This window comes from Trichomycterus rosablanca, chromosome 16 (genome assembly GCF_030014385.1).
Source record: "Trichomycterus rosablanca isolate fTriRos1 chromosome 16, fTriRos1.hap1, whole genome shotgun sequence".
Classification (NCBI taxonomy): Eukaryota; Metazoa; Chordata; class Actinopteri; order Siluriformes; family Trichomycteridae; genus Trichomycterus; species Trichomycterus rosablanca.
In genome coordinates, this window is record NC_086003.1 from 11280428 (window position 1) to 11340205 (window position 59778).

The 59778-nt window shown below is 38.3% G+C and overlaps 2 protein-coding genes across 2 annotated transcripts; both read left to right on the forward strand.

The window, feature by feature from the left end:
- The first annotated feature begins 1661 nt into the window (after window positions 1–1661).
- Window positions 1662–43998, forward strand: map4k6 (mitogen-activated protein kinase kinase kinase kinase 6). Its single transcript, XM_063011258.1, has 32 exons — window positions 1662–1887; window positions 12232–12289; window positions 14001–14091; window positions 14204–14268; window positions 16718–16773; window positions 19048–19095; window positions 19322–19364; window positions 19457–19529; window positions 21165–21296; window positions 21429–21491; window positions 21582–21663; window positions 22823–22933; window positions 23253–23331; window positions 28186–28247; window positions 28372–28418; window positions 28522–28560; window positions 31658–31691; window positions 31776–32082; window positions 33397–33500; window positions 34255–34296; window positions 34420–34504; window positions 34802–34881; window positions 34981–35041; window positions 35154–35277; window positions 36213–36271; window positions 36473–36576; window positions 39913–40090; window positions 40926–40994; window positions 41269–41355; window positions 41894–41964; window positions 43133–43188; window positions 43277–43998. Exons 1-32 carry the CDS (start codon window positions 1762–1764, stop codon window positions 43362–43364), a joined length of 2724 nt encoding a protein of 907 aa, XP_062867328.1. The 5' UTR covers window positions 1662–1761; the 3' UTR covers window positions 43365–43998.
- A 6602-nt stretch (window positions 43999–50600) lies between these two features.
- Window positions 50601–55027, forward strand: zgc:110222 (uncharacterized protein LOC550336 homolog). The gene is made up of 2 exons (XM_063011691.1): window positions 50601–51065; window positions 53947–55027. The coding sequence occupies exons 1-2, from the start codon at window positions 50807–50809 to the stop codon at window positions 54177–54179; spliced, it is 492 nt and encodes a 163-aa protein (XP_062867761.1). The 5' UTR covers window positions 50601–50806; the 3' UTR covers window positions 54180–55027.
- Window positions 55028–59778: the final 4751 nt, after the last annotated feature.

Here is a 59778-nt window from a genome sequence, read left to right on the forward strand (position 1 = left end):
ACCACGTGAAACAAAAAAACTACCAATGGTTGCTACTTTATGACCTTTTGTTTGCTACAATACATGCATTGCTTAAGATGCTGTGCATTTCAGCGAATGTCTAATATCTAAATATCTAATTGGGGCGGCACGGTGGCTCGGTGGGTAGCACTGTCGCCTCACAGCAAGATGGTCCTGGGTTCGATCCACAGGCGTTCCAGGTCCTTTCTGTGCGTAATTTGCATGTTCTCCTCGTGCCTGCGTGGGTTTCCTCCAGGAGCTCCGGTTTCCTCTCACAGTCCAAAAACATGCAGTCAGGTTAATTGGAGACACTGAATTGCCCTATAGGTGAATGTGTGTGTGTGTGTCTGCCCTGGAATGGACTGGCGCCCCGTCCAGGGTGTTACTGTGTGCCTTGCGCCCATTGGAACGCTGGGATAGGCTCCAGCACCCCCCGCGACCCTAACTGGAGAAGCGGTTAAGAAAGTGAGTAAATATCTAATTGCCCATGTACTGTAGTCACATGTAGTTATTAAAGTGCCTTGTACTTACTCTTAAACGTCTGTAGGTGGGGCTGGTTGTCTGTCATGCGCATATTAAACTCAGTCTTTTGTAAGAATGATGCACATTAAAAACAGTCCACAATACTCATCGGCAGACTAAAATCTAATCCGTACGTATGCAAAGTTTGCTTCATATATATTTAATGCATGTCCAAAAGAAAAGCACCTGGGGTTAAGCCTCACTGTTCAGATAACTGACTTTCAGGTATTCCCAAACTTTGAAACTTTGTTGTGTTTCTATTTGAAGCCCTAATGGTATTTTTCATCACCATAAAAAAAGCAAACAAAGAAAAAGTGCAACGTTAAAATAATACTTTCCTTTTGGGCCACAGGTTCGTCATTTTAGCAGTAAAGAGTACTTCTGACCTGTAACAAGTGAGAGAAATTTCTAAATAATTGATTTAGTATGGTAAGCCACGTTAAGTTTTGTTCATGTTAACCCTCATGTTATGTTTGGGGTCTCTAAAACCCCAGAGCCTCTTTAACAGCTCTCACAAAATATGCTTAGCCTTTTTTAATCCGTTCGATTCCTTACGAGTTTTCCTAATATTATGCAAAGTGCAAATAAACAATATTTTATATTGATAATATTTATATTGATATTGTGTTCCAAGCATCTCCATTTCTGTTTGAGGTCTCAAAGACCCCAGCTAAAATAATTGATTAAAGACAATACATTTACATGTTTTTGTCTCTCTGTCTCTCTGTCTCACACTCTGTCACACTCACACACACACACACACACACACACACACACACACACACTTTACAGAACCTCTCATCTCTCCGGTTAATTGGTTTGCTTAATTTTGACCCACACAACACTGGGGTGTCTGGGAACAAGAGTCAGTGTCAACCGAACACAATGGTTGAAACGCTTTATTATTCACAATGGCACACAATAACTGTATAAGACAGGGACTGGATCTGAGAACACTGCAATATTATGTCAATTAATTATATTTACTTGGGTCAGTCCAGCAGAATCAAACCAGTAATACCGTAGCTCACCTACTGGTACTATTTATACATAGTAACAATATTTCGAACACAGCCCTTGAGGATTTGATTCACAAAGCCCCACAACATCCTCACGCTAAATCAGCGGAATGTTACGAAGCCATTTTCTTCATAGCTGTGGTAAATTCAGATGCCAATGAGGAAGTGGAGACAGTGCCTGAGCAGCATACCATCAACAGCTTTATAACACAAAACCTCAATGTATGGTGGAGTGCGAGTGCCAATGGCTGCTATGGATGCCATCGGGGTGTTACGCACCAATCCTCTGGACGACTACGAGCTGATCCGTCGCATTGGGAGCGGAACGTACGGCGATGTTTTTAAGGTACACAATGCGAACCAGCATGTCAAACTTTGCGACGATTAACTGCTACTTGTATACTGCATACTACCATACTAAATAGTATGTACAAACTGAGGTGGCGTGTTGTTTTGACATATCATTTAGTACAGAGCTCGAAGTATGCACATGTTGAACTGGTTGTGTGTTTAAATTGATTAAAAATGCTATTTCAGTTTTTAGTTGAGCCCGTGAATACTATTTTAAACGGTAGTCTTTACCGCTATGTTCCTTCATAGGCTTTATAAAGGAACATTGGTTGAATCACATATTTTGCTCCCTTATATTTATTTATTTATTACCTTAATTTTAAATACTTAAAATACATTTAATGCGAATGACCATGCAGAGTTGTACATTTTAGACACCTACCCATTGTGAAATGATCGAAAAGATAATGTTAAAATAGGTTGATACTATATTCATTTAAATATGCCCATTGTTTCCCATTGTCAAAACTCGTCATATAATAAATGATACATTAAAATATGTTGACGTGATTATAAAGACAAAAAATTGTTCATTATTTATTTGTTCACAATTCACCCAAATGTTTCCTGGCTTTTATCATGGATGGCTTAAAAGACAGTCTTGGTTATTTTTGAAGAATCTGTATTGCCCATCACAAATTTATATTCTTTCTATTTATTGATTGCCTTGCATTTCCCATTGTTGTGTGATTAATACAAAAACACTCTTTTCTCATGAACAGAAAGCAGGAATGTGGCATGGATGGTTTATCGCAGCAAATCCTTTTTGTTGCATCTTAATTACAACCCCAAATCCGAAAAAGTTGGGAAAATGCAAATAATAAAACTTTTACTTTGACTTTTATTTGATTGCAGACAGGATGAACCTGAGATATTTCATGTTTTGTCTGCTCAACTTAATTTCATTTATTAATAAACATCCATTCCTGCATTTCAGGCCTGCAAAACATTCCAAAAAAATAAAGTTGGGACAGTAAAGCATTCACCACTTTGTAATGTTGCCATTCCTTTTCACCACACTTAAAAGACGTTTTGGCACCGAGGATACCAAGTGATTTAGTGTTTCAGCTTTTATTTTGTCCCATTTTTCCTGCAAACACGTCTTAAGATGTTCAACAGTACGGGGTCGTCGTCACATTTTTCAAAATTTAAAATTCTCCACACATTCTCTATTGGGGTCAGGTCAGGACTGCAGGCAGCCCAGTCCAGTACCCGTACCCTCTTCTTCTGCAGCCATGCCTTTGTAATGTGTGCAGCATGTGGTTTTGCATTGTCTTGTTGAAAAATGCATGGACGTCCCTGAAACAGATGACGTCTAGAAGGCAGCACATGTTGCTCTAAGATCTCAATGTACTTTTCTGCATTAATGCTGCCACCACAGAAGTGTAAATTACCTTTGCCAAGGGCATTGACACAGCCCCATACCATGACAGACCCTGGCTTTTGGACTGGAGTCTGGAGTCTTTGGTCCGGAGCGCACGTTTTCCAGAAAAGACCTGGAATGCTGATTCATCTGACCACAATACACGTTTCCACTGTGTGATGGTCCATCCTAGATGCCTCTGAGCCCATAAGGCTTCTTTTTTGCACAGTAAAGTTTTAAGTGACATTTGTGCATGTAACTCCGTATTGTAGTGCTTGACAAAGGTTTGCCAAAGTGGTTATATTAGCCCATGTGGTTCTTGATGCAGTGCCGTCTGAGGGATCAAAGATCGCGGGCATTCAGCTTAAGCTTGCGCTCTTGGCCTTTATGCACTGAAATTCCTTTTTTACCTCTTAAAATTTTTTTACCTCATTACTAGCCCTGAATTGACCCCGTCCCAACTTTATTGGAATGTGTTGCAGGCTTGAAATGCAAGAATGGAGGTATATTAATTGAAATGAAGTTGAGCAGACAAAACAGGAAATATCTTGGGTTCAAACTGTCTGCAATCAAATAAAAGTCAAAGTAAATGTAAATTTTTATTTTATTTGCATTTTCCATACTGTCCCAACTTTTTCTGATTTGGGGTTTTAAATGTAATGCAATGTTTTGACCCCAAAAGAAACAGTGCTGCAAATTGAGCCCCAAGTAGCCACATGAGCTTTTGGGGTATTGAGCATGCTCACAGTCTGCACTCCAATCAATCCAAAGCTTGTTGGAAGGGGTTGAGTTTTTTTTTACACAATCGAAAGCAATCAGTTTGCTAGAATGTCTAGTTGTTGTGGCTTTTTAATAACACTGAAATAAATAAACAAATTAGTCTTTGTTTATTACATTATTAATTTGGTGTTATGGTAGCCAATTGTAATGTTATTTTTTAGAGCTCTGCTAAAACTCCAGCAAACATTTTGCACTGCCCTAGAGTCCAATGTTTTCATATTACTCCTGCTAACATATTGTACGTAGTGATTCTAGGCTGATGTGTGCTGTGACTTTTTTGTCAACCATTCCATGACACTTCATAAATCATTAGAGAGGGGTGATCTAACAATGCTTCCAGAGGCAGTCTATAATACAGTCAAGCCGGAAAGTCTGCACACCCCTTACACCTTCTTCATGTTTAATTATATTACAGACTCATTCTATAATAGACTGAGTTCATGTTTTGTCACAAAATTTTACACAAAAAGCCGCTCAGGTGGCGCAGCGGTGAAACGCACGCTGTTTACCAGAGCTGAGATCTCGAATACATCATATCGAATCTCGGCTCTGCCTTGCCGGCTAAGGCTGAGCGGCTACATGAACAACGATTGGCCTGTTGTTCAGATAAGGGGCTGGACTAAGCCGGATGGGGACTCTCTCTCAGACTAGTGCGATTACGACCTTTGCTGGCTGGTTGGTGGCGCCTGCATGGAGATGAGGAAGGAGTGCGGTAGAGGGTGTGGCCCTCCGTGCACAGCGCTGTACTGCACTGCACTTGTCAAGTGTAGGTGATAAGATGTTTGATTGCTGTGCACGTGTCGGAGGGGGCATGGAGCTGCCTCGTCCTCCCCAATTAGGAGCAGGGACCAGCATTAGTGAGAGGATGTAGAAGAAAAAGGGGAAAAAAAATTCTACACAAAACAGTCCACAATGACAAAGCGAAAGCAGGTTTTTAGACATAATGTGCTAATTTATTAAAAATCAAAATGTAAAATATCATATGTACACAAGTGTGCACACCCTTTGATATGACACCCAAAAGTGAGCTGAGGTGCATTTAGTTTTTACTGATACTGCTTGAGATGTTTCTACAATTTAATTGGAGTTCACCTGTGGTAAATTCAATTGATTGGAAATGATTGTGGAATTGACAACACCTGCCTATATAAGGTCCCACAGTTGACAGTGCATATCAGAGCAAACTCCAAGCCATGGGATCAAAGGAATTATCTGCAGACCTCAGAAACAGGAATGTGTCAAGGCATAGATCTGGAGAAGGGTTCAGAAAAATTGCTGCAGCTTTACACGTCCCAAAGAGCACAGTGGCCACCATCATTTGTAAATAAAAGAAGTTTGGAACCACCAAAAATCTTCCTAGACCTGGTCGCCCAGCCAAACTGAGCGATCGGAGAAGATGGGCCTTGGCCAGGGAGGTGAGGAGGAACTTGAGGGTCACTCTGACAGAGCTCCAGCGTATCCTTGTGGAGATGGGAGAACCTATCAGAAGATCAACCATCCAGGCAGCACTCCACAAATCACGCCTTTATGGTAGAGTAGCCAGACGGAAGCCACTCCTTAGTAAAAGGCACATGACATCTTGCTTGGAGTTTTACAAAAGGCACCTAGAGGACTCTCAAACCATGAGAAACAAGAGTCTCTGGTCTGATGAAGCCAAAATTAAACTTTTTGGCCTGAATACCAAGTGTCATGTCTGGAGGAAACCAGGCACCGCTTATCACCTGGCTAATGCCATCCGTACAGTAAAGTATGGCGGTGGCAGCATCATGAGCCAGAGCCCAGACCTGAATCCAATCATACATCTGTGAAAGGAGCTGAAAATTGCTGTGTATCGACGCTCCCCATCCAACCTGACGGAGCTTGCAAGGATTTGCCAAGAGGAATGGGCAAAAATGTCCAGAAACAAGTGTGCCAAGCTCATAGCTTCTTTCCCAAAACGCCTTGAAGCTGTAATGGCTAAGTGTGTGTACAGATATGTAACCACTAAATAAACGTTTTTTGTAAGTAAAATAAAATTGCATATTTTCTAGAGAAAGCTCTGTAGTAAATTTTGCCACTAAGAGCAATTTAAGCTACACATATGCTTTAGCCCTTACTAGACCCATTCTGTGGGAAGCATTTTTTAATCTTAGATGTTTCCATACTATTGCAACACTATCTATAGCATTCTATGACAATGCCACAATGAAAGTTTCTGAGCTTTTATTATGACCTATTTTAGTGGGAGTGTTAGTCAATAGAGATTGCATAAAACATGTAACTTGCTTACAGTTACAATTATAAATGAACAAATTTATTAGTTACATGGGGTGACTAGTAATCATAAGATTGCCAATTTAAGCCTCACCATTGTCAGGTTGGGCCCCTGAGCAAGGCCCCTAACCCTCAATTGCTCAAATTGGATCCAGTAATAATTCTAAGTTGCTTTGGATAAAAGCATCTGCTGAATGCCACAAATGTAACTGTAAATGTAACTGCTCCATTACTTTTATTTCACTTTATTGTATGACTGTTAGACCACAGGAAATCCTGATTTCAGCATATGGTGACATGAGGTTTACCTGGTGTAACAGATGATGCTTGGCTTTCAAATGTGGAACAGCCAACAGTTCTATTATAAATTTACAAATATGTGCCTATATGAGTTTATGACTAAGAAAAAAAACTAAGTGATTCATTTTCTTGCCACTGTGAAACATTAAGTCATCCACAACAGGAAAACCTAACACACCTAATACTAAAAGAGGTGCAAACAAGAGTCAGTAGTGTGGGAAATATGTCACCCCAGAACAATTAACTCATTTATATATTTTTACTATACCTAGAGCTTCATGGCTTATAAATGCATGCACTTTTTGATGGACAGTAACTGACCAACATGATTACACCTGCTGGACAGTAGTAATCCATGTGTTGTAATTTAAACAAACAGAGAGAAAGATGTCACAGGATGTGATCGGGTGAAACAGGAAAGAAAACAGGAAATGAGCAGTGCTTCTATTTTTTTTCTTTTGATATAACCTTCCCTGTGGCAGCTGATGTGTCACTGGCTGATGGTATTACCATGGTTACAAGTACGCCAGTAGTTCTCAAACCTTTTGAAGCCAAGGGCCCCTTTGTGACAGAAGTCTTGTATTAGCTAAATAAAGTAATCTACAGTATATAGGGTGGCACGGCGGCTCGGTGGGTAGCACTGTCGCCTCACATCAACAAGGTCCTGGGTTCGATCCCCAGGCGGGGCGGTCCGGGTCCTTTCTGTGTGGAGTTTGTATGTTCTTCCTGTGTCTGTGTGGGTTTCCTCCGGGAGCTCCGGTTTCCTCCCACAGTCCAAAAACATGCAGTCAGGTTCATTGGAGACACTGAATTGCCCTCTAGGTGAATGTGTGTGTGTGTGTGTGTGTGTGTGTGCCCTGCGATGGACTGGCGCCCTGTCCAGGGTGTTACTGTGTGCCTTGCAACCATTGAAAAGCTGGGATAGGCTCCAGCTTCAGAGTGAGTGAGTGAGTAATATATATGGGCTATAAAGCTATTAAGGCCTATTAAAATATAACCATGATCTCACACAAGCAGTAGATAATTTAGCATTTTAGCTAGTGCTGATTAGATACCTTTATAAATTTGAGAGGTCATAGTTTGTTTTCAAAAGTGGCATACCAACAGCTAGCATGAACACCTTATGGACACTTGGGTCTTAAATTCAGTACACATGTGGTTCTACCAAAGAGGGACATCAAGCTGTTTAGTTTATTATACCCAACTGAACCTAAACTTGAAATGATTATGCTTTGATATGCTCACTGACTGTTATATAGACACATTATTATTTTCACACAATGATTTGCTTGCAGTATGATGCATTGTAACATAACATCAATATCAAAGAGTATTTACCATGTAAGTGTAACTGTACATATACAGTATATGGACTGTGGTTTAAATGCGCATCCTTCAGTTATAAAAATGGGCTCTGGGTTCTGTTGACTTGTCCACCCTGCCAGGAGTGGTAGTATACCTGCAGTGAACTGTCTGATTCTTACAAATACAATACTACTGTTACTACTGAGATACGAACGTTAACACCAATATAGAAAATGGTGCTTTTTGTATTCACTTCCCCTTTAGTACCATTGGATTTCTCAGTTCTGCTGTTATCAGCCACAGACATTGTCACAATGAGCCTCAGTGTTGTTTGGCATGTAATGTATGGTTAAACTTTCTGAAAAAGTTGGGACATTTTGTAAAATGCAATAAAAACAAAAATGTGTGATTTGTTAATTCTTTTGAACCTTAATATACCCAATTAAAAAGCAGAGAAAATATTTTAAATAATGTGCTTAAACATTTGAATTGTAGTTTGTAAATATAAAAAATGTAGAAGTTGATGCTTTCACACTGACACAAAAGTGTCATGTCACCCTTTTTTCTAAGTGTGCATTTTAATTATTTGGTAACCGGGGATACTAATTGTTGCAGCTTTGGAAGTGAAATTTTTGCCCATTCTTGCATCATTTGAAAAGATGTCACCTGATGACAGCATATGTCTTTTTAAGATCCCAGTATATTTTACTGCTTCAATGGTACCTACACATATGCAAGTCACTCATGCTGCAATAACCGATGCACATCAATTATCTGACCACCAGTGTTAATTTCGTTGACGAATGATTTTCGTCATAGTTTTCGTCAACGAACCTTTTTTTCATGACGAAAACGAGACGATAACTAAATAAAAACTACAAAAAAGGATAAAAACTATGACGAAATGAATTGACACTTTCGTCAACGAATAAAAACGAGACGAAAATGTTTGTCAGGGACGACATCCAATAACTGATTTAGTTTTGTGGAAGGTAGGGACAAGTTAGAAAGAGATCCAATCAGAACTACTTTAGCGTATTTGGAGGGGCGGGACAAGCCGATTAGCCATCCAATCAATACTAATCTTTTGCGGTAAGACCACACTCGCACACATTTGATCTAAACCCGGGAAGACCAGACTAGCCTGTGAACTGTCTTTACTCATGGAACTAGGTTAACTCCACAATGTCAACAGGGAGAAAGAGGAGAGCCGATATATGGACACATTTCTCATTTGATGTCGTGAAAAACAAGATGATGTGTAAACCATGTGGGGCGATCTCGGGTAAAAACACAACAAATCTGAAACATCTGGCACTGCTGGCAGTATAATGGCAACATAATGTCACTGCTGCTTTTACGGTACCCAGTTTTATAAAGAATGTAATATGCAATTTGTTATGAACAATGCATATATTTTTCAGGCAGAGCAGGCCTACTGGTCATTAATCTTTTGTTATTGTTATGCTCAATAAGCAAGCTCAGGTAAATAAAGATGTTGTTTGAAATAAGTTAAATCTGGTTTTGTGTGTATTGCACATTCAAACATTAATAATATTCCATAACTGGTTAAAAATGTTTCATTTTGTGTAAGTGTATATAATGACTTAAATAATTTAAGGGAAGTGATAAAAAAGCATTTACATTTGACACCCTTTATATTTATTTTAGGGCGGCACTGTGGCTAAGTCGGTTGCGGTGTCGCCTCACAGCAAGAAGGTCCTGGGTTCGAACCCCAGGTGGGGCGGTCTGGGTCCTTTCTGTGTGGAGTTTGCATGTTCTCCTCATGTCTGCGTGAGTTTCCTCCGGGTGCTCCGGTTTCCTCCCACAGTCCAAAGACGTGCGAGTGAGGTGAATTGAAGATACTAAATTTGTCCATTACTGTGTTCGATATAACCTTGTGTAATGAATAACTACCGTTCCTGTCATGAATGTAACCAATGTGTAAAAACATGACGTTTAAATCCTAATAAACAAACAAATATGTATTTTAGTTGACTGAATCGACTGTAGATTTAGTCGACTAAAGTCTTATGATAATTAGTCGACCAAACCTAGACTAAGACTAAAACTAAATGACATTTTAGTAAAAAGCCTATGACTAAAACTAAATCAAAATTTGCTGTCAAAATTAACACTGCTGACCACAAAATACAGTCAAGCTGGAAAGTCTGCACACCCCTTTCACCGTCTCCACATTTTATTACATTACAGACTCATTCTATAATATATTTTTTTTTTTTGCCTCAAACATCTACACACAATCACCAATAATTATAAAGTAAAAACAGGGTTTAAAAATATCTGTACACACCCTTAGCCTAATACTTGGTTGATGCACCTTTGGCAGCAATTACAGCTTCAAGGCATCTTGGGAAAGAAGCTATGAGCTTGGCACACTTGTTTCTGGACATTTTTGCCCATTCCTCTTGGCATATCCTTGCAAGCTCCATCAGGTTGGATGGCGAGCGTTGGTACACAGCCATTTTCAGCTCCTTCCACAAATGTTCGATTGGATTCAGGTCTGGGCTCTGGCTGGGCCACTCAAGGACATTCACAGACTTTCTCTGAAGCCACTCCTTTGTTCTCAAGGATCTTGGTGTACTTAGCTGCATTCATCCTTCCCCTCTATCAGGACTAGTCACCCCGGTCCCGCTGCTGAAAAACTTTACCACATCATGATGCTGCCACTGCCATGCTTCACTGTAGGGATGGCATTAGCCAGGTAATGAATGGTGCCTGGTTTCTTCCAGATGTGATGCTTGGTATTTAAGCAAAAAGTTCAATTTTGGTTTCATCAGACCAGAGAATCTTGTTTCTCATGGTCTGAGAGTCCCCTAGGTGCCTTTTGGCAAACTCCAAGCAGGCAGTCATGTGCCTTTTACTAAGAGGTGGCTTCTGTCTGGCTACTCTTCCGTAAAGGCGTGATTTGTGAAGTGCTGAGAAGATGAAAGGAGTGTGCAGACTTTCCGCCTTGACTGTACATTTCCACTGTCTTTTGGTCTATCTAAGATGAGCTTGGACCCAGAAAACTTGGCTGCTTTTCTGCACAAAAATGTCTGGCTATCTTTTTGTGTAATAGAGTTTCATACAGGAGTGGACTGTGTTAAATGACAATGGTTTTCCAAAGTACTTTAAGGCCCATTTGGCAAAATTTATCACAGTAGCATGATATCTTCATATTAGGGATGTAATGATTCACCACAATACAGTTATTAACTGATTCAAAAATGCCACGATTCAAATCGATTTGACATGTAAAATGAATCGATATTCACTTTAAACAGCAGAGGGCACTGGCGCTGTTCACCTCGCCTGGTTGACGTCACTGGCGCTATATGCCTGGTTGCCAAATTCGGGCTTTTTCAGCCAAATTGGGCTTAATTCAAAATTGTTTTGCATAGTTTGTACCTACCTTAGAAATAAAAGGGCATTCATTATTTAGATAATTAAAAGATAATCACAAATACAATATTTTATTTTATTTTTTAAGAGAAATAATTAAAGCAAACTTTGTCATAATTTGTCTTCAATTTCAGTTTTAAAAAATCGGGAAAAAATCGTAACGTGAACCCAGTATCTTGAATTGCATCGCATCGTGGGTAGAGTGTATCGTTACATCTGAATTTTTTTTTACAATATTATGTCATGTAGATGGTATGAAAGATTTAAATGATCTGCAATCTTGCATCAAGAAATGTTCTTTTTAAACTAGCCCATCTTTGCTTGCAAGTACTGAGACTTTGGTGGATCTTTTTTCATTCAAGGTAAAGATACCCTCACCAGTTACCAGTTCATTAGTGTGGGATGTTTTAATATTGTGTAACGGTGTATATTTTATACATGTTTCACTTTTAATTTGCTCTGTCGCAACTTTTGAGTGTGGCTTCATGACCCAAACTTAAACCCTTAAATCATGGTTTGCAAAAAGGTTGTATAGGTGTATCCAAGAGGACTTGCAGCTGTAATTGCTAGGACTTCACCAAGTATTGAATGAATGGCCTGAATACTATTATTCAAATAATGCGAATAATAAATTTCAGTTTTTGATTTTTAATTAATTTTCGAAGAACTCTACAAGCATCTTTTTATTTTGTCAATATGGGTGATAAAGTGTAGATAAAAATAAAAAGGCAAATGGTAAAAATGGCAGTTATATTTATATAAAATCAAATAAAACAACACAAAGTTTTCAAAAAGTCAAGGGGTCAGAATACTTTCTGAATCCACTATACATGAGAACACCAGTAACTTAAAATCTTACATTAAGTTATGGTAACCATAGATCCTTATAAAAAGTTTACCTGACCAGCCTTTTCTTTTCCCCCCAATGGATAGGCACGGAACATTCGGACATCTGTCATTGCAGCCATCAAAGTGGTCAAACTGGATGCTGGTAAGTTCTTGGATGCTGGTAACCTTAAAAAATTGCGTCTTTGTATTCATGAGCTTTATGATATTTCACATTCTAATTTACCAAGATTCCAGATACACTATATTGCCAAAAGTATTCACTCACCCATCCAAATAATTGAATTCAGGTGTTCCAATCACTTCCATGGCCACAGGTGTATAAAACCAAGCACCTAGGCATGCAGACTGTTTCTACAAACATTTGTTAAAGAATGGTTCGCTCTCAGGAGCTCAGTAAATTCCAGCGGTGTACCGTGATAGGATGCCACCTGTGCAACAAGTCCAGTCGTGAAATTTCCTCGCTACTAAATATTCCACAGTCAACTGTTAGTGGTATTAAAACAAAGTGGAAGCGATTGGGAACGACAGCAACTCAGCCACGAAGTGGTAGGTCACGTAAAATGACAGAGCGGAGTCAGCGGATGCTGAGGCGCATAGTGCGCAGAGGTCGCCAACTTTCTGCAGAGTCAATCGCTACAGACCTCCAAACTTCATGTGGCCCTCAGATTAGCTGAAGAACAGTGCGTAGAAAGCTTCATGGAATGGTTTTCCATGGCCGAGCAGCTGCATGGATCATATGCGTGTGAAGGCAGACAAGCGAATACTTTTGGCAATATAGTGTAAAGAGTACTGGCAGGTTTAGACAGGTAGAAAGCAGGGCAAAATCTACTGTCTAGAACATCTTCAAATAAGAATTTTTTCTTACTGTTTTATTCTCTTTTAGGTGGTTTGATTATGTTAGTAATAGTACCGTGGTACAGTGGTAGCCTAGTGTGTAGAGCTTTGGGAAGATTGAGGTTCAAATCAAAGCTCTGCTTTGCAGCCACTTTTGGGCCCTTGAGCAAGGTCCTTAACCCTTCTAAACATTTGTTTAAATATATTTTCAGTAGTGTTTTACCAACAAGTGGAGCATAAATAATGGTTTAAACAAAGGTGTCGTACTCTTTTTGTCGCCTTTTTTCTTTAGTGTTTTAAGCAATAAGTAATTATCCTTTACCAACTAAAATAACTGTAGAACAGTGAACATCATATTCTTAGCTGTTGCATGTGCAATACAATGCAGAGAAATCAGAGAAGTTTTATTCTTTAACAAATATGTTTGGGTCAAATTTTCTTGTGCCATGCATATTTGCCCAACATTTGCCTAGCAGCATAACTATTTTGTATGCTGTTGATTTGCTTATTGGCTTAAGATTCAGGTAAGCCCTCCTCTTCTGGGCAGCATACAAGATGCCCTGGACTTACTCGCACAGCTTCATCCTGTGTTAGTAAATATTTATGTAATTATGAATTTGAACCTTAGTTTAGTTGGTAAGGCTGACTTTAGTGCTACTAATGGAATGGACTCACTAGTACTCTGACTGTATAATGTGGAAAGCCCGTCTAAAAAATGAAAACAATACATTTAAATCAGTTCATACACCATGTACACAGGAATAGAAGTTAAATGTCACACATTTGTTTCAGTATATATTAAAATGTCCACTATGTTGGTTTTGTAGTTTATTATTGTTTATGACACTACTAGCGAATTTTAAGCTGATCCATTCATGCTGGCATTTGGCCTTTATCCTAAACTGATAATCCTGGTTAGTTGTTCACATGGCTGTGATTTAGACAGGGCATTAATAGCAGGCATCAAGTAGATCCCTAGGGACAGATTACAAACTAGATTAGGATTATCTGTGTTTCAGGAGATGACATATCAAGCATACAGCAGGAGATCACCATGATGAAGGGCTGCATGCACAAAAACATTGTGGCCTATTTTGGCAGCTACTTCAGGTTTGGTCATTTTCCTTTAATACTGAGTTAACATTTAAACCTTATTTAATTGTTTTATTGAACTGGTCATAGATTGTGCTGATATTATAAACCAAATGTCCAAATTGAACAGAAACAACAAACTGTGGATCTGCATGGAGTTCTGTGGAGGAGGGTCACTGCAAGACATCTACCATGGTAATATTCATCTTGACAGTGAAATGCATGTCTTCGAGATAGAGATGGCTATGATGTTCTGTTAGCTGTTATGGTTGTGACCTAGAGGAAGGACAGGATGGGAGGCTCCATCACACTAAATACCACCCATCCTTCTGTGATGACCTTGTTAAAAGAAGCTCTGTTTATCTGGTACAAAGTGCTGCATAAGTACAACATGTATCATATATTATGGCTGAGCCACAAGCATCCTGTCTCAGTTAAAAGATTACTAATAAAATGTGGTCTGATTAAGTCATAGTGTGAATTATGCAGTGACAATTGAGTGGTCAGCTTTATATAAGGATGCAGTTGCACAAGCCTGAGAAAGCACTGCATGTTAATGTAAAACTATCTAGATAGATAGAGCGGATAGAGCGGTCCGGGTCTTTTCTGTGTGAAGTTTACATGCGTGGGTTTCCTCTGGGAGCTCCATTTTTTTTCCACAGTCCAAAGACAAGTGAGGTGAATTGGAGATACAAAATTGTCCATGACTGTGTTTGACATTAAACTTAAATCTAAAATTTTGTGTAACCAATAACCAAAGTGTGTAAAACATGTTAGGTTCAAAGTATTAATTAGTAGGGTCTGACCCCCTAATTTCGAACCATGATCTAAGTCACAATTATAGAGAAACGCATACAGTATATTCATTCATTGTCTGTTTTACCACCGCTTTATCTGATTTAGGGTCGTGATGGGTATAGCTCACTGGGCGAAATGCAGGAACCATCCTGGACAGGTTGCCAGTCCATCACAGGGCAAACAGACACACACCTGTGAGGCGACAGTGCTACTCATCGAGCCATTGTGCCGCCCCTAGATAAACACATTCTAACTTATCTAATTAGAGTTGTACTTTTTATGTGTTTTATTGAGCACATTAAGAAAACATCCACAGTGCAGCAACAAAAAGGTACACAAAGCACAGATACAGGCAAAAAGATTGGTCAGTTTGACCCATGTCATAAGAAAAACAACTTTTAAAAGACCCATGCAAATTGCGTCACAGACCGTGGAATAAGCCTTTTCCCATGTAATATGCAATTTGTTGTGAAATTCAAAATTTAAGGTCTGTGTTTAGTTATTTAACGTTTTTTATTCGCGTAGCATTTAAGTACTGGTTAATTTGTACTATGAGGTGGCCCTAAAGTCTAATGCAGCTAAAACAGTACTTGGGTAACTGAGTTTGGAAAACTCCCAACCGATTCTGTGGATGCAGAGGAGAGTGTGTCAAAACACGCACAAGAATTTTCGTCTTTGAGACAAAAGATTCCCGTCACTGGATGTTTTAGGTTTACATTCAACTGTTAACGTAGGCTATGCTGTGTATTGTATTCCATTTATTCTATCATTCAATTTATGAGTGTATTTTAATTACTGCCGTGAAATGTAAAAATCTGTGAAATCTGGGATTTTTTAAAAACAAGGTCCTTGAAATAAGCACATTTAGTAGGGCCCTACTCATAAGACATGTTTTAGAGTCAAATGGAGCTAGAAAAGGCTACAAAAGCATTGCTAAAGACCAATTCACGATTAGACAAACTGTCTATAGATTAAGAAAATTCAGGGCTGTTGCTACTCTTCCTAGGAGTGAGTGTTCTGTTAAGATCATTCCAAAAGCACAACAGGCAATTCTGAAAGAACTCAAGGTAACAGCAAAAGATCTTCTAAAGACACTACAAAAATCTCTGTTCATGTGTCCTGTATTAAAAACACTAAAGAACAATTCACTGAAAGATACCACAAAGAAAGCCACTGCTGTCTAAAAAAATAATTGTGGCTGCCCCGAGACCACCTACATGTTTCACTATGCTTCTACAGAAATGGTCTAAGGACAGATGAGAAAAACTGTAAATGCTTTTTGGCCTGGACACCTTAAGATCAAGGAGAAAACAATGAATTCAAATGTCTATCAAAACTAGACTAGTGATCAAAACAGAGCTAACAATCAGCTGGTTGTTTGTTTAAGTCCCACCATTGCCAAGTTACCATGGTTGTGCTTTGGAAAAAGAAATCTGATACATGCTATAGATGTTAAATGCTTCTGTACAATGGATGTGTACTCAATGTGCTCAACACACGAGCAGTACAATTGTTTGTGTTATTATTGTATTTAATGTGTTTGTCTAAAATTTGGATCAATTAATGCAGAAATTAAGGTCATTCCTAGGGGTTCACTTACGTTCTCTTGCAATTGCTTATGAGTATATAGTATCTGTAGTTTGCATTGGCGTAGCCTACAAACCGTACAAATGTGAGTTTAGAAGCATTGAATGTTTTTCCTACACTATTTCATGTACTGTAGCTTTTTAATAATTTACGTCATAAAGTATATTGGTTTTTTTGGCAGAACATTTTCTAATTTCATTCTTTAGTAATTTGGGGGTGCAACACTGTTATTCTAATTTGTTGCGTTTGATTTTCACAGTGACCGGCCCTCTAAAAGAGAGACAAATAGCATTTGTATCCAGAGAAACGCTTCAGGTAAGAACAAATTAATTGTTACGCTCTTAAATTGTAAGCTTTAATATCAGGTCTCCTTAAACTAACAAATGTTTTTGCCTAGCTAATATGTGGTGAAAATTTCTGCCAAAACTTGAATGTGCTCTAGTTAATATTTTTTTATTCACTTCAAATACCTTTTTGTGGCCGTGTGCTCAGGTGGCGCAACGGTAAAACATGCTGGCACACTAAAGCTGATCCGCATATGAACTTGCCTCGTGCAGGTAAAAAGATGCAGTCGGCTAATGCACACGTCGGAGGGGGTGTGTGTTAGTCACGGCTCTCCTCAACCAGGGTGGAGATCAACATCAGTAGAGAGGAAGCATAATGCAACTGGGTATTTGGATACGCTAAAGTTGGGAGAAAAAAAATGCATAAACAAAATAATAATAATAAAAAACCTTTTTGTGCTCACGAGCCCACATAGTCACTCTTACCATGCCTAAGAGAAGTGTTTTTTCTGCAGTGCCTTTTGTTTGTAGATAACAATATCTTGCACGTCTTTTGCTTCAAGACTCATATGCAATACATTATGCAGTACAAACATTGGGACCAAAATGTGCATGGCAATGTCTATGTCTAACAGCTTTGTTTGTCATGGACAGGGCTATTTAAATTAATGGGCTAATGGTAGTTGCTTGTAGTACACATGTTGACAGATATGATCAGCATAAACACCTGAGTGACTTTAATAAGGGCTTCATGGTTATGGCCAGACTACTGGGTTGAAGTATCTTTGAAAACAATGGGTGCTCACAATCAGCTGTCCATACAAAACTGCAACTTCTCGTTGAACTAAATAAAATAAAGTGGAATCAAATCACATTTACAGTGGAATTATCACATGCGTTAGTAAATCACATGCGTTATGTAACTTACATTTTTACTGCATAACATGACTCATTTCTAGCAGTGCTCTAACATGCAACTGCCTTAGAGTGCTACTAAATCATACAAGCAAATACATGAGTTTATAAAGACATATACATGAATATTACAGTCATTATTTATAAAATGAAAGACAAAGGATAGAGCATATGACATACATACCAACATAGCAAAACCTCCTGTCCTTACTATCTTTTGGTTTTATTCCTGCATTATCTAAGTTCTTTTCTCAACATGGCCTTGAACACCCAAGATTTATTATATTGTTGCAGCTTTAACTACTGAATTAATGTCACATTCTCATGGCCTTTGCCACCAGACATATACTAGGCTAAAAGGGAGTGAAGAGTAAAACTTTTGCAAACTTTGTTTTTCCCAGCTGGGTATCGTAAATCATCTAAGTATCACATAAGTTCAAACAGAGTTAATTAGAAACTAAGTATACAGTATGTTAAGTAATATACTAAATGTATTAATTACATGATAGAATATATTACAATTTGATAAATTGATACAATTTGATAGAAGTGGTAAGAATAAAACCAACAACCTAATTTTGACTATGTAGCTAGCTTATCACAGCTGAGAAGTTGTCAAAGCCTTGGTATAAATTGATATCCTGTTCAGGGTATTCCTGCCATGCGCTCAGTGTTTCCTGGTTGAATCAGGCCTGCCAAACCATGACCAGGATAAAGCGGTTACTTAAAATGAATAATTTTTAGTCATCTTTAGGGCAAAACACAATTTTACAATTTAAAAATGAGACTTACTGAGAACTTAGGTCTTAGATCAACTTTAAACTACAATCAGGTCTTTGGAATTTCTTATTGGATAACTGCCTTTTGGGGTGTGTGCTGAGGTGTGGGGCAAAAGTCTCTTGGTGGCAATAGACCATCCAGTCTGGCTAGGGGGAGCCTATTCAATTTAATTTATCTTACCTAAAACCTGGCACTTAAAAAAGCAAAGGCTACCTGTTTGGTAGGCCGGAACGACCAGCTCAGAGTTTAAGTTAAAAAGGATGGGGTCCATCCCAAAGAGGGGGATTTCTGACAGAACTGAAAACTGCCTCACAAACCTTTATTTAAAGGTAACTCTTGTATGGGGAGCCAAATAAAAAAAAACTTTACTATATAGAAGGTTTTATTAGATTCTAGAGCAGCGGAAATCTTCATTGACACATAGTCTGGGATTTACATTTATATTTGAATGAAGGTTAGAAAAAATGCACTCTTAATATAAAATTACTTATAGCTGGATGATTATGCAAGATTAAGCTTTATATCAGGGTGAGGATTTAGCATCAGGCTATTTAGTTCATGTATGTTTTTTGTTATATTAAATGGTAATGTGTCTCTTTCTTGTTTTCAGGGACTACATTATTTACATGTGATGGGAAAAATGCACAGAGACATAAAAGTAAGACCAATATGTTTAACTATTTTATCTAAACAATGGTTTTAGTCGCTGCTAGTGTCATCAGTGCCACCAAAGTTGTTATAATAAACCAAATTTACTATAGGGCCATTTTACAAGATGTTGAATGAGCATAAATGTGTGTTTGTAAATTAAAGAGTTAGATTAAGAGAATGCATAAGAAATAAAAGCATGTCTGTACTCATTGTGTAATTTTTTTGTTCCACAGGGAGCCAACATTCTTCTGACTGAGCGGGGAGATGTTAAACTAGGTCAGTCAGGATTTATTTTTGTCCAACCCAAACAAACCAACAGATAATATATTTAAATCTTAATCCTCCCATCTTTGTTTTGTTTTTCTCAGCGGATTTTGGGGTTGCAGCCGAGATAAATGCATCAGTCATGAAGAGAAAGTCTTTTATTGGCACTCCCTACTGGTGAGTTATAATCACTTCTTTGTCTTGATTTGCATCATTGTGTCATTTATGGGCCTCCACTTGTTCTGACTGAAGAGAGGCGAAGTCTTATTGACACATTCAATCATCCTGTCTAAAGTAAAGTGACAAAATCAAACTAAGTTTGCATTTTCCAAAGGAACTATGTACATGCTTGTGTGATGAAGCATAAATTCTCCACAATTGCCTCAAAATGACTTTGGTACAGAGATGTTCACAAGTTACAAAATACAGTCTGAGCCAAGTCACAAGTCTTTAATCTAGAGTCCAAGTCATGTCACGAGTCTTTAGCCTACAGTCCAAGTCATGTCATGAGTCTTTAGGCTAAAGTCCAAGTCAAGTCATGAGTCTTTAGGCTAGAGCCCAAGTAATGTCACAAGTCTTTAGGCTAGAGTCCAAGTCAAGTCATGAGTCTTTAGGCTAGAGTCCAAGTAATGTCACAAGTCTTTAGGCTAGAGTCCAAGTCAAGTCATGAGTCTTTAGGCTAGAGTCCAAGTAATGTCACAAGTCTTTAGGCTAAAGTCCAAGTCAAGTCATGAGTCTTTAGGCTGGAGTCCAAGTAATGTCACAAGTCTTTAGGCTAAAGTCCAAGTCAAGTCACAAATCTTTAGCCTAGAGTCCAAGTCAAGTCATGAGTCTTTAGCCTAGAGTCCAAGTCATGTCACAAGTCTTTAGCCTAGACCAAGTCATGTCATGAGTCTTTAGGCTAAAGTCCAAGTCAAGTCATGAGTCTTTAGGCTAAAGTCCAAGTCAAGTCACAAATCTTTAGCCTAGAGTCCAAGTCAAGTCATGAGTCTTTAGCCTAGAGTCCAAGTCATGTCACAAGTCTTTAGGCTAGAGTCCAAGTCATGTCATGAGTCTTTAGGCTAGAGTCCAAGTCAGATCATGAGTCTTTAGACTAAAATCTAAGTCAAGTCACGAGTCTTCAGCCTAGATTCCAAGTCATGTCACAAGTCTTTAGACTAGAGTCCAAGTCAAATCATGAGTCTTTAGGCTAGAGTCCAAGTCAATTCATAAGTCTTTAGGCTAGAGTCTAAGTCAAGTCACGAATCTTTAGGCTAGAGTCCAAGTCAAGTCACGAGTCTTTAGCCTAGAGTCCAAGTCATGTCATGAGTCTTTAGCCTAGAGTCCAAGTCATGTCATGAGTCTTTAGCCTAGAGTCCAAGTCAAGTCACGAGTCTTTAGCCTAGATTCCAAGTCGAGTCACAAGTCTTTAGACTAGAGTCCAAGTCAATTCATAAGTCTTTAGGCTATAGTCTAAGTCAAGTCACGAGTCTTTAGCCTAGAGTCCAATTCAAGCCACAAATCTTTAGCCTAGCGTGCAAGTCAAGTCAGAAGTTAATATTACATACACAAAGCATATATGGTAAATGTATTGTGAAAATAAACAACATATATACATTTAGATTAAAAACAAAACAGATTAACTTAAATCCTACACATTTTCAAACAGTTGTCTTACAAAATATTACAACCTGTGTTTGCAATATAAATTTTTTTGTAATCAGGTTCTAAATTGAATCACTCAAGTTACAACAACAACAACAAAATAGTAGCAATTATTATTATTAGTATTATATTTATTTATATATTTTGTCTTTATTCTGTGTGCATAAGGATGGCGCCTGAGGTAGCAGCTGTAGAGAGGAAGGGTGGCTATAACCAGCTGTGTGACATCTGGGCAGTGGGCATTACAGCCATTGAACTAGCAGAACTCCAGCCACCTATGTTTGATTTACACCCGATGAGGTATTTCAATATTTACTGGCTTTAAGAAAACATTTATCCTGGTACACAGCTAAGCAGTTACTTGTTTCTCATTGTACATGTATAGCTATGTTTGATACTACAGAGTGAAAAAATTGCGGTGTTTTCTTCCAGAGCTTTAATGCTGATGTCCAAAAGCAGCTTTCAGCCACCCAAACTGAAGGACAAGGCCAAATGGTAAACATTAGTAGACATAACCATTTGGGTCATGTTCAAATGTTTTGTTTGATGTTTACATAATTTAGTCGCTTCATTTTTATTACATAGGTCGACAGAATTTCACAATTTTGTTAAGATGTCACTCACCAAGAGTCCCCGGAAGAGACCGACTGCTGAGAAACTCCTGCAGGTATTGTATTATGTTCTAGCACATGCACTGCTATTATACATTAACAAACTGCTCTTAAAACCTGCATGCATACAAAAGGATTTTTATTCAAATGCATATGAAATCTGGTTACAGCTGTTGGATACCAATCACAGATACTGTGTACAGATACAATGTACATATAATTTACTGACAAAATTTACAAAGGGTGTATTAACTATCTGAGGAATACAGGAGTAGCTAGGGTCTAGCAGATGTAGTTTAATTTGTCCATTTTTATGTATTTGTCTATTTGTAAGTAGGATCTGCTGTTCTTTCTGTTACTTTATTATTTCTGTGAGTTTAAACAATATTGAAATATAAAACATTTTAACATTAGAGACACTTGTCATACTAGGCAGGTTGTATTTACTTTACAAACTGTTACAAAACTTAGTCATTAGCAGTAATCTTTACTGTGAATAGAACACAGTTAAAATATGTTGTTTTGATAACGGTGTACATTGCTTGCAAACTGTTGGTCCTTTTGTTAGTGCTTTGTGGTCAAGTTCATGGTCAGTTTTACTTTATTTTAAGCCACTAATGAGTAAAAGACATATGTGACCTCCTTTGAAATTGCTACAGCATGTAATAAAAACTGTGTCAACATGAGGAAGACATTTCTCTGGTTAGATGAGATGAAAAAAACACTTTTGGCAGAACAGCTTACAACATATCTGGTGTAAAACTGCAGATCATCACCTGGTTAATACTGCTGTAATAGTGAAACACATGGGGGCAGAATTATGCTATGGGGGTGCTTCTCAGTGGTTGGGGCAAGGAGACTGTGAGAGTTGACAAATTAATGCAGCCAAATACAAGAACCCACTAGAAGAAAATATCCTTCAGCACACACACAGACTTGAGTGATAGTTTATCTTTTAACATGACAATGACGCAACAATGGAATGGATGTCTTAATGTCTTTGCGTGGCCTAAACTTAAACCCCATCAAACATCTGTGGAAGGACCTAAAGGCGTCAGTTTTATAGAAAGTATTTTTGGAAGGAAAATCTTTAAAATGTTTCACATTGTCATGATGCGTGATTAAATGTAGACTAATTGGTAAAAATACCATTTATATCTATTCAAAACTGTATATGTTTTCTATACATGCCTCTGTTTTCCTCTGTCTCTCCAGCATGCTTTTGTTACCCAGTTGCTGACACGTAATCTGGTCATAGAATTGCTTGACACTGCCAACAATCCTGATCTTCAGCGTCCTCAGACTATGGATGACACTGATCTTGAGGTGAATGTATCCTGCACATTGTGCTTTGCCTTGGTTCCAGCAAACTGGCTTGATTTATCATGAAACTTATTGCAGAACAGTGTTCAGAACTCATTTACTGATTATCAGAGATCAAGTCATGTAAATCAAACCAATAGTGCAAGTACATTAAGGTTTTTAAACAATACTGTATTTATCTGTGCTGTATTTTAAACTATACTGTATTTATCTGTGCTGTATTTTAAACTATACTGTATTAGCTATTGCAGATTTTTGTCATGTATGTAATGTGTGAGTACTATTTGTTCATTAAGTAAGTAAATTGTGCATTTGTGTTTAGACTTGCAGTGCTTTTCCGGATAAGATTACATCTTTAGGAAAACACATAACTGCTGGAAAAACCCTTTCCGAAGAGAAATGTAAGTGTAAAATTCTTTTTTTAATATGTTTCATATTACTAATTGTCCAGATTACTAAGTGTAAAAAATCTGCCTTTCGGCCTACAATACCAGATTTAATCATTTGCATGAGGCTGCCATTTTTCTGGTTGAAAACTTACAAAAATAAAGGCTTTGTACTGTTTTAAATGAAAAACAATCATCCTACTATGGTGGGTTTTAGCCCGAACAATGCTTTAGTCACCAGTGACTGGGGGTAAGAGTGCATAATTGGCACAGCTTCCAGGGTAGTGGGAGGGTTGGCATTCCTGTCATATTCCTTAACCAGAACAATGATGGTCAATCTTGGACACCTGTAGGCTCATGCAAATAGGCCAGTTACTACCCATCTTTAATTATTTGAATTTGACTTGCACAATAAAGATGTATAAGCAGCAGTTGAAAAAGAGGTATTAGTATGCGGTGGTACAGGCCACATACACATAGATAAGTTGGGATTTCACTAAATATTAGCAAATTTTGGGAGCAAAAGTCACGGTCAAAAAGCTGAAACTGAAAACAGCTAGTGTGCATGCCACAATTACTATATGAAGGTTACCATAGTTAGTCACGATGTACACTGTTTTACACTGTAGTTCTACAAAACATTTTATGTAAAATATAAGAATAAAATGTAATTACATTAGGTGAAGAAATCACTACAGTGTTATAAATTCAACTCATATCAGTGTTTTTATTGTAAATTTATTCATACATACTAAGAGTCATTTATGTCAAACTGAATTATCTGAACATCTGAACTAGCTAACTCATTTCCATTGTGTAAAATGCAGTAAAAAGAAGAATCTGTGTTTTAGTCAGATGAGTCCACAGTTCAGCTTGTTTTCAGGAAATACCTGAAAAAACCTCTAGTTCTCTATGCCAAAGATGACAACATTTTGCAAATAAATGCTGTTATCAGCAAAAGGTGCAAAAGCCAACATCTGCCATCATAGGGGGGTGCATCCCTGCCCACATCGTAGGTGACTTTAATGTGTGTAAAAGTAGCATTGACGCATATATTGGGATTTTAGAGATACACATGCTGCCCTCAAGGCAATGTCTTTTCCCAGGAAGTCCATGATTATTTCAGCAAGACGATGCCAGGCCTCATTTTGTACATGCTACAACAGATAAAGAATGTGTGTGCTTGAATGGAGAATCAGACGATAGCAACCATGGACTGTTAAGCAGCTGAAGTCTGAATGGACAAAATAACACTTGCAAAACTGCAACAGTTAGTGTCATCAGTTCCCAAACCTTTAAAAAGTCTCATTAATAAGAAAGGTGATGGAACCCATGGGTAAACATGCTCTGTCCCAACTTTTTTGGAGTATGATGCAGACATCAAATTCTAAATATGTTTATATTTACTAGTTGATCGATGAAAACATTGAAAATCTTTTTTTTATTACTTTTATCAGTTAAATAAAGTCAAGAGAATTAACCAATCACAGACTCATCTTTATTGTGTTTTACATAACACCCAAACTTTTCTAGAAATGGGGTTTGTACACGAATACTAATTGTAATGTGTAAAGTGCAAGTGCCGCTTTTTGTTTGGCAGCTGACAAAAACAGACTGTGGCAGTAGCCACTGATAGGCTCTTTAAGGATTGCATCATACCATAGCCTCCTGCCAAGGCTAGTGGGACACTAACAACTATTGTATTCCCTCAGTGGTTACTCAGGCACAATGAACGAGGTGTTGTTTTGTGTGTGTGAGATGTGGAATGTAAACGCGCACGTCAGTGTTAAAGTTGTTAATGCAGGGGTTTTTTTTTTACATAAAAAGAAAGTGGTGAGTAAGAATGACTGGAACAATAGTATATGTTCACATCCAACTTAAAAATAAATGTGTTCACTTGCACTGTTTTATACATAGGTTATAGTTTGATGACCTTTCACGTAGGTATTTGAGCAGCATCCATTAATAACATAGTAAATAGGTTCCCAACTTAATGGCAGCAGTTTGGGGAAGGCTATTTCTTCTGCCCTCACAAATGCCATTTAACTAAATGGGCAGAAATTTCCACAGATGTTCATCAAAATGTTATAGAAAGCCTTTCCAGAAGATGGTTGTTATTGCTGCAAAAGAAGGGGGGACTTCATATTAATGCCCATGCTTTTGGAATAAAATGTCTAACAAAATAATATTCAGGTGTCCACATAATTTTTGCCATTTAGTGTATATTGACAGCATCTCATCTCATAATTCATGTCATTTCAATCTGATTATCAGTTTTGAGAAAACAAGCATTTGTAAATAAAATTGGGACATCTGAATTAAATCCCAAATACCTCAAATTTAGCCCCATATATTAGGCACAACAGTTCACTAGATGGTGTAATTTTTTCGTTATGGCATTTGGATTTACAAGATCTTAACACAGTTTGGGAATCAAGCTGGACACCAGCATTGTCAAAATACTCCTTGAGAAAATATATACAGTGTATCACAAAAGTGAGTACACCCCTCACATTTCTGCAAATATTTTATTATATATTTTCATGGGACAACACTATAGAAATAAAACTTGGATATAACTTAAAGTAGTCAGTGTACAACTTGTATAGCAGTGTAGATTTACTGTCTTCTGAAAATAACTCAACACACAGCCGTTAATGTCTAAATAGCTGGCAACATAAGTGAGTACACCCCACAGTGAACATGTCCAAATTGTGCCCAAAGTGTCAATATTTTGTGTGACCACCATTATTATCCAGCACTGCCTTAACCCTCCTGGGCATGGAATTCACCAGAGCTGCACAGGTTGCTACTGGAATCCTCTTCCACTCCTCCATGATGACATCACGGAGCTGGTGGATGTTAGACACCTTGAACTCCTCCACCTTCCACTTGAGGATGCGCCACAGGTGCTCAATTGGGTTTAGTCCATCACCTTTACCTTCAGCTTCCTCAGCAAGGCAGTTGTCATCTTGGAGGTTGTGTTTGGGGTCGTTATCCTGTTGGAAAACTGCCATGAGGCCCAGTTTTCGAAGGGAGGGGATCATGCTCTGTTTCAGAATGTCACAGTACATGTTGGAATTCATGCTTCCCTCAATGAACTGCAGCTCCCCAGTGCCAGCAACACTCATGCAGCCCAAGACCATGATGCTACCACCACCATGCTTGACTGTAGGCAAGATACAGTTGTCTTGGTACTTCTCACCAGGGCGCCGCCACACATGCTGGACACCATCTAAGCCAAACAAGTTTATCTTGGTCTCGTCAGACCACAGGGCATTCCAGTAATCCATGTTCTTGGACTGCTTGTCTTCAGCAAACTGTTTGCGGGCTTTCTTGTGCGTCAGCTTCCTTCTGGGATGACGACCATGCAGACCGAGTTGATGCAGTGTGCGGCGTATGGTCTGAGCACTGACAGGCTGACCTCCCACGTCTTCAACCTCTGCAGCAATGCTGGCAGCAATCATGTGTCTATTTTTTAAAGCCAACCTCTGGATTTGACGCCGAACACGTGGACTCAACTTCTTTGGTCGACCCTGGCGAAGCCTGTTCCGAGTGGAACCTGTCCTGGAAAACCGCTGTATGACCTTGGCCACCATGCTGTAGCTCAGTTTCAGGGTGTTAGCAATCTTCTTATAGCCTAGGCCATCTTTGTGGAGAGCAACAATTCTATTTCTCACATCCTCAGAGAGTTCTTTGCCATGAGGTGCCATGTTGAATATCCAGTGGCCAGTATGAGAGAATTGTACCCAAAACACCAAATTTAACAGCCCTGCTCCCCATTTACACCTGGGACCTTGACACATGACACCAGGGAGGGACAACAACACATTTGGGCACAATTTGGACATGTTCACTGTGGGGTGTACTCACTTATGTTGCCAGCTATTTAGACATTAATGGCTGTGTGTTGGGTTATTTTCAGAAGACAGTAAATCTACACTGCTCTGCAAGCTGTACACTGACTACTCTAAGTTATATCCAAGTTTCATGTCTATAGTGTTGTCCCATGAAAAGATATAATAAAATATTTGCAGAAATGTGAGGGGTGTACTCACTTTTGTGATACACTGTATTTTTTTTAAATAGTTTTTATCCTTTTAGCATAAATCAATTTTGATAGCTTGTTTGGGCTTTAACTAAAATGCTGGTTGTTTCTTTAATGTTCCATTCTGCTCTACAATTACAGTTGGCTTTGGTTGAAACCAGTGGGCTATACACTAAATATATTCTCAAACTAATTCGTTTATACTTTTACTTATCATATATAGGGGATTACATTAACACTAGTTAAACAGTGAACTGATTTTATTAATTGCGGTTTCGCTATTTACAATTTTAAAGTGAATTCATGACAATGTTTTTATAAGACATTTCACCAAGATGCTCTAACAAGCATTATTGGAGGTCTTTTTTGCCAGCTGCTGTCCGGTTCCACAATGGCTCCTGTGGACAGGAACTTTTCTCTGAAGCCTAACACTTTAAAATAGACAGTAAAAACAGCCAGTAGTACCTCCTCACACACACATAGCTAATGTGTGAATGTTTAGTGCTAATGTTTATTGTTTAATGTTGCACTTGTGTTGCTTCTTTGCATCATGTACTTTGTACTGTGTAAATGTGCAAATGCGGAGTATGTATGAGTGGCTGTAATTAATTCTGGCTGTCTGGCCGTCTGTCTGTCCATCCATCCATCTATTCATCCATTTCGGATTCACTGTGACCCCTTTCAGAATTAGCCAGTGGTAAAACATGAAAATGAAAAATGAAATAAAAAATTTAATTAAGTGTACCAAAAAAGGTATCTTGACAAGTAAGACTCACATTTTTATGGTTCTATTGTTTTTTTGTTTTTTTTTCTACTCTCAGTTGATCATGTGAAGTTTGGCCCACCCATGCGGAAAGAGACAGACCCCTGCCCTGATTCACTGGTAAAGACTGCTCTCATTATCTTCTCTTCAAATCTTCTTTTTTATGTTAGTCAGTGCTCTGTTTCTTTACGTTTTCATTTTAGTGATAAAAATCAGAATAACAACCAGTTTTCTTTCTTTTTAGGCATTATATGATGAGTGGAGCTCCATTGGAGATAAAAACGAATCTCCGTAAGTTCAGCTTCCAAGTGATGACTGAATGTTTTAGAATTAAATATATTTGTATTCTAGAGGAATTTAAAAAATGTTTTGTTGTATTTGTGGTTTATTGCAGGAGCCTGCTAGAGTGTGTTGAGGAAGCTTTGATGGAAAGGTAAGTGACTGTTTTTATTCATTCATTTATTGATCTTGGGTTCTCCTGGGGGCCAAATACTTGACACAAAGGCAGGAATACACTGAAATATGGCAATGTCATTAGTGGCACTACATACTGATTTATAAAGTCACTTGCATACACACAAATGCAATTAACAGCATCTAGTTGGATAGTATGCAGAGGAAACCCACATACACACTGGGAGAACTCATGTGAATCCATGTTCCTAGTCTGCAGCACCTACATTACCTGCTGCTTCACTGTGCCAGGAAAATGACTGTTACACTAAAAGTTACATTAAAAGCTAATATGCATATCCAAAAGTGCATGATGTAAGATTTTGACTCTAGTGGTTAGAAGCTGAACTACAATGGCATACCTCAACCCCATTATCCTAAAATGGTAGCATTATCCTAAAATGGTTAGCCCTATTTTTATTTGTAAGCTGTTTAGATTGTGGTGAAGGTCCCTTAAGGGCGTGTTTATATTGTGACTAGCCAATGGAATGTAAACTAGACAGCTTGGCCTCGTGATTCTCAGATGGTGTTTTTCTTTCTTATGATTTGGTTGCTTTGGCCAAGAGGTTTCAACATTACTGTTTTATTGTGTTCCTCAGATATAACATAGACTATATGGCCAAAAGTGTTTAGACCCCTGACCATGAGTTTGTTGGACATCCCTTTTCAAAAACAAATTGTATTAAAATAGAGTGACCTTTATGTGATTTTTTCAGCTATAACAACAGCCACTCCTCTTAAAAGGCTTTTCACAAAACTTTAGAGTATGTCTGTGGGAATCTGTGCTCATTTAGTAAAAATCATTTGTATGGCTGGGCACTGATGATGGAAAGAAAGCCTCAATTGATGTTCCTGTTTATTCCAAAGCTGTTTAGTGGGGCTGAGGTCCGGGCTCTGTGCAAGCCACTGGAGTTACTTCAAACCAAGATTTTCTTATGGTCTTTATAGACTTTGCTTTTTACATAGGGATATGCTGGACTAGACCTTCCTTAAATGGTTGCTGCAAAGTTAGAAGCATATAATTACCTTTTTGCCATTGATTTATTACACCTGTTAGCAATTTGTTATGGCTAAAACATGTGAATTTATGAAAAACGTTAAGGAATGTCCCAATACTTTTGTTCATGTTGTGTAATTTGTAATATCATGCACAATTAAATATTGACAGTTGCACCTTGAAGCGGTGCCGATTATAGAACTATGGCTAGATGGATAGGGCTAAATAGAGTAGTCAACATTAGCCTCTGTTCATTTTAATTGCTTTCGCTACTGGTTTTGTTATCTAGACATAGGTCCTAGGCACTGCTTTCTAATTTTTTCATCATCTTTTTCAGCTTTGCACCCTAGAAACAAAATCTGAGCTATGACAAAGCTGTTTGAATAATGACACAATGAGTAAAAATGCTTTTTGAGGCTTTGCATGCTGCCCTAAAATAATTACTAAAAATAAACACATTCTAGGTCATTGATGCAAAGCACATGTGTAACACAAACTTTTAAAGTGCCAATAGCTTGTCGTTGTAGAGAACTTTTAGCCTGCTCGACATAAGTGAGTAAGTAAGCATTTTGTGGTTAGCATTGGCTTCTGTTTATTTTACTGGAGATTGCTTAGTGGTGCAGTGAAGCACAGGAAGTACGTCTAATGAGCATTGCATTTCTGGGTCAAAGCACATTTTTCCCACCCTAGTAACTTTTTGACTCCCTGCACTTACTGGCTAATAGCAACATATCACTAAAAATAAAGGATTCTTATTTTCCCCAATAATAAAATCAATCGATGAATAACCATATAAACCAAATATACAGAAAAATGCTGATTTGTAATAAAGATCTATAGGAAAACATGGCTTTGGTGGCACGCTGGATTTCACTTTGATTGGTTACTAGGGCTAGATAGATTCACGTGACCAACCAAAGTCTGTTCCCCAGATTACAAGCCAGGATTTATGTACAAATGCGGAAATAAAACAAAATAGCTGATTAGAATGTTACTTTTGTAAAATCTGTTTGTTTCAGTGTAATAAAATGTTGAATTATGGGTACAACCAACCAGCCAAACCTGGCCAATTATTAGCACCTCAAACACCCCTTACACATCATCTGTGTTTCTATGTGTATCTATAATATGGAATAATGTGATTAAGTTATGTGTTTTAACCCTTTACTGCACACACTACTATTCCGTCATGGGAAAAATGTCAGTGTTTTTATCACTTAAAATTAACCTAGATTTCCATATTTAATTTTTGTTTTAAAAACAAATAATTTTTAAGGGGGTTATTTTGATGCATTGGTATATGGTATTATTATGCAACAAAAGAAATGGTATATTCATATTTTTTGAAGTGTAACATGAAATTTCATAGATCACACAACTTACCTTTTTGGATTTAATTATCTTTGTTCACTAAAAAAGTTTAAGCCATCAGAAACAACACACCACTGATTGTCCCTAATGAAAATATACCACAAAGGTATAAGTGTGCATGCATGCATGCATACAGTATGTCACTCAGTGTGAAAGCTCTTGAAGTATTTTTCCTTGGTAAGGCAGAGGTATGCTTTGCATTTACAGCAAGTCACCCTGACAATGCCTTTGCAGCCAGGATTTTGGCACCTCCGTCTTGCTGCGACCATCTCTGGCCAGTGGTCAGTACAGTCCAGGTGCATGCTGCTTTGAGAAACTGGCACAGCTGGTCCTCTGTGACACTTCTCCTCAACTCTAAACTTTCCTCCTTTACAATTTTTACAAAAGGTTTTTATTTTTTAGTCTTTTCCAGTATTGGAAATGTCTCTGTTTCCTCTTCATCTAAAAATAGAAACATAAATAAAAAGCCAAAGTAAAAACCCTAAATTCCTAATCTACTTTCACACTGTTGGACCATCCCTTCAATCAAAAATGCATGGAACACATATAACCTGAAAGGAATAAAGTACATATCCTTTACTTTTTTCCTCTGTGTCAAAGGCAAATCAGTGTTTAATTTTAAATATTAGGAGGTATATTTAAGTACACAGTGCAGTAGATGGTTAAGTATAATTGCAATAAATAAATCAGTTATCTCTAATTATTTCAGGAGCTTAACTATAAAGAAAGCACCGTCGAGCGAGGTAGGTGACACCTTAAGCCAAAATTGTCTTTTATTTACTGTCCACAGCCACTTTTGTGTTGATTGTTGTGTTTATGATGTCCAGTACTCATCAACCGAAGAGGACAAATATGGCACAGTGAAGAGGGTGGTCTCAAAACCACAGCCAGCTAATCTTCATTTCTCCACAAATCAAGATAAAAATGCTTCCACCCCCTCTCCAAATTCCTCCCCCCTCATCGGGTCAACCCCCCGTACTGGCGCTAACCCTACCCTTCTTGGTGAAACAGCTTTGCTGATCGGCTCAACTGCTTCTGATCTCTCGCTCCTCACAAACTCCACCTTCTTTGCTGACTCTTCATTTTTAGATGACTCTTTCAGTCTTGGATCACTTTGCACAACTCCAACTGATGGTAAGATGCACCACACAAAATAAACATGTACAATTATGATCAAAATCAGCCGCTCAGGTGGCGCAGCGGTAAAAAAGTACGCTAGCACACCAGAGTTGGGGTTTCGAATACATCATATCGAATCTCAGCTCTGCCTTTCCGACTGGGCTGGGCAGCTGCATGAACAACGATTGGCTGTTGTTCATAGGGGTAAAAAAGTCAGACCATAGGTCAGAGTCAGAGAGGTTTTATTGTCATTTCAGCTACATACAAGTACATATTGAAATGAAGCAGCGTTCCTCTAGGATCACGGTGTAACACGGTACAAAAAGTGCAAGACCAAACAGTGTAAATACAAAACAGTGTAAGTAATAAATAAACAATAAATACAAAAAAATCCTATAATAAATAACTACAAAAGATATTCCTAATTATCCCTAATCTAAACAAGTAATTAGAAGACAGGACTAAAGACAAGTGTGAGTACATGATGGTGAATAGATGGTACAATGGTTCATGAGGTAGTGACATGTTGTACATTAGCAGCGTAAGAATTGGCAATGGAGCCTAAAAAGTAAATAAGGTGCAAAAAACAAAAAGACTTTTCAATATTTGAATAAACAGTAAAATTGGCAATAGAGATAAGTCCTCATAACTGGTGCAACTGCGGCCCCTGCTGGCGGGGGTGTGGCCCTCCGTACACAGTGCCCGTCAGTGTATGAACTCGTGCAGGTGAAAATGCAGTCTGTACTGGAGTCAGTTGAGAGGCGTCCTCAGTCAGAGGTGAAGGGCCGAATCAGTATAGAGGTCATAATCAGGGTAATTGGACACGACTAGATTAGATGAGAAAATTGGGGGGGGGGGGGAGTGGGAAAAATAGAAAAAAAAAAATAATAATAATTATGATCAAAATCATTATTTAGTATGACTCAGACAAGTCCTAAACTCAATGACTATAATTCACGCATCCCTGGCATAGCCAATCAAGTCTATATGTAGACAAAAAAGTGTCATTAATATGAAATATATGTAACACAGTAGTGAACATGTCTCTGTTTTAACTTTTTTAAGTGTGTTTGTAGGCATCAAATTATAAGAAAGGTTTATGTTTACAAAACACAATTCAATTGATCAGTAAGAAATCCTTTTTTTACATTTAATAGTTCAATACAGATCCAAGAGAATGATTAAATCACAGATTTTTATTTTATTAAAATGTCCCAAATCTTTTTTGGAAATGAGGTTTTTAGTTTCTATAAACAAAATATACATACCACAAGACTGAAATTGTTAGTGCTAATACAGCATATATGGTTGTGATATATTTAATACCAGGACGTACCATTGTGTTAGAGCCGGGAGGAACCAGTGGTCACTCTCCTCCTAGGCAGCCGCTCTCACCTGAATGGAGCACGCTCAGGAGAAAGACGGAAGAGTTGGTGAGCATGTTTTGATGAACACAATGATTTACAATTAAAATCAAAATCTCAATTGTGCGTTATTATTCATAACCCTAATGCAAATGCTTGGTTGGCTGCAAAAATAGCTATTGTTTTGAATACATGCCTGGTCAAGTGTTCAGCAGACAAAGTGGAGAATAATTTCTTTGCCACCACAACAACGACTCCTAGTCGGAGGAATACATAAAGCATAGTGTGATTTTCTGTATGTGCTTTTAAACTCATATAGGTTGTAACATTCCTGTAAGATGCTACCATCACCATGCTTTACTACTAGTACATTGTTCTTAAAGTGATGCACAGTGTTGACTTTAAGACTAAAAGACTCCAAGCCACTTTTGCTAAAACCATTTCATGCAGATTTTTTAGCAATGATCAAAAGGAATGTTTAATGTTTTTATAACCCACTGTGACTGATATTTTACCAAAACTTTCTTTGTAATTTACATTTTTTTCCTTTGTTTTACATTTGGCACTGTTTGGTGTATAAAGAGTCATAAAATTCCAATTTATATTTATAAAACTATAAATGTCTGGGAAGTCAAATACTGAGTTAATACTTAATGCAAGCCGCTGTAGCGAACAGGAAATGAGTAAAGTGGTTTAAAGAGGCTACTACAAACCATGAGTACATTGAGGAAGGACCTAGTGTAGAGCTCTGTAGAATCCCTTACCTAAAAAAGTCGATATAAACAGCTGTTTATAAAAGTATGTTTTCCATTTTGTATTTCAGAAAGGTGATGTTCATGGACTGCCACCAACACCCCAAGTGCATGTAAGCTGTACCAGCCATACATACATACATATATACATATACTTATATATAACGTTCATATGTTTCATACATTCATAAATAATGCATGATTTTGAGTGTTTTAGAATGTATTCTCTTTTCTAGATGGGAGCCTGTTTCTCCAAGGTCTTTAACGGCTGTCCATTGAAGATTCATTGTGCTGCTACATGGGTTTTGCCCAAGACAAAAGGTACAGTGTAGCTGGCAATACTTTACACTTGGAGTAAGAGGGGGGTGTTTAAACACAGACAAGTATTTTTGTATCTGAGACGAAGCCTAGCAAATGTTCTAGGTTTACATTCAACTATAGGCGATGCTGTGTATTGTGGATTTCATTTATTCTATCATTTATTATTTTATATTCATATTTTATTTAATAACTGCTGTGAAATGTGGCACTTTTCTTTAAAAATCTGTGATTTTTAAAAAACACATTTTCCTGTAAATTTAGTAGAACCCTAGTAATATCTGACCTTGTACCCCACAGATCAGCACCTGATCCTGGGTGCAGAAGAGGGAATTTACACACTCAATCTCAACGAGCTTCACGAGGACACAATGGAGAAGGTATCTTTGTGTGTTTACCTATACAAACGTTCATATTTCAATCATATTTTATGATTCTCAGTTTCAAATCAAATAACATTTCTTTTTTTTTTTTGTCAGTTGCTCCCACAGAGATGCAGCTGGCTTTATGTCATGAACAATGTTCTAATGTCTATTTCAGGTAAGGTTAAACTATGCTAAAATTGCAGTATTTCTATTCCAGTGTAAATATGCATCTGGAGTATAAGTGTATTGTGTGCATGTGTTTTGGCTACTCTGTCACCGGTGTACAGGAAAATCTTCACAGCTAACGTCACATAGTCTGCCAGCACTGTTTGAGTATCGTCAAAACATGCAGCGGCGCCAAGGTCACCTGGCTATTAACGCCCACCGTCTGAGCACAAGAATCAACTCAAGGTGTGCAGTTTTAGTAACATAACATGTTCATAAGCACCAATGTTTCATTTGTTAAAATGAATAAAGATTTATTTACAGTGTATTGTTCTGTATAGAGATGTGTACCCTAAGATGTTTACATAAGCTTTGCATATACTGGTAAATATCTTGGCAAACTTGAGTTGGTGATTCTTTCTTACATAGCATCTGAGCCCATAGTAATGTAAAGCTTGCTTGACTGTGGGCATTGTCACCATTTTCCAACAGTTTCTAGTTTATAGCAGACCTGTTTGTTGGTGGTCTGAATTTTCTTAGAACATGTTGAGAAAAAAACCCAAACTGTCAAATAATGCCATGTTCTTTTGTTCAGTAAATGCAGCTACTGTTGATAATAACTACTAACTAAAAAAAGCTTAGTCAGATTACATTTTTAAATATTTTATATCCATGAACCATGACGAAGACTCACCTGGTCATGCACTTAAACACAATTATGTGTGTAGAGAACAAAAGAAGCATAGGGATTCACGTCCTTGTCAGTGCAACAGTAATGCTTGTACTGTTTGGTCATTGTGCCGGCTCAAGGTGGAGGTATTCAGTAAATATAGTGTTGTCCTCTGTACTTCTTAAAACTTTTTGTAAAAATCAGCTTGTGGTATGTTTCGGGACAGTGGTAGCCTAGTGGGTAGAGCTTTGGACTATCAATTGAAATGTTGTTCTGCCATGCAGTCACTGTTGGGCCCTTGAGCAAGGCCCTTAACCCTCTCTGCTCAGAGGCACCATACAATGGCTGACCCTGCGCTCTGACCTCAGCTTCCACAGCTAACTTTTGTTGTTTTACTTAATTATGTTTCAGTTACAGAGAAGAAAAGACATGTATAAGAAAAGTACAGTATGTGCCTCACAAGTGTATGTATACTTTTGACTATAAGTGTACTTTTCTCCTGTGTCTGCAGAAAGTATGCTATGTCTGTGAAGATCCCAGATACCAAGGGCTGTAGAAGGTGCAGTGTAGGTAAAGAACAACACTAAATAACTGTATGTTAAAACATTATCCTTAACCTGAGACTGATGTCCTGCCTGGGGTGCATTCCCACACTGGGACTATTTTATTGGTCCCATCACACCATAAAATTGCTTAATGGAGATATGAATAAATGAAATAAATTGTGATATCAGAATCTTATACATTATATATTTTTTCCCTCTACCTCAGTGCGTAACCCATACACAGACAGCGTGTTCCTGTGTGCAGCAGTGCCGAGTGGCCTGGTTCTTCTCATGTGGTATGAACCAATGCAGAAGTTCATGCAACTTAAAGTAAGAACACATGAAATGGCAATTATGGATAGATACATAGATAGGAGGATTGGTAGACTGATAAAAGTTAGGATAGAGACATTGAGGAATATAAGGATCAGTGGATGGATGGATGGATGGATGGACTAAAGGATGAATGGATGATGGATGATGAATGGATGGACTAAAGGATGATGGATGAATGGACTAAAGGATGTATGAATGGACTAAAGGATGTATGAATGGACTAAAGGATGATGGATGGACTAAAGGATGATGCATAGATGGATGGATGAATGGATGATGGATGGATGATGGATGGATGTATGGGGGAATAGATAATCAAACAAAAAAAGGATGAATAGATGATGGATTGATGGACTAAAGGATAATGGATGGATGATGGATGGATGGATGTATGGGGGAATAGATAATCAAACAAAAAAAAGGATGAATAGATGATGGATGGATGGACTGATGGATGATGGATGAATGGACTAAAGGATGATGGATGGACTAAAGGATGATGGATGGATGGATGAATAGATAATGGATGGATGGATGGCCGGACTAAAGGATAATGGATGGATGGTCTAAAGGATGGATGGTCTAAAGGATGGATGGATGGGACTAAAGGATGATGGATGGATGGATGGATGGGACTAAAGGATGATGGATGGATGGATGGATATGGATGAATGGATGATGGAAGGATGGACTAAAGTGATGGATGGATGGATGATTGGAGGATGGATGGATGGACACTGGATGATGGATGGATGGATGGATGATGGATGGTTAGACTAAAGGAGGCTGAATGGATGAATGGATGGACTTAAGGATGATGGATGGATAGATGGATGGACTAAAGGATGATGGATGGATGGATGGATGGATGAACTAAAGGATGATGGATCGATGGACTAAAGCAGCCTTTCTCAGCCGCGGCACCCTGGGGTGCCGTCTGGCTTCGTCAGGGGTGTCGTCAAAAATATTCTGATACTGATGAGTCGTTCGCGAACGATCCGATTCTATTAAACGGCTCGTTAAAATGAACAAAAGGAACCGAGTCGCGCCTCTGGTTGCCGCTATATATATTTTTATTTCAGCGCAGTTCGGCTGTAATCCACCCATTCCGCTTCCATCAGTAGAGGGAATTAATCAGTCATAATGAGAGCTGTTTATTGTCGAAATTCAAATCCGAAAACGGAGAGCGGGGAGCGAGTGAGACACACACACACACACACACACACACACACACACACACACACACACACACACAGAGCGCGCGAGAGAGAAACACTCAAACTCAAAAGAAGCTTTATTGGCATGACAAATGAGGACATTCGTATTGCCAAAGCAAGTTACAGAGAAATAATAAAAATAAGAAAGCACAAAACTATACAAAACAGTTACATGTGCAAAAAATATAAAATAGAATAAAATATTTATAATTTAATATTTAAATTATTAATATTTAAAGACACACACACAGCGAACGACACACACAAACACAAAAGAGAGAGACACGCACACACACACACAAAAGAGAGAGAGACATGCACACACACACAAACACAGAGAGAGAGAGACGTGCGCACACGCACAAAAGAGAGAGACACGCACACACACACACACAGAGATACACACACACAAACTGATCATTATTACCTCATTAATGTAAATATTATAATTTTTATTGTTATTATTTTGCGCCGTTTTTATTAATATTTTATTCAATTTTATATTTTTTTGCACATGTAACTTTTGTATAGTTTTGTTCTTTCTTATTTTTATTTTTATTATTTCTCTGTAACTTGCTCTGGCAATACGAATGTCCTTATTTGTCATGCCAATAAAGCTTCTTTTGAGTTGAAAAAGAACTCCCCCCCCAGATGACACCTTATGGTGTGTGTGCGTGTGTTAGCAGTCCAAGGGCTTGCAGAGTGTACGTTTTTTAATACATTTTAGACTGGGGTGACTTGAGATTTTGCATACTTTCAAAGGGTGCCGTGGCTGAAAAAAGGTTGAGAAACACTGGACTAAAGGATGATGGATAGATGGATGGTTGGATGGATAGATGGATGGATGGACTAAAGGATGATGGATGGATGGACTAAAGGATGATGGATAGATGGATGGTGGATGGCCGGACTAAAGGAAAATGGATGGATGGTCTAAAGGATGGATGGATGGACTAAAGGATGACAGGAAGATGGATGGATGGATAATGGATGAATGGACTAAAGTGATGGATGGATGGATGATTGGAGGATGGATGGATGGACACTGGATGATGGATAGATGGATGATGGATGGACTAAAGAATAATGGATGGAAGGACTAAAGGATGATGGATGGATGGATGGATGGATGGATAGATGGATGGACTAAAGGATGAATGGATGATGGATGGATGGATGATGGATGGACTAAAGGATGATGGATAGATCGATGGATGGATGAACTAAAGGATGATGGATGGATGGACTAAAGGATGATGGATAGATGGATTGATGGATGAACTAAAGGATGATGGATGGATGGACTAAAGGATGATGGATGGATGGACTAAAGGATGATGGATGGATGGATGGATGGATGAACTAAAGGATAATGGATAGATGGATGGATGGATGGACTAAAGGATAATGGATAGATGGATGGATGGATGAACTAAAGGATAATGGATAGATGGATGGATGGATGGATGGATGGACTAAAGGATAATGGATAGATGGATGGATGGATGGATGAACTAAAGGATGATGGATAGATGGATGGATGGATGAACTAAAGGATGATGGATAGATGGATGGATGGATGAACTAAAGGATGATGGATTGATTGACTAAAGGATGATGGATAGATGGATGGATGGATGAACTAAAGGATGATGGATAGATGGATGGATGGATGGATGAACTAAAGGATGATGGATTGATTGACTAAAGGATGATGGATGGATGAATGGATGGACTAAAGGATGATGGATGGATGGACTAAAGGATGGATGGATGGATATTCTGAGTGGGTTTATAGTGGTAAATACAGGCATACTCTGGTCAAATTCCATGCTTTGTTGATTTGGAAAAAAAAACAGTTACAAAAATACACATTCTCTACACACAGCAAAATGAACTAATAACTATTTAACATGTATTTAACATATACTATTTTACAGTAATCTGAAAAAAATTATAGCAAATTATTTATACTTCCTAATGTTGCATTTGGCAAATAAATACAAATGGTTGAAACATGTGCTTGTAGGTAATAATATTTTAAATAATAGTTTCTTTTTCTTTAATATTCTTTTAAATTTCTTCAACCTATATCTCGCTTGCTTTCTTTCAGCACATACCTCTAAACCTGCCTGAATCTCTGCCTATCTTTGAGCTGCTGGTGCAAGAGTGTGATGAACTGCCACAAGTGTGTGTGGGGGTGCACTGCAGAAATCACAGTGTAGAAGACACCATTGAACAACTACACTTTAATATCATCCATCTTGACGACACACCTTTAAAACAGCCAGGTGCACAAACACAGATAAAAAACACTCAAACAGAACCAGAGAGGAAGTTAATCGGAACATCAAAGCTGAGATTTAGTTATAATTAAAAAGACATTTATTACAAAATCAATATAAAGACATTGTATTACTTTTATTACTCTCTCTATATATATATCTATATATGTATAGAGAGCTATATGAGAGAGAGAGATAATCGGTAATATAAAAAAAAATCTTTATAAGTTGAATAATAATAATAATTTTACCTTCTGTGCTGAAATTGAACCTTGGTAATAATTGGATTTTCCAGCAAGTTGTTGATCTCAAGCACACTTCTAAGTCTACCGCTTGGTTACAGAATCAGTCCTGGAATATCCTGGCGTGGACTGCTTAGTCTACAGATTTAAATCTCATAGAAAATCTTCAGTTGGATTCAAAGAAAACTGTTACAGCATGACAAGCTGTAAGATCTTGAGCAAGAAGAATGAGTGAAGATTCCACAGGAGTGTCAAAAGCTTGTTAGCACTTTAAAAAATAATTATTAGAGATTATCAAGGAGAAAGGATGTTTCACCTAATACTGAGGCTGGGGTTTAAGTAATAGTGTAGATGTACATTTGTCAAAAAACTGGGTTTTTTTTCTTAATTTTAACTAATTTAATGTAAGACATACAATTAGTATTAAAAAATATATCAAAGGTGCTTTTATCGGTAAATATTTGTAGTTGTAGTTATAGAGTAGTAAAGTGCAAGTGGAAATTACTTTATATGATGTATTTAGTCTTACCAATAATGCAAAGACTAAATTAATGTGAGACTAAATATGTGTGTTGATTTCATTTTCATTGGTTTTACAGATGAAGAATGTCTCAAAGTGAAACAAGTAACTCAGCTGGACAGAGACACAGTTCTTGTAGCTCTGGAAAGTATGTTGATTTTGTGATTAGTTCATAAAACCTATATTTTAAATTGAATACCAAGTCATAATACTATTCAAGTGCATTATTTGTAAGCTAATAAAACATGCAAATGTAGAAGGTGTTTATTATTAAAACTTGGATGAAGATCAGTCAAATACTGATTAAGTACAAATACATGTAATAATAGATTCACAAACTTTGGTATATGATTATTATACTGTATAATGTAAATGTTTATGTACATTCCTTTCCTCATGAAATCTTTCTGTGTTACAAACAGACACTGTAAAGCCAGTAAATCTGCAGGGCTGCCCCAGCAAAGTCATGGCTTCCAAACTCACTTTTGACTTCTCCATCGAGACTCTGGGTGAGTGCAGAGGGCTGTAATGCTCAGATAGCATGGCCCTTTTATATAGGTGCCCAGACCAGATCGCAGCAGGACAGTTGTGTTCGTGTGGACATTTCGCCTGTTTGGTGACTTTGCTGAGATTCAGACTCGCATTAGACCACTGTGCCACCCAAGTGCCTCCTTTTAATTTTAAAATTGTCTATTTATTTCACCATAAAAAGCATTTAATATTTTAAAGCTAATTTAAAAGCTGCAAAATGTGGTCAAAATTCCTTCAGAGCAATGTGAAAGATTACCCATGATTATTTAGTTATTGGCACCTTGTTAAGTTTATGGGATAAGTAATTTTACATCACGTGTAGGTGTTGCACAATCATTTTTCTTCTTTAAATAAAATGCTCATTAAAATGTTTTGCATGTTCATCTTGTCTTATATTACATTGTGTAACACATCTGAAACCATTAGATTCGACAGGCATTGAGGAAATGAATAGAGCACAATCTACATATTTCTTGTTGATGTCAGTGCATTAAAAATTATTGTATATTCTCACAGTTTGTTTACAGGATAGTGTTCTTGCCTTTTGGAAACATGGACTTAAGGGGAGAAGTCTTCAGAGTTCCGAGGTATACATCAAATCATTCTAAATGTTTACTTTTAAGAACAGTAACACTGTGATGACTTCATTTAGCATTTTAATGTCAATTTCTGGGCAGCCAGGTTTTTAATCGTGCATAATCTGCCTTCTTTCAATTCCTGCATTTGCTGTTAATATGTATATACAGTCTTTTGCAAAAGTGCACATCTAACAGGCACAACTGGCTAATGCCTGCAGCAGACAGAATTGGCCTCCAGTGTGCTGGGTGGGAAAGACAGAACTAAGGGGTGGGGTTATCAATGCTGTGTATGGATCTTGGTTGCCCAGGGTGCTTGTTCAGAAAGTGAAGGAGGACAGAGATCGGGACGTGGCTCGCGCACAAATCCGCAAATGGTGGACTTTGGACACATTGGAGGGAGTGTGTGTCAGGCGACTATACATCCTCTTTAAACGCCTTCGGGGTTTCCAGCAGAGAATTGGCTACGCTAAATTGGGAGAAAAACTGGGAAAAAATGCATTAAAAAAAGTACATATCTGGACACACCTGGTCAAATTCCAGCAAGTTGACACATCCTGTACTGAAAACTAAATTTATAAGGATATAAAGTTATGGCATATGTAACAAACAAATTGAAACTGCATTAAAAAGTGCAGATAATTCCATATTTAAATTTATGTAAAACTATTTGGGTTGTGGAGGCCACAAGTTTTTGGACATCATATTCCAAAGCAGAGTTTGGCGTTTGTGTTGGAATGTGTGCCCATTTTTTTTTTGTAATTTATGTTATGCATGGGGATTTGAATCCAGAATCCCAGCAGTAGTGGGTTAGTGTAATTTACCACTGCACCACCAAACACCAAATCCTAATCCTTCCTCCTTCTAAATACATTTCTCAATCTGTTTTGTTAATTAATGATTTTGTTTCTGCAATCCTTTCATTGTTAAATGTGGAGATGTGACTGATAAATATTGAGTGACCCTTGACCGCCATCTTTTGTTATCCCAAAATAAAAAGCGATTGAGTTGTGTAATGTGCACTATACAATGATTAGGCGTGTAGTGTGGACTAGCTTGGAATACTCATAGTGGTATGAAAGAACCAACCGCTGAAAGAATATCCAGCATTTACTTATGACTCACAGGATTCCAACTCCACCACTAGCTGAATTTAGATGTGCTGTATTGCTTCCCACAGGTCACACAAGAGATCACAGATGAGAGTCGTATCTTTAAAGTCCTGGGGACAAACAGGTATGTTTTATCTCACAAACCCTTACACACACTTCCAATGCAGAAACCAGTATTGAACAAACCTCACATTAAATCCTCTATTCTACAGGAATATCATCTTGCAGAGCACCCCCACAGACGACCCATCTGCCCCTAGCAACCTGTATATACTTACTGGCCATGAGAGCAGCTATTAATGTGACTCAGGACCCTGCCAACTTAAGCAACAGTCATGGAGAAATTACACTGCTACAGATGAAAGAGAACTCCTCACACCTCAACTGTGGGAAAAGAATGAGGTCAGCAGCATTTCTGCCAAGTGTCGCTCAGAAACAAGAAGAAGAGAAAAGAAGAAAGACTGACCCGCCAGAGGTTCTGCCTTTATAGTCTTCAATGCAAATGAACAGAGGGAGAAGAAAATGACTACAAGTAAAACTGCAGAAAGGCTGCATTAACAAGAACACATGATTCACCAGGACTGTACTGTATGAACAATATTGATGTTTTATTAATGACAAGGGTATTAAGAAGAATTTAACTGATGGATGGACAGTTCAGTGTAGCAAACTGCAGCGCTTGTGCTGTTCTTTGTCTGTCATGCTACAGCAAATCCTAAATGTATCTGGTGCTGTAATTGTTCTGTATAATGTGATGTGTGTTTTGTAGGCAGTTGAATTATTTTACAATTGGTAAGAATAGTGATACTGTTTACTTCTCATCCTGATTAATAAGGATGTAGGCTATTGTACTGTGAAAGGATGAATGTAGCAATGTTAATAATCTGAGTCAACAAAATATTACTAAAACACATTAAAAATATAATCCACTTGGTATAGGATGTACACGTCAATTTAAAGAGTTGGGACAGTATGTTTTCATTTATTTATTTTTTAATTGTTGTTTATGCATTTTATTCCCTTTTTCTTCTGACTTTTTAGCATATCCAATCACCCAATTGCATTATGCTTCCTCTCTACTGATGTTGATCTTCACCCCGATTGAGGAGAGCCAAGACTGACACACGGCCCCCCAGCAGAGGTCGTAATTGCATCAGTTATGAGAAATTCCTGTCCGGCTCCCACCATGTATGAACAACAGCCATTTGTTGTTATGTAGGCGCCCAGCCCAGCTGGATAGCAGAGCTGAGATTCGAAACGATGAGTTCGAAATTTCAGCTCTGGTGTGCTAGCGTGTATTTCATTTTTATTAACCAGGGAAATACCCTGGACAGAATGCCCATCCTCTGCAGGGCTTTGACTGTCCACCCCTTTATCTCAGGCATAACCACTGATGTCTGTGTAAACACATGGTCGGCCAATAGCATTGATGAGATTTGAACTCTAATCCAAGCAATGGTAGGCTAACGTAATATACCGCCACCCAAGGGCCAGGGACAGTATGTGACCAGTTAATAAAAAGAGAAAGTACCTATTTTATATATTTTTCCTTAAACTTGTATAAAATAGAAACAGTGCTACACAATATTTGTTGTTTTACCTTATGAACGTAATTGTTGCCATTCGGTTGGTGCAGCTTTCTATTACACTAGTCCACCGCTGCTGAGATCTGGTTTCGAATCTCAGCAGGGCCCATCGGATAGGAGTCTTCACAGACATGATTTGCAACACCTGAAGAGATAAAGGCCAAAGCTCTGTGATGGATTGGTGCTCTCTCCAGGGTATTCCCACCTTGTGCCCAGTGTTTCCTAGTTAAAACGAACTCACCACAACTATGACCAAGATAAAGCAGTTAAAAATGAAATGAAACTGTCTGTTTATGTCTACTCATTTCAAATTTGATGTTTACTTTGTTTCAAAAAATCTGGGATGGGAGCATGTTTACCACTGTGTTAATATTTATCACCTTTTTATCAGTTAATCCAGTTTTAAAGGTGTAATCTGGCCAAATCTTCAGGTACTTTACAGGGATTGTTGGCATCTTTTGTGCTTCATAAAGCGCAATGTTTCAGTGGGAAATGAAACGGAATTGTTTATCACCCACATCCTCTAATTACATAGCCATGCTGTTATAACATTCAAAGCAAGTAGGTTGTTTAAAATGTGTAAATATTGAATAAGGTGCACTAATTCACTCCCACGCTGTGACAGACCCTGGCTTTTAAACTTCACTCTGGTAACAATTTGGACAGTCTCTGTTTTCTTTAGAAGAACATTCAGAGGCTAGGAAAACAAAGTCCTTTGTTATCGTAAACAAAAGGTCGACTCATCAGACCACAATAGACATCTTCAAATGCAAATACAAAGACTTTAAACTTGGAAGCGATCAAGGTCCTTCAGAGAACATGATGTCCTTTATTCCAAAAAACAACTTGGACAGTGGACACATCAGACAGTCAACCTTTTTTTGCTTTGTGTCAGTACATCTCAGGTGAGCTTAAGCCCAGAGAAGATGGCAGCATTACTGGATGTTACCGATATATAACCGATATGTTCTGATTTGCATTGTGGAGTCTTAACTTGTAGATGCGTCTATGACCTGCATTTACTGACAAGAATTGTCCGAAGTATTCCTAAGCCCATGTGGTAATAATTATTACAGAAGCATGTTGGTTTTCGATGCAGTGCCATGTTAGGGGCATTCATTGTTGCTTTTTGGCTTTGTTTTTCTGGAATATCTGACTCTTTTAGTGTTGTTAAAGACTATAGATAATAAAATTCCATGCATTGAGAAAAGTTATTCTAAAACTGCTGTACTATTCAATCGTGTAGTTTTTTCAAGGTGGCAAATCTTGACCCATCCATGCTTGTAAAGAACCAAGCACCATTTCAGTGCCCTGATTTTTATTTATTTATTTATTTATTTTTTACATTTTAGCCTGAAAGATGATTGTCTTTCTGCATAATCCAATTTCAGACTAAATACTGCACAATTTACCTGTGACTGCAAAACAAGCCTAAATCACCCTTACACCACAATGCTTGACAGCTGAAACAAGATGTTTATGGTGATAAGCTGATTTGCATTGTGGAGTCTTAACTTGTATTTGTAGATGCAGCTATGAACTGTGTTTATTTAAGGATGATTTACTGTATTCCTGAGCCATAGTGGTAATAATAATTCCAGAAGCATGTCGGTTGTAGATGCAGTGCTATGTGAGGGCTCAAAGATGAGGTTGGTTTTTGGCTTTGCCTTTAGGTACAGTAATTTCTCTAGATTCTTTTAATTTTAAACTGCTGGACTTTGCTGTCATACAGTTTTTTTTAACTGTGGCAAACTTTGACTCATACACGCTCATACACAATTGAGCCTTTCATTAATGCTTCTTGATGGCATCATCTATGGAAAGTTCTAAGAGATGGTTTAAAAGTTTTGATCATTTCACAAACTTCCAAGTGTTATTTTGCTCGTTCTTGACTTTGTGTTGCAGGAATTAAATTAGTACTAAATTAGTACTTCATACTATTTACAAAAAACAGTGAAGTTAATAAGGTAAAACATAAAAAGTCTCTTCTTTGTGATGTTATAATGAAATGCTTCATTTTATGATTCACTGCATTGTGTTTTTATCATTAGTATTTTACTTACTTGCAATTTACTTCCATTTGGAATTGGGGTTGTTTTTTCAGATGAATTCAAGCCCAGAAAAGCTGCTGTTGTTTCTGAATGTTTCTGACATAGTCATGATAAACAGAAAGTAGACCAACATTTAAAAACCAGATGAAAAAACAAGTACACCATATAATTTAGTAACATGTAGAACCATCTTCAGTAACAGTAATTTGGCGTAAACTTTTTGCGTTGAAGTTCATGAGTTTTCCTCATCACTTGGAGAAATATTGGCTCTTTTTAAGCAGCACTGCTTCAGTTCATTGATGTTTGAGGGCATATGTGATGCCACAGCATCTCAGTGAGAGCAAGGTCTTGGTCGTTTCAACATGTTTTTTAGTTTAAGACTATTGTCTTGCTGCATGACCCAGTTTCAGCCTTTGTTAAGCTGTCAGGCAGGGCATTGGATTTTATCAAATGTGCATTACTGCAAGTTTCCAAAGTTTAAATAGAATTGATGCATTATTTCAGGTTGCATTTCTTAAGGCAGTTTCAGACTGTATTAACTGAAAAAGGTTTTCCAGATTACTCTCACACCTATTTGACTAAATTTGACGCGGTCTAATGCAATATTCGCACAATCAATACACGGGTTCACCAAGGCTTCACAAAGGTGATCCAACCAAAGACATGAAGGGCATAACTCATGCCCGTCGTAAGTCTCCAAGGCAGCAAGGCACTGGTTACAACCGTTCAACACACGACGGTTCTGCGTTGTTGATATCGCTGTTTCACTCCTAGTACTGAGTAGTACTAAAAAGGAGTAAAAAACTGCACCGAGTACAAACTCGAGGTGAAAACGGCGTGACCACGGTACACACGCTGAGCAATGCTATCGTTATAATATCACGAGCTGTCAGCTCACAAAACACCGAGTATGAAAACTCTAGGTGAAACACTGAACGCCAGGTAATCCTTCCAGTTATCACCAAGTATGAAACTCTAGGTGAAACACTGAACGCCAGGTAATCCTTCCAGTTATCACCGAGTATGAAACTCTAGATGACAAGGCTGTGTTGCTAATGTAAAAGCAATCTTTTCCATAACTCGAACGCAGAAGCAATGTCACTTAACACCGAGTACAGAACTCTAGATGAAAGCGCTAAATTATTACAAAAATCTACTCAATACAGCGAATGAGTGTTGGCTTCACTTAACACCGAGTATAAACTTTAGGTGAAGAGAAATGCGCTGCTAGTGCTCGGAGTTGTAACTTTTCGAGCAGTGCGTTCCACATAAAAACGAATGTTACTCTAGGTTAGCGCGAACTACAGTGTATCACAAAAGTGAGTACACCCCTCACATTTCTGCAGATATTTAAGTATATCTTTTCATGGGACAACACTGACAAAATGACACTTTGACACAATGAAAAGTAGTCTGTGTGCAGCTTATATAACAGTGTAAATTTATTCTTCCCTCAAAATAACTCAATATACAGCCATTAATGTCTAAACCACCGGCAACAAAAGTGAGTACACCCCTAAGAGACTACACCACTAAATGTCCAAATTGAGCACTGCTTGTCATTTTCCCTCCAAAATGTCATGTGATTTGTTAGTGTTACTAGGTCTCAGGTGTGCATAGGGAGCAGGTGTGTTCAATTTAGTAGTACAGCTCTCACACTCTCTCATACTGGTCACTGAAAGTTCCAACATGGCACCTCATGGCAAAGAACTCTCTGAGGATCCTAAAAGACGAATTGTTGCGCTACAAGAAGATTGCCAACACCCTGAAACTGAGCTGCAGCACAGTGGCCAAGATCATCCAGCGTTTTAAAAGAGCAGGGTCCACTCAGAACAGACCTCGCGTTGGTCGTCCAAAGAAGCTGAGTGCACGTGCTCAGCGTCACATCCAACTGCTGTCTTTGAAAGATAGGCGCAGGAGTGCTGTCAGCATTGCTGCAGAGATTGAAAAGGTGGGGGGTCAGCCTGTCAGTGCTCAGACCATACGCCGCACACTACATCAAATTGGTCTGCATGGCTGTCACCCCAGAAGGAAGCCTCTTCTGAAGTCTCTACACGAGAAAGCCCGCAAACAGTTTGCTGAAGACATGTCAACAAAGGACATGGATTACTGGAACCATGTCCTATGGTCTGATGAGACCAAGATTAATTTGTTTGGTTCAGATGGTCTCAAGCATGTGTGGCGGCAATCAGGTGAGGAGTACAAAGATAAGTGTGTCATGCCTACAGTCAAGCATGGTGGTGGGAATGCCATGGTCTGGGGCTGCATGAGTGCAGCAGGTGTTGGGGAGTTACATTTCATTGAGGGACACATGAACTCCAATATGTACTGTGAAATACTGAAGCAGAGCATGATCCCCTCCCTCCGGAAACTGGGTCGCAGGGCAGTGTTCCAGCATGATAATGACCCCAAACACACCTCTAAGACGACCACTGCTTTATTGAAGAGGCTGAGGGTAAAGGTGATGGACTGGCCAAGCATGTCTCCAGACCTAAACCCAATAGAACATCTTTGGGGCATCCTCAAGCGGAAGGTGGAGGAGCGCAAAGTCTCGAATATCCGCCAGCTCCGTGATGTCGTCATGGAGGAGTGGAAAAGCATTCCAGTGGCAACCTGTGAAGCTCTGGTAAACTCCATGCCCAGGAGAGTTAAGGCAGTTCTGGGAAATAATGATGGCCACACAAAATATTGACACTTCAGGAACTTTCACTAAGGGGTGTACTCACTTTTGTTGCCGGTGGTTTAGACATTAATGGCTGTATATTGAGTTATTTTGAGGGAAGAATAAATTTACACTGTTATATAAGCTGCACACAGACTACTTTTCATTGTGTCAAAGTGTCATTTTGTCAGTGTTGTCCCATGAAAAGATATACTTAAATATCTGCAGAAATGTGAGGGGTGTACTCACTTTTGTGATACACTGTAACTCCTGTAGTACATAAGAGTTCCACGTACAGTATCAGTTCAGTTTACTCCACACCGAGTAATCTCCGGGTGGGAAATGAAGAAAATCCAGTAACAAACACAGCTTCTCTGGCTCATTCTCACACCGAGCGCACTCTAGGTGGATTTGGTTGCCAGATCCCGCTGGATTACTCACAGCCCGTAGAGGACGAATAAAATTCGTAGCTCCGACACTAAGTGTCACCGGGCTGAGCTACGGTCTTGAAGGCGAGACGAGAAAAGAGGAAGACTGCGTGAGTCACAGGTGTATTATACAGTAAGTGACATCACTGCAGGGGTCACGTGTGACTAATTTGGTATAAAATATCTCGGTCTGAAGCGCGCACGCGCGGGATTATCCACTACTAGGCACCGCCCTGGCGGTCAGGAGATACGAAACATAACACGCAGAAAGGAACCTGGCCATTCGGCCATGAAACTGAACCAAGGTCCTTCCAGCTGCAGGCTGACGGTGCTTCCCACTGCGCCACCTTGCTGCCCATTGTTTAGAGTTGTGGTTGTGAATTTGCTCCCAGTGTATTGTAGACATGGTACTCTTGTGCAATTGAAAACAGACAATAACACACTGAGCACACACCGATCATTATGGATTCATTGTTCTAGATGCATATCATATCGTATTATCGTATTTATAATCCTGGTGCACTGTAAAAATGGACAGAATAATAAAGAAGGATTACTCCTATGGGATGACTTTCACAGGAATCCCAGATAAACCTCACATGGACACAAGGGTAACATGTCAAACTCCTCACAGAGTGACCTGAGGTGAGGATTGGACCAAAGACCTCAAGAACCAAGTTGCTGTGCTCCTGCCATTTATCACTAGATGGCGCTGTTCTGTATCTACTCTGATGTTAAGCAAACACAGTACAGTCTTTTCTGAGAGCTCTACTACAGGAAGTGGTCTAACGAGGGAAAATAAAGATGCAGTAAACAGTAATGTGCTGACCACTTTATTGAAATATTATTTTTAAACGACTGTTAATTTTTCCACATATTTAATAAACGTGTGCTTTAAACGGGAGCTGTCACATGAGTTACTGTTATTGTCAAACAACAAGTTCTAATCGGATTTTTTGGGTTAAATAGCAGTCTAACAGAATATGAGGATCAGTGGTGGAACCTCTTGTTAGTAATGGATGTAGAAGTTGGCTGCTTGTCTTTTAGGCAGCCGTACGCAGGTCTGGTGTTGAATGGGGTTAAAACAGTGGAGAGCAGATGGCGCCCTCTGCTGGCGGAGATGCAGAACTGCACTATAGCGGTGCATATAGCGCAAAGAGACTGGGAGGGAGAGGACTGGAGAGACATCCTCACTGAGAAGCTGGCAATGAACCATCATGAAGTTCAGGAGCTGCTGGAGTCCGGGGAGAGGTTCGGCCGTGGTGTTATCGCAGGTGCGAACTTTATATACTGTTCTTTTAATATAGGGTTGATTTTAGGGGCCCTGAATTAAGACAAGAACCAAGACCATAAGACTACTAGATTGTCCATCCACCCTTTGTCTGTCTTAAGTGAGTGATTGATTATCCTGGTCCTTAGTCATGGTCAAAATCCAAGACTCTAGAGACTATACTGGAAATCCTCAAGAGTACACCTTTGTGCACCAGTTTTTCACACATCAAATCACATGCCAACTTAAGAGCAGCCAATCCTTCTACTGCATTACTATCTCCACATTTGGATTGGTAGTTGCTTAACACTTAATAGTCTAAGCTTGTAACTAAAAGGTTATGAGTTCCAACCTCCACTGTTAAGTCTTCAGCTAGATCTTAAACCTCAACTGCTCAGCACTGTGTTTTGATTATATGCTGCAGGTCACTTAAAATTAATGTTATTCTTTAATGTTGCTTTGAAAAAATATTAGCCCTTATTGGAATGCTTTTTACTTACTGTGAAATGCTGTATTTGCTTTTTGCCAGTCATAATGAGATACTAGTTGTCCAATATATATATTTATATTATATATATATATATATATTTTAATATTGGGTTATTTCAGGGGCCCTGAATAGACATATGATCCAAGACCATAAGAGTAGTAGACTGCACATCTACCCATTTGTCTGTCTTAAGTGAGTGATTGATTATCTTAGTTCTTAGTCTCTTAGTCATGGTCAAGATCCAAGAGTCAAGAGACTATACTGGAAATCCTAGTAGGTTGTCTTGGATGCTAGGTACAAATACACCTTCGGGTGCCAGTTTTTCACAGATCATCAAATCACATGCCAACTTAAGAGCAGCCAATCCTTTTACTGGTCTATTTTATTAGGCAGGAGAAAACATGGCAAACTCAATCCAGTCATGTTATTTCAATGAATAGAATAAGTACTCAACCACCTCTGTTTTTATTTAATATATTGTTATTCATGTATTCCTCATAAAATTACAAACAAAACGCTTTTTGAATTTGGAATTATAATTATAACTTATAGAGGGGGTATTCAGACTTCTTAAATTAATCACATAATAATAGTAATACTACAGTTTTAACACATTCTGCTTTGCAAATTGCATATCATGGTACAAGGGTCATTTTGATGAACTTGCAGTTTTAAAATCCTTAACTTTGAGATTGGCTAGGCCATGCAAAAAACGTAATCTTATTTTTAATGAATAATATTAAGTTATTTTGGCTTTGTGTTTGAGAGTGTTGCCTGGTTGAACTGTTCAGATTGTTCAGATTTTTAGCAGATGAAAATTATTCTTCATTATGTTCTATTACATTGCTCCAATAATGTTTTCTTTAAAAATATGTAATTTCCCAGTACTGTTTGGTTAGAAGCAGCTCTAAATCAGGACATTACCACTTCCATACTTGACTCTGGGTATGGTGTTCTTGAAATCACATGTGCACTCCTCCTTTCACCAAACATGACAAGCTGAATTATTGCCTCAGAGTTCTATGTTATGTTTTCTGGTCATTATTCTGATTTGTCCGAACAACTGTGTGCAATACTAGATGTTTATCTTTGAGCTACTTTGTATGAAACTGATATTTAATGACAAGCGCACAAACAAGAAGCATCTCAGTACTTGGTCAGCAGCACCTGGTGGTTCAGCCTCTTATTTGCTGGAAGGAGTTTTTTTCTGGACACACTTTCAGTTGGCTACCAAACATGATTGTATGCTCTTTTAAAGAAGTTGTAAACAAAAGCTTTGTTTTACAATTTATAACTACATTTTATAAAATTTTATAAAGTTTGTTATGGTTATGAGGTTATGAGTTCCAACCTCCACTGTTGAGTCCTTAGCTAGACCCTTAAAATACACTTAAAATAAATATTAGTCTTGAATGTTGCTTTGGAAAAATATAGCCCTTATTGCAAAACCTGTTACTTACTGTGAAATGCTGTGTTTTCTTTGCCTGGCGTAATGAGATACTAGTTGTCCAAAAAGTTCCAGCTTGGATTCATCTGTCAATAGAACTGAGGCATGTTCTGGGTTGTTAATCTGCTGCAGTATGAATCCTTCACCACAAAATAACCTTGTAACCCTTTCAAACTGATGTATTTTGTAAGTTCTAATGGAAAGTAATTTTATAATTCCATGTTTATCTGCAGGGCTAGCTGAAATCAAGCATGGCTGTGTTTAGTCTGCTAAATTTGGTAACCATGAAAGTAATTACCCTTTTTACAAGGGTTTACTGCATGTGTTAAACAGTAGTATTTTTTCATTTAAAAATGTGTTGTGTACCATGAGGTCGAATAAGCAGCTTTATCATGGATGTAAAAATGCAGATGTTAGAAATGTAGTAAAAGTTATACAAACACCATATTAAAAAGTACACCAACAACCAAATGTATGTGGACACCCTGTGTAATTATCTGTATAAAGATAATATATATAACTGTATATATATCCTGTTCCAGGATGACTGCTACTATGCACAAAGTGAGGTCTTTAAATATACAGTTTAACAAGCTTTCCCAGAACAGTATAATGGAAAGGTGGAACCACTGGGATGTCCAACAAGCTCATTGTTAGATATCAACATATTCTTGCCTACTTTTGTAGATGACTAAAATATTGTTGTACACTGTATTTCTGACATGGTTGATCTATTTTAAAATGTGGATATGTGATGTGTAGGGATAAATTGCTTTCTCTTAATGAAAATATGTGATAGATATTGCTTTACAGTGCCTGACCTGAGCAGAACCATGTGTCTGAAATGTACCAGATTATTTAGGAAGCTAACAGCACACAGTGGAACATGTGTTGATGCAGAGTGTTTATTTGCACAGTGCAATGTTATTGGTCTGTTTTGTTAAACAGGTCTTGTGGATGTTGAGGAAACATGGTTGTGTTCTGAAGATGTCCCTCTGGAGCAGATGAGAGAGCTGGAGAAGACAGCGTTTCTGACTGGACTCGCCCAAAAATACCTCACAAGACTGTCAAACCCCCGCTGGCTCACAGAGCCGCTGTATTCAAGAGGACATAAAAACATTTGGACGGTAAAGATCCCACTGCACCTGCTGCCCTCTGCTTCGGTGGTTAAGGTTTTATAGCAGTAAATCAGTGATGCGGTGCTGATTTGTGGTGTATAAATATGGCTTTCTTTGTGTATGAACTTTTTTGGAATATAGACCATATGTTCTATATAATACATCGTCAACATATGACTTTTAATACGTAGTTTTGGCTATTTCAGGCAGTGCAGCTAACACGTTTATAAAATACAACCATGCAATTTCCTTAGACAAATACTTTCAGTAGAAGATGTCCTCATCAGCTTAGTAACATGCATTGCTGCACACCCGGCATAGTCAGTTTAAAATGCTGTTATTGTTAAGTTGAACTGGAAAGGAGCAGCAACATCACATTCACAAAATGATTGGCATATCAGCCCAACAACTGTTCATCTCGAGAATCATAATTACAAAATTACAATATTACAAATGCTTTGGTGGTTAAATGGAAGCAGGTTTCCCTTTTGGTTTTTTAGTCTAGTGTAAAGGCTTTTCAGAAAAGTATAAACTGCTGTAACAACAAAGAGTCAATAACTGTTTACCATGTACATGAATTTGGTGATCAAATGTCTCCAATAGATTTTACCAATTAGTGTATGTTAAATTAAGATCTTTGAAGGTTACATGGAATTTTAATGGATATCTAATTTTAAAAGGGGCTCATGACTAATCGTGTGATGCTTCTTCATAGACTGCTCTCTGTCCAGATAATATTTCAGACTTATGTGTTTTCAGAAAGTTTTTTGACCCAGGGTGACTCTGATTGGGAGGAAGTAGACAGTATAAATGAGTAAAAGACTAATAACTTTGTTAGCAACATTGTGGTCTATGATTGTTTTTGCATCTTTTAATGAAATCTTACTATACCACCAAATAAAAAAGTAATGTCCTGGTAACAGATACCACAGGACTCCTTCAGAAATCTTGTGGAGGCTTTGTAACTCAGATCTGTTTTGAAAGCATTGACAGCAGTGTCAACCATTTATAAAGAAGAAATTTAGTTAGTGCCTTCTCTCAATGGTCTGCCCTACAGTGCTCAAAATGCATTACACATACTAATTTCCACACTCCAAAATCTTGTACAAATCCTTCTCAAAGTGTGGGTGTGTTATAGTGACATAATTTTGAATGGGTTAGGTGCTTTATTTGAACTTTATTTGAATGTTGATGGTTTTGGTATAGTTGGAGTTATTTTGACCCTCTAGTGTATTTTCTATGCTGCCTTGGGCACCAGACAGGTTTTGCATGTTATACAGGGTGGGGCATAAAGATCTCCCACATTTGGAGTGGGCACCGTATGGGCTGTAGTGGCAGTAGAGAGGCGGGACAGGTTTCATTCGGTAGGCTAGGCTCTACCATTTTCATTTTCTTCATCAATTATTATAAAAATTTTGAGGGAAATGTTTCCTGGGCATTTGATCTCTTTAAGGGGAGACGTGGGGTGGCCGGCAAGGTCACCAGATTTAAGCCCTTGTGACTTTTTCCTTTGGGGATACCTAAAGGAAAAGGTTTTCCGACATCGTCCTCGAACTCTTGAGGATTTGAAGGAAAGGATCCGAGAGGAAATCGACGCAATACCACCTGAGATGACACGGAGAGTCTTGTATTGTATTGCCAATGTATTGCCAACAACGGCCGCCATTTGTCTGATATAATTTTTAAAACCCATTAAAACAAAACTGTTTTTTATGTACTTTTCAGAAATATAAGCATTTTTTTTCTAGATAGTTGGGTTCTTTTGGTAGATTCATTCAAAATGTGGGAGATCTTTATGCCCCACCCTGTATTTACCATAACAACTGCTTAATCTCTTCGCACTTGGCAAAGGTGTATTCTGCTTAACTGTTGGTTTAATGTTGTATACATACCTGTCTGCCATATGTCCTGGTTTTGTGGCACTTTTGAGTTCATTTTTGCACTTACAACAGTCTAACTATTATGGTGTCTAAGCTAAAGGTATTTTTAGCAATTTAGCCACTCTCATTAATAGTAACCCTTATATGAGCATTTATTAATTAGTTCATTTATTAGTATGTTTAGTTCAGGAACAATGCAGCATGCTTAAGGCTGCCACAACTGTCTCTGCCTACTCAGTCAGGTGCCATCTGATTGGCTACAATTTCTGCAGCGTATACCAGTGTCCTATTGTTTAATCGAATGCTTTACTTTGTATTGAAATATGACACATAAATAGAAGGCTGCACTGTATGTAGATCTATTATTTAGTTGTTATGGGTCATTCTACGTATAATTTGGGGTACATAGTTTTAGAACAATCCATTTTTGAGTTGCTGAGTGGAGTTCTGTTAGTAACATAGTTGACAGAACTTTTGCGGACATTAATAAATAAAGATATTTAAATTATTTAAAAGAGAAACTCAATTTAAAAAATATTATTTTTCTTTAGTATTTAAACTTTTTAAATAAATAAAAAAATAGATGTTGTTGCCCTTAATGATTTTATTCATTATTTTGAAACCAAGGCACCCTCAACTTAAAAAACGGACACAGCAAAAACTGTTCATTTAGGAACATCATGACAAATTTCAAGCTAAATGAAGCATAGAATGCACATAATGTTTTTGTGATATTACAACATGTTTTCCATTAATAGGTAAAATATGACATTTATGAAAATAGTTAGAATAAATATAATTATTATCATTGGACATGGAATGTACCCCAAATTAAAGAATGACTCTTATACTGAAGTTATTGGTATCTACTCTCAGGTTAGTCAGTTAGGTACTTAGTTGTATGACATACAGTTTCCTAAGTGGGTGTTTACGGCAAATTCATTTCCATTGATAGTGTATCAGAACGAATCAGAGCCTGTAAATGCCTATCAGTTTTTGTGCCCCCCAAGTTCTGACATGATACATGTCTAGTAGATTCAATACTAAATTGCATTTTTGCTCCATATGTTTAATTTGAAATTTGCAGATTAGTGTGTTATTAATGACTGTAATGGAAAAAGTAACGTTCAGGGAAATCTGACCTGTTTGCTTGCTTTTCAGCTAAGCCAAATGCTACTTATTCTGATCATGTAAGTTTAATGTGGCTACTATTGTCATGGTGACGGTGGACGCTGGCGCATTTGGCTGCCGCTACCATTACCATATTTTATTGTAATTTTTGTATTTTTATCGTGTTTTTTTCTTTCATTTTCATCTTTTTATACACTCCTGTAAGCACTACCGCTCCTGCTGCTCTATTTCTTTTTTTATCAGATAATTTCATCACCTGTTTGATATTAGATGACTATGGAGTGTGTTATAATAATTTTAAAAGATGCAAGTGCTGGTACGTTTGTTTACTGCAGCTCTATCTTCATAATACTTTTTTATTAAGCTTTTTGGGTGAACGCTGGCGCGTGTGGCTGCCCTGCTATCCTCTACCGCCACTACTACTAGATTGAGATATTCACTGGATGAATTATACCGGCTCCGGACACACTACACACCCATGGCTGGATTACTGACCGGGCCAGTGGGGCCAGCGCCCAGGGGCCCTTGAGGTCAGGGGGCCCCAGGGGGGCCCTGGCCCAAAACATTTTGCGATGCCTATCAACATTTATGATACAATATATTTTTATTTCCGAGGGCCCTCCATTTTAAGGATCCTCTGACTATTAGGGACTTTGACCCCAGGGCCTCTTGGGGGCCCTAGCCATGCTTTTGGGGGCCCTAGCCATGCTTTTGGGCCCCTTATGAAAATGGATGAGGCGTTGTGGCACTGCTCTGACTTCGACTTCTGGCTATTAGGGGTCCTAGGAAAGAGGGGGGCATATTTTTAGAGGGCCCTGGTTATGAGAGCCCCTACCAGGGGGCCCTAGAGAAGAGCAGGGCATACCATTAGAGGGCCCTTGATCACGAGGCCCCTTGACTTCCATAGAAGTCGTTTACCATGGCTCCTTGACTTTCTAGGGACCTACAAATTGCCAGGCAAGCTACCATATTTCATAACAGACGTTTTGTTGCAAATATGCGATTCAGGCCCTTAATGTTTCTGAATTTGTATTGTTTCAAAATTATTATGTTCAATTTCTCTTAAGCGCAGAGACACAAATTAATTTAGCAATTTTGCAATTATTTAAATTTAAGACAAGCAATTTCAAGCAGTTTGAATGCATACACACACTTAACTGAGCTATTTGATGTTCTTTTCATGCCTGACAATATGTCCAACAGTGAGCTCACTTTAAAGGCTAACTCACTCGCTGCAGCATATCCTTCAGATCTGAACATGAGCCTGGCAGATGAATTTATACAATACAAATCATTCATAACAGAAAAAGAAAAATGTCCTAGTAAAATGCTCAAAACCATGATAAATTTGAATTTACAGTCAACCTTTCCAAATGTCTACATAGCACTTAGACTTTTTTTGACTGTGCCTATCACAAATTGTGAAGGGAAGCGTTCATTCTCCAAACTGGCTCGTATTAAGAATGAACTCAGGATTAGGATGCGCCAAAACCGCCTGAACTCACTGTCACTTCTGGCCATTGAATCAGATTTGGTCAGACAGCTTAATTTTGATGAATTAGTGGATGACTTTGCAAGAAAGAAGAGTAGAAAGAAACTTATATGAAATAGGTTCTTGTGTTAGGGTTAGTTATTGACAGGTTGTTTAATGTATTAATTTATTTATGTTTTTGGAGGGGGGTGCGGGGTGGGTGGTTGGGCCCTGGGCAACTCTTTGCCCAGGGGCCCAGACTATCCTTAATCCGTCCTTGTACACACCTCTGCAAGAACTTCAGTTCCATGAAGATGTTCCTCTCCGGCGTCCAAAATACATTCACCGTGGATCTCGTCGTAATCTCAGGTTTAGTGGCGGTGATAATGGGACTATCTCTACTTTCTGGTCTGCAGGTTCACGGCGCTCAAAGAGCTCCGTCAGATGTGTAGACCACAGTGTGCTAACTCCACTGGCTAAATCTCATGTAAATATGCACACGTCTTCTCACAAATTTGGTCTTTTCAACATTAGATCCATCACTAACAAGGCTTCTATGGTTAATGACTTCATCATAGATCATAAACTGGATTTTTTATGTCTTACGGAAACTTGGCAGCCACATAATGACTTTCTACACCTGAACTCCGCAGTTCCACCAGGATTTGTTTACATATGCAAATCGCGTTCCTCCGGTAAGGGCGGTGGTCTCGCGCTGATCTATCGCGAGAGTATACAACTAACGCCACTCTCGTTACCTGATCAGACGTCATTTGAACTGTTGACTGTAAAGCTCTGTGGATCCACACCCACCATCATTGCTGTTCTGTACAGACCCCCCAAGTCATCATCAAGTAGTTTCATTAATGAACTATCAACACTTTTAACCACTCTTAGTGCAATGTCTCCTAATATCATTTTAATAGGATACTTTAATGTTCATTTTGATAACTCTGAAAACATGTTCACAAAAGATTTTAAAGCAGTATTAGACTGCTTTGAGATTTACCAAAGTGTGAATTTTGTAACACACAGTACGGGCCATATCCTTGATTTAGTTTGCTGCTCTGGCATTACACCTTATTATATTTCTTCAGCTGAGTTACCCATTTCAGATCATAAAGCTGTGTTATTTAATGCTAATTTACAACTTGGTAAATCAAAGGTGCATCGTATGATG

Excerpts from the sequence above, each read along its gene's own strand:
- map4k6 (XM_063011258.1), top strand. The coding sequence starts at position 1,762 with ATGTATGGTGGAGTGCGAGTGCCAATGGCTGCTATGGATGCCATCGGG. Across the intron at positions 21,492-21,581 it reads CTGAAGGACAAGGCCAAATG|GTCGACAGAATTTCACAATT; the intron begins GTAAACATTAGT and ends TTTATTACATAG. Across the intron at positions 34,882-34,980 it reads ACGAGGACACAATGGAGAAG|TTGCTCCCACAGAGATGCAG; the intron begins GTATCTTTGTGT and ends TTTTTTTGTCAG.
- zgc:110222 (XM_063011691.1), top strand. The coding sequence starts at position 50,807 with ATGGATGTAGAAGTTGGCTGCTTGTCTTTTAGGCAGCCGTACGCAGGT. Across the intron at positions 51,066-53,946 it reads CGGCCGTGGTGTTATCGCAG|GTCTTGTGGATGTTGAGGAA; the intron begins GTGCGAACTTTA and ends TTTGTTAAACAG.